This window comes from Eretmochelys imbricata, chromosome 2 (genome assembly GCF_965152235.1).
Source record: "Eretmochelys imbricata isolate rEreImb1 chromosome 2, rEreImb1.hap1, whole genome shotgun sequence".
NCBI classification, from domain to species: domain Eukaryota; kingdom Metazoa; phylum Chordata; order Testudines; family Cheloniidae; genus Eretmochelys; species Eretmochelys imbricata.
In genome coordinates, this window is record NC_135573.1 from 256,357,791 (window position 1) to 256,429,879 (window position 72,089).

The following is a 72,089-nucleotide window of genomic DNA, read 5'->3' on the forward strand; positions in this document are numbered from 1 at the left end:
AAAGGCAGGGCATGCAGCCTTGGGGAAGGAGGCAGGGCACGTGCCTCAAAGCACCGGGGCAAAAGGCAGGGCACGCGGCCTTGCGAAAGGAGGCAGGGCACGGGGCCTCAAAGCACCGGGGGAAAAGGCAGGGCACGCGGCCTTGGGGAAGGAGGCAGGGCACGGGGCCTCAGAGCACCTGGGCCAAAGGCAGGGCACGCAGCCTTTGGGAAGGAGGCAGGGCACGGGGCCTCAGAGCACCGGTGCAAAAGGCAGGGCATGCGGCCTTGGGGAAGGAGGCAGGGCACGGGGCCTCAAAGCACCTGGGCAAAAGGCAGGGCACGCGGCCTTGCGGAAGGAGGCAGGGCACGGGGCCTCAGAGCATCGGGGCAAAAGGCAGGGCACGCGGCCTTGGGGAAGGAGGCAGGGCACGGGGCCTCAGAGCACCTGGGCAAAAGGCAGGGCACGCGGCCTCAGAGCACCGGGGCAAAAGGCAGGGCACGCAGCCTTGGGGAAGGAGGCAGGGCATGGGGCCTCAGAGCACCAGGGCAAAAGGCAGGGCACGCGGCCTCAGAGCACCGGGGCAAAAGGCAGGGCATGCAGCCTTGGGGAAGGAGGCAGGGCACGTGCCTCAAAGCACCGGGGCAAAAGGCAGGGCACGCGGCCTTGCGGAAGGAGGCAGGGCACGGGGCCTCAAAGCACCGGGGCAAAAGGCAAGGCACGCGGCCTTGGGGAAGGAGGCAGGGCAGGGGGCCTCAGAGCATCAGGGCAAAAGGCAGGGCACGCGGCCTTGGGGAAGGAGGCAGGGCACGGGGCCTCAGAGCACCTGGGCAAAAGGCAGGGCACGCAGCCTTGGGGAAGGAGGCAGGGCACGGGGCCTCAGAGCACCTGGGCAAAAGGCAGGGCACGCGGCCTTGGGGAAGGAGGCAGGGCACGGGGCCTCAAACCACCGGGGCAAAAGGCAAGGCACGCGGCCTTGGGGAAGGAGGCAGGGCAGGGGGCCTCAGAGCACCTGGGCAAAAGGCAGGGCACGCGGCCTTGGGGAAGGAGGCAGGGCAGGGGGCCTCAGAGCACCGGGGCAAAAGGCAGGGCACGTGGCCTTGGGGAAGGAGGCAGGGCACGCGGCCTCAGAGCACCGGGGCAAAAGGCAGGTCACGCGGCCTTGGGGAAGGAGGCAGGGCATGGGGCCTCAGAGCACCGGGGCAAAAGGCAGGGCACGCGGCCTTGGGGAAGGAGGCAGGGCACGCGGCCTCAGAGCACCGGGGCAAAAGGCAGGGCATGTGGCCTTGGGGAAGGAGGCAGGGCAGGGGGCCTCAGAGCACCGGGGCAAAAGGCAGGGCATGCGGTCTTGGGGAAGGAGGCAGGGCACGGGGCCTCAAACCACCGGGGCAAAAGGCAAGGCACGCGGCCTTGGGGAAGGAGGCAGGGCAGGGGGCCTCAGAGCACCTGGGCAAAAGGCAGGGCACGCGGCCTTGGGGAAGGAGGCAGGGCAGGGGGCCTCAGAGCACCGGGGCAAAAGGCAGGGCACGTGGCCTTGGGGAAGGAGGCAGGGCACGCGGCCTCAGAGCACCGGGGCAAAAGGCAGGTCACGCGGCCTTGGGGAAGGAGGCAGGGCACGGGGCCTCAGAGCACCGGGGCAAAAGGCAGGGCACGCGGCCTTGGGGAAGGAGGCAGGGCACGCGGCCTCAGAGCACCGGGGCAAAAGGCAGGGCATGTGGCCTTGGGGAAGGAGGCAGGGCAGGGGGCCTCAGAGCACCGGGGCAAAAGGCAGGGCATGCAGCCTTGGGGAAGGAAGCAGGGCACGCGGCCTCAAACCACCGGGGCAAAAGGTAGGGCACACGGCCTTGGGGAAGGAGGCAGGGCACGCGGCCTCAGAGCACCAGGGCAAAAGGCAGGGCACGCGGCCTTGCGAAAGGAGGCAGGGCACGGGGCCTCAAAGCACCGGGGGAAAAGGCAGGGCACGCAGCCTTGGGGAAGGAGGCAGGGCAGGGGGCCTCAGAGCATCGGGGCAAAAGGCAGGGCACGCGGCCTTGGGGAAGGAGGCAGGGCACGGGGCCTCAGAGCACCTGGGCCAAAGGCAGGGCACGCAGCCTTGGGGAAGGAGGCAGGGCACGGGGCCTCAGAGCACCGGTGCAAAAGGCAGGGCATGCGGCCTTGGGGAAGGAGGCAGGGCACGGGGCCTCAAAGCACCTGGGCAAAAGGCAGGGCACGCGGCCTTGCGGAAGGAGGCAGGGCACGGGGCCTCAGAGCATCGGGGCAAAAGGCAGGGCACGCGGCCTTGGGGAAGGAGGCAGGGCACGGGGCCTCAGAGCACCTGGGCAAAAGGCAGGGCATGCAGCCTTGGGGAAGGAGGCAGGGCACGGGGCCTCAGAGCACCAGGGCAAAAGGCAGGGCACGCGGCCTCAGAGCACCGGGGCAAAAGGCAGGGCATGCAGCCTTGGGGAAGGAGGCAGGGCACGTGCCTCAAAGCACCGGGGCAAAAGGCAGGGCACGCGGCCTTGCGGAAGGAGGCAGGGCACGGGGCCTCAAAGCACTGGGGCAAAAGGCAAGGCACGCGGCCTTGGGGAAGGAGGCAGGGCAGGGGGCCTCAGAGCATCGGGGCAAAAGGCAGGGCACGCGGCCTTGGGGAAGGAGGCAGGGCACAGGGCCTCAGAGCACCAGGGCAAAAGGCAGGGCACGGGGCCTCAGAGCACCTGGGCAAAAGGCAAGGCACGCGGCCTTGGGGAAGGAGGCAGGGCAGGGGGTCTCAGAGCACCTGGGCAAAAGGCAGGGCACGCGGCCTTGGGGAAGGAGGCAGGGCAGGGGGCCTCAGAGCACCGGGGCAAAAGGCAGGGCACGTGGCCTCGGGGAAGGAGGCAGGGCACGCGGCCTCAGAGCACCGGGGCAAAAGGCAGGTCACGCGGCCTTGGGGAAGGAGGCAGGGCACGGGGCCTCAGAGCACCGGGGCAAAAGGTAGGGCACACGGCCTTGGGGAAGGAGGCAGGGCACGCGGCCTCAGAGCACCGGGGCAAAAGGCAGGGCATGTGGCCTTGGGGAAGGAGGCAGGGCAGGGGGCCTCAGAGCACCGGGGCAAAAGGCAGGGCATGCAGCCTTGGGGAAGGAAGCAGGGCACGCGGCCTCAAACCACCGGGGCAAAAGGTAGGGCACACGGCCTTGGGGAAGGAGGCAGGGCACGCGGCCTCAGAGCACCAGGGCAAAAGGCAGGGCACGTGGACTTGGGGAAGGAGGCAGGGCACGGGGCCTCAGAGCACCGGGGCAAAAGGCAGGGCATGCAGCCTTGGGGAAGGAGGCAGGGCACGTGCCTCAAAGCACCGGGGCAAAAGGCAGGGCACGCGGCCTTGCGAAAGGAGGCAGGGCACGGGGCCTCAAAGCACCGGGGGAAAAGGCAGGGCATGCAGCCTTGGGGAAGGAGGCAGGGCACGTGCCTCAAAGCACCGGGGCAAAAGGCAGGGCACGCGGCCTTGCGAAAGGAGGCAGGGCACGGGGCCTCAAAGCACCGGGGGAAAAGGCAGGGCACGCAGCCTTGGGGAAGGAGGCAGGGCACGCGGCCTCAGAGCACCAGGGCAAAAGGCAGGGCACGTGGCCTTGCGGAAGGAGGCAGGGCACGGGGCCTCAGAGCACCGGGGCAAAAGGCAGGGCATGCAGCCTTGGGGAAGGAGGCAGGGCACGTGCCTCAAAGCACCGGGGCAAAAGGCAGGGCACGCGGCCTTGCGAAAGGAGGCAGGGCACGGGGCCTCAAAGCACCGGGGGAAAAGGCAGGGCACGCAGCCTTGGGGAAGGAGGCAGGGCAGGGGGCCTCAGAGCATCGGGGCAAAAGGCAGGGCACGCGGCCTTGGGGAAGGAGGCAGGGCACGGGGCCTCAGAGCACCTGGGCCAAAGGCAGGGCACGCAGCCTTGGGGAAGGAGGCAGGGCACGGGGCCTCAGAGCACCGGTGCAAAAGGCAGGGCATGCGGCCTTGGGGAAGGAGGCAGGGCACGGGGCCTCAAAGCACCTGGGCAAAAGGCAGGGCACGCGGCCTTGCGGAAGGAGGCAGGGCACGGGGCCTCAGAGCACCTGGGCAAAAGGCAGGGCACGCAGCCTTGGGGAAGGAGGCAGGGCACGGGGCCTCAGAGCACCAGGGCAAAAGGCAGGGCACGCGGCCTCAGAGCACCGGGGCAAAAGGCAGGGCACGCGGCCTCAGAGCACCGGGGCAAAAGGCAGGGCATGCAGCCTTGGGGAAGGAGGCAGGGCACGTGCCTCAAAGCACCGGGGCAAAAGGCAGGGCACGCGGCCTTGCGGAAGGAGGCAGGGCACGGGGCCTCAAAGCACTGGGGCAAAAGGCAAGGCACGCGGCCTTGGGGAAGGAGGCAGGGCAGGGGGCCTCAGAGCATCGGGGCAAAAGGCAGGGCACGCGGCCTTGGGGAAGGAGGCAGGGCACAGGGCCTCAGAGCACCTGGGCAAAAGGCAGGGCACGCGGCCTTGGGGAAGGAGGCAGGGCACGGGGCCTCAAACCACCGGGGGAAAAGGCAGGGCACGCAGCCTTGGGGAAGGAGGCAGGGCACGGGGCCTCAGAGCACCTGGGCCAAAGGCAGGGCACGCAGCCTTGGGGAAGGAGGCAGGGCACGGGGCCTCAGAGCACCGGTGCAAAAGGCAGGGCATGCGGCCTTGGGGAAGGAGGCAGGGCACGGGGCCTCAAAGCACCTGGGCAAAAGGCAGGGCACGCGGCCTTGCGGAAGGAGGCAGGGCACGGGGCCTCAGAGCACCTGGGCAAAAGGCAGGGCACGCAGCCTTGGGGAAGGAGGCAGGGCACGGGGCCTCAGAGCACCAGGGCAAAAGGCAGGGCACGCGGCCTCAGAGCACCGGGGCAAAAGGCAGGGCACGCGGCCTCAGAGCACCGGGGCAAAAGGCAGGGCATGCAGCCTTGGGGAAGGAGGCAGGGCACGTGCCTCAAAGCACCGGGGCAAAAGGCAGGGCACGCGGCCTTGCGGAAGGAGGCAGGGCACGGGGCCTCAAAGCACTGGGGCAAAAGGCAAGGCACGCGGCCTTGGGGAAGGAGGCAGGGCAGGGGGCCTCAGAGCATCGGGGCAAAAGGCAGGGCACGCGGCCTTGGGGAAGGAGGCAGGGCACAGGGCCTCAGAGCACCTGGGCAAAAGGCAGGGCACGCGGCCTTGGGGAAGGAGGCAGGGCACGGGGCCTCAAACCACCGGGGGAAAAGGCAGGGCACGCAGCCTTGGGGAAGGAGGCAGGGCACGGGGCCTCAGAGCACCTGGGCAAAAGGCAGGGCACGCGGCCTTGGGGAAGGAGGCAGGGCAGGGGGCCTCAGAGCACCTGGGCAAAAGGCAGGGCACGCGGCCTTGGGGAAGGAGGCAGAGCAGGGGGCCTCAGAGCACCTGGGCAAAAGGCAGGGCACGCGGCCTTGGGGAAGGAGGCAGGGCAGGGGGCCTCAGAGCACCGGGGCAAAAGGCAGGGCACGCGGCCTTGGGGAAGGAGGCAGGGCACGGGGCCTCAGAGCACCGGGGCAAAAGGCAGGGCACGTGGCCTCAGAGCACCGGGGCAGGAGACGGGGCCCAGTACCTCAGAACACCAAGGCAGGAGGCAGGGCACAGGACGTGGCCTCAGGGACTGTAATGGGCTGGGTTAGGGCGAGAGAAGGCACCGTGGCAGGTCAGGAGGCACGCGGCCTCAAGGCACCGTGACCGGGCGGCGGGATGGGACGCGGCCTCAGGGCACCGTGACGGGGCGAGTATCTCCTCAGCCCCGTGACTGGGAGCCGGCGGGACAGCTTGACGCCCCGCGAGGCTAGCGGCGAGAGTCCAGTCTACCCACTGAGCTCCCTTAGCAACCGAGCTGCCCCGCGCGGGTCTCGCGGCCAGGGGGCGGGATTTCCGGGCCGGGTCGACCTCTTCGGAAATGACGTGAGAGTGTCAACATGCAAAATGGCGGCGCATCACCGACAGAACGCGGCCGGGCGCCGGAAAGTGCAGGTGAGAGGTCGGTCGGGTTTCCCGCCGGAGCGGGCGTGTGCGGTGACTGAGGGGCCTGCGGAAGAGGGAGTGGGGAGCCGTTGGAGAAGGTGCAGGGCTGCGGGCGCTGGAGGCGGTTTAGGGGGTTGGGGCGGCCGGGCTGGGGGCGGGGAGCCGTTGGAGAAGGCGCAGGGCTGCGGGCGCTGGAGGCGGTTTAGGGGGTTGGGGCGGCCGGGCTGGGGGCGGGGAGCCGTTGGAGAAGGCGCAGGGCTGTGGGCGCTGGAGGCGGTTTAGGGGGCTGGGGGCGGGGAGCCGTTGGAGAAGGCGCAGGGCTGCGGGCGCTGGAGGCGGTTTAGGGGGTTGGGGCGGCCGGGCTGGGGGCGGGGAGCCGTTGGAGAAGGCGCAGGGCTGCGGGCGCTGGAGGCGGTTTCGGGGAATTGGGGCGGTGTGTATGGGAGGGGCAAAGGGAGTGGGGTGAGGAGAGGAGGCGGTGGGTCTGTGTCGATTGCGGGGGCTCCCCTCTTGCCCTAGGTGTCTCCTGGGGCGGGTGCTGTTGTACCTGGGGAGGGGCGGGGGAACAAGGCTGCCTCTCTTGCTGCTGCGAGGAGGGAGGGAGAAGCTAGTAGAGACCCTTCGCAACCTCGCCCACGGCCGCTGGGAGTCTCTCGGTGTCTGTCAGTGTTAGACATAAAATAATTAAGAAATAAAATGGAGCTAAAATATATCGCAGGCACTTGTCAGCCGACAGTCTGCCCTTTGCTCTCACCGTCTACCACTAGGATCTGGGGATCTGACAGGGTGGGTGCTTTCTTAGGGGAAACGTGTGTCTGGCTTAAATGTGTCAGACTCTCCATATTTAAGAAGCAGAAGTACTTGTTCAGCTTTAATTGCCGTCTTTTCATATTGTTTTTAAAGTGAGAACATGTCTCAACCATCCCTTTGGATCTACGCTTTGTTTCAACTTGGTGTGTTTGGGGCATACAGGGTCTCCTTCAGAGGAGGAATTTGTGTGTGTGAGAGAGAGAGCACGAAATGTTTTAATTATCTTGCTGAAATATATGCAAAACCAAATACTCTTAAACAGTGAAAGTAAAAATAAAACAGGATAATTATGGATAATTATACTTCTCCATTTTGTTTGCTCTAGTATAAACATTCTTAATTTCATTTTAATTAGACGTGTCCATACAGAGGAGACTAGATGGTTTAGGGGAGCTAGAGAGCTGCTTGTAGTAAGTGGCCAGTTCAAATCTGGCCTGGGTCTATTCACAGTGACCAAAAGTTACCACTGGATGGTGTTGGAAGTGTCAGCTCAGTTCCCAGTGGACAGATGTTCATCTTACAGAAACCACCATGACAATTTACACCTTTGTGTATACAGTCTATGGAAATAGAACTACTCTCATCCCCCCATGATGTGGGTTATTTTTCCAGGTCAGGGCATAATTAGCATAGCGAACCCCAAGGGTTCAAGAATCATGAGTGAGGTCCAAAAAATCATGATCAGAGATAAAAAGAACACTGTATATATAAAAAAAAGTTTAGCAAATTTATTATTAACAACTGAGAAGACTAGTTTCAGAGTAACAGCCGTGTTAGTCTGTATTCGCAAAAAGAAAAGGAGGACTTGTGGCACCTTAGAGACTAACCAATTTATTTGAGCATGAGCTTTCGTGAGCTACAGCTCACTTCATCGGATGCATACTGTGGAAACTGCACAAGACATTATATACACAGAGACCATGAAACAATACCTCCTCCCAACCAGCAGGAGAGTGATTTTGTGTGTGGGGGGGCGGAGGGTGAGAAAACCTGGATTTGTGCTGGAAATGGCCCAACTTGATGATCACTTTAGATAAGCTATTACCAGCAGGAGAGTGGGGTGGGAGGAGGTATTGTTTCATGGTCTCTGTGTATATAATGTCTTGTGCAGTTTCCACAGTATGCATCCGATGAAGTGAGCTGTAGCTCACGAAAGCTCATGCTCAAATAAATTGGTTAGTCTCTAAGGTGCCACAAGTACTCCTTTTCTTTTTGAGAAGACTAGAAACTTCTAAATTTTCTAAAAGTGTGATTTTTTTTTTTCCACGCAACGCCATGATTCTAGGAACTGCAGCTTTCAGAAAAACAAATATTGTTAGACTCTCAATAAAATCATGAGCTGATAACACTTTGTAAGCACACGGCTGAGGAAGTGTTACTAGGAAAGTTTGCAGTTCTATTACTTTAGTTGTACCTATTCTGTGGATAAACAGAGAACCTTCTAGGGCTGTCAATTGGTGTGCCTTGCATGAGCACTAAATTCAAAGCTAAGGGCTTGCCCATACTGGGAAGGTTTTGAAGGTATAATTATACCAGAATAACTGAATCAGTAAAACCCTCCTAATTTTTATGCAGTTACACCAGTGTAGCTTATATCAGTTTCTGGAACTTGCAAAGTTATAGTGAAAAGGAGTACTAGTGGCACCTTAACCAATTTATTTGAGCATAAGCTTTCGTGAGCTACAGATCACTTCATCGGATGTGTTAGGGGGCTTATTCCTTCACCCACTTACTTCCCTGGTCCTTCTCGCATGAACAGAGAGCAACAATACCCGAAGTCCAGAGGTGCAAACAATTCGATGTTTATTGGGGTGAACTTCCAGCAAGCATGATTCCAGTTTCCTTCCTTAGTATCCTCCTTCCCAGCTCTGACACCACAGAGCCTTACACCTGTGTCCCTGTTCCCATTCCTACCCTTAGCCAAACATGATTCCAACTTCCTTACTCCCATTCCCTGTTCCCATTTCCCCCTTTAGCAAAACATGATTCCAATTTTCTTACCCCCATTCCCTGTTCCCATCTCCCTTACGCCCATGCCCACCCACACCCAGTCACTTCCTCATTGACTACAGATTATATAGTAAAACTTGAGTTCTGCTTAGCTATACCTTAACCAATCATTTTCCTGAAATTTAACTAACCAATCCTAACATATTGTAACATGATTATGTAACCAATTATATCCCACCACCTTAATTAGTTTACACCCAGCAAAATTAATTATACAGCAGACAGGAACAATCACAGAACCAGACAGAGATTATACAGACAAACAACAGCAAAGTGGGAACTATAATGACAAGACAATACAGAAGTGAGGATTTCACATCCCAGCTATTGATAAGTGAGTTCTTGCCAGACAGGATGCTATCAAACTAAGTTTCCTTTTACATTTTCTAGGCACTTCCCTTTCTCTGGAGGTGATAAGAATACAATCCTGTCCTGATAGTTCTTAACAGCCGAATAGCACCTTATTTCAGTGTGACTAGTTTGGAATGTGAGGATGTGACTGTTTGCTTCCCAGCTTATGGCTGCCTCTGCTGCTTCGCCAAAGGCCTTAGCCTAAGAACAGGGCCTCAGACTGTCACAGTAAGAGAAGGCCCTTACACCAGCAGACAGTGATTTTGATTCTTTCTTTTATACCTCTATCACTAGCCAAGTGATAAGAATACACCTAAATTCTTAGAGTATAGGCCTTTACAGACAGGCCTGAATATCTATATCCTAACAGGATGCATCCGATGAAGTGAGCTGTAGCTCACGAAAGGTTATGCTCAAATAAATTGGTTAGTCTCTAAGGTGCCACAAGTACTCCTTTTCTTTTTGTGAATACAGACTAACATGGCTGCTACTCTGAAACCTGGCAAAGTTATAGTGGTATAAGCACAGTTATATCGATATAACTATGTACACAATAGGGGTTAGTCTACACTTCAAAGGCTTACCTGGGATAGGTATACCGGCAGTGTCCATTTGTGGAGACAGTGTTTACCAACAAAAGAATTGTTTTGCTATTATAGTTAAGCCACCTCCCTGAATGACAAAAATGATTCTCTTGCCTGTACAGTACAGTCTGAGTTACGAACACCTGGGGAATGGAGGTTGTTCATAACTCTAAACAAAACATTATGGTGGTTCTTTCAAAGGTTTACAACTGAACATTGACTTAATACAACTTTGAAACTTTACTATGCAGAAGAAAAATGCTGCTTTCCCTTTTTTTTTAGTAGTTTACATTTAACACAGTACTGTACTGTATTTGCTTTTTTGTCATCTCTGATGCTGCCTGATTGCGTACTTCTGGTTCCAAATGAGGTGTGTGGTTGACTGTTCAGTTTGTAATTCTGGTGCTCATAATTCTGAGGTTCTGCTGTATAAGCTGCATCAACACAGAGGTTGGGATGGATAGATATGTTGTCTAGGTGAGTGATTTGGGTTTTGGTGGCAAAACTTGTAGGGCGTGTCTAGGGCTTATACTGAAATAGGAATGTTTTAAAACCAAACAACCAAAAAAGGCCCATATCCTTAACAAATAGCTTTATCATTATTACCTTTTAAGTGTAGACCAGGCATAAAATAAAAATGTCCAAATCAAGGCTCTTTCTTCCTCTTAAGTTGCAGCAGAAAGGCTGCTTGAATAGGGATGATGTAATGTGGGAGCTATTTGAAATTAGTGGAATATATTAAAACATTTACATATAGAAAATATTTTCAGCTAATGATTGCTACTGAAAAAATAAATAAAATGAAGTTTGCTTTTAATAAGTGAAGATTTAGTAAAGGTTGGCAAATAGGATATGTAATTCTTGTGATACCTCGTGGCTTGTCTACACTAGAGTTTTTTTTTACATCCAGTTAACTGATTGCCAGTTAACTCAAGGTAGCTAATATATTTGTAAAAGCTAGTACAGAAACTCCAGAATGTTTGTTCTGGTGTCCATGGTTAAATTGGCAGTAGATTAACTCATGGTAAAAATTCTGGTGTAGACATACCCTTAGTAAAGAAACCCTGTTAAGGAAAAAATCATTCTGGTATACCCACTAACTGCTAGGGAAAGAATGTTGTTTCCTGATGAACAGGCAGTCTGTCCGGTTCAGTATAATTTACTGTTGACAAAATTCCTAGTTGCTAAATGTCATGAAATCCTCCAGTGGCTGTGAAAGGTATTAATTTTTAAATCATCCATACTGACATGTAGACTCACAAGTGTTTTCTTTGCTTTTTCAAGAACAAAGAATGCCCTGTATCAGAGTTTTGATCTCCACCTTATCCTCCTCTACCATAGCCTTGTACTGGGATTGTCACTGTCAAAGTAGAAAAGGAGGACTTGTGGCACCTTAGAGACTAACCAATTTATTTGAGCATAAGCTTTCGTGAGCTACAGCTCACTTCGTCGGATGCATGTAGAGTTACAGGGTGGGGGCTCCACTCATCCATTAGAAAAATGTCTGCATTAAGCTGTGTCTTGCAACATGCTCTAAAGGTGGCAAAATTCTCCCTCAGTTGAACTTGAAAAGAACCAGGTTCCACAGCCACAGGCTCCCCTACAAAGAACTCTCTGCCCAACCGCTTAAAAATCTTCCGTGGGCTTTGTCAGTCAAAATGCTCCTGTAAATATAGCTTTAGAGCTAAAGGACATGGGTGGCCACTGAGATAGCTAGGCCCTGTCCATTTAGAACACTGAAGAATACGGTATAAGTTCTTTGGGACAACTTTACTGTTGTGTTTTCACAGTGCCTACCCAGTGGAGTCCTGGTCTGTGACTGTGGCTCCTGAGCACTACTGCAATACTAATGATAAAAGATCCTTGTCATTATATTGTTTTTCAGATGTGGAATTGAATAAGCAAACCAGTGCAAAGCATGAAGTGTTGCTGTGCTATTAGCCTTTCCTGCTTGGCAGATGGGCCACAGCATGATATATCGTATGTAACTTCCAGGTGACCTTAATGGTCAGCCCCAAATATCGGACACTGCAGAAATCTAGCCAAGAGGTGGGAAAGCCGTAAATCACTGTGACTCAGTGTTACAAGCACTAACTGTGGTAAATTTTTAAACCACAAAATACGGTATATTACATGAACATTATGTATCATGAACATTATGTATCACGGCTTATTCAGTGGCATTCCATCCAGAAAAATACTTTCAACACTTCTTTTTATTTACCAGAATTAGGGGTACAGCAAAGTGATGTTTGTGTTACCAACAGCCCTTTTCTGGTTGTGCTGTGAGAGGTTTAAATGCATTTGTATGCTGTTCCCTTATCTTACTACACAAACTTTGTCATTTCTTTTTATGTATGTCACTGGGATTTTTTTTTCTATTGGTCCACTTTGAGTTCTCCAATTTCAGCCTTTTTTTGTTACACCTGGATATCTCGAACACCCCTTGAACTTCTTTTCCGGTATAGATTCAGACAAACCACTCTTCTGTGTTGTCATGCTTTGGCATGTGAATGTGTAATGTATTTAAAAAATCTCTGGATGCTTCTGGTTTAAAGCTCTCTTATAGAATGCCCCCATGTGATGTCCAGCAAATAGGTTTTGATGCAAACGTCTTGTGGGGTCACTAATTTTTCTCCAGCAAAATCTTCTGCATGTGTCTTGACATGTTGCTTTCTTGTTTCATACATGTTATTCCTTTCCTTAGTGTTTCCCAAACTGTCCTCTGTGGATCACTTTCTTGTGATCTGCAGGAACTGGCGTGTCACATGACACTGGTTCTTTGCATTGAAAGAAGTTAGAAATGCATGAATTATTTTTCATGTAAGCAGTTGATGTAGTTGCCACAGGGATGTTATTAGGTCATGGTTGTGAATGAAAAAAAGTGTCTGACATTCTCTCCATGGAGAAGTGGTTCATGTATTTGTGAATTCCTGCCTTACCTAATAATAGGAGTAGTGTTTGCCTGAAATATTTTGAATGTTAGAGGATCCCTAGTAAACCTATCCAACACATAAACATTTTCTTTCTTCCTTTACCCCTCCCCCCGTCACCCCCGTCCTCTTAACAAGGTCTCTTCAAAAGTGATCACTTAGTACAAGCAATAGTAGGAGAAATACAAGAAGCATTTGCTTTATCTACAGGAATATTATTATTATTTATTATTTAAAACATATTATGATAGTTTCTTTTTATGAGAGGCAGAAAGTTATTGCTACAGGTCATTCTTCAGAGGATAACTTTTTTTTTTCTTTCTTACTCCATTCGTCTTAAGCTTAAAATATACTAGTCAGGAATAGCATTCTTTTTAAAGAGGGGAAATCTTACTACGGAGGGATTGTAAAAGTTGTAAAGATTTCTTAGGTGAGACAGAAATGTCTGTTTCAAATTTTACCTTCTGATGGTATCTGAAGAGCATATGACCTATCATAAGCTCTCTTGAGCCTTGTCAACAGTAGCAAAATTACCTGTTGCTGAGAGTGGCCTTCAGCAACATGTACCTTTGCTGTTGCTGACAAGGCTTTGCTGGCTGTCTCTCTTTTAAAAAAAAAAAAAGATAGTTCTTGCTCTAAAAATATTTTATTTACCTGTTAAGTTCACATGACAGTACAGTCCCTTTTTTCTAGTTTCAGAGTAGCAACCGTGTTAGTCTGTATTCACAAGAAGAAAAGGTGCCACAAGTACTCCTTTTCTTTTTTCTAGTTTGACACTGGTCTGTCTAGCCCAGTATCCTGTCCTCTGGCAATGGCCTGTGCCAGATGCTGCAGAGGGAATGAACAGAACAGAGCAATTATCAAATGATCCATTCTGTCGTCCAGTCCCAGGATCTAGGAGTCAGAGGCTTTGCAGTCTTGGTTAATAGCCATTGATGTATCGATTCTCCATGAACATATCTAATTATTTTTTTCTTTTTTGAGTCCAGTTATAGTTTTGGCTTTCACAGCATCCCCTGGCAATGAGTTTCACAGGTTGACTGTGTTGTTGTGTGAAGAAATACTTCCTTTTGTTTGTTGTAAATCTGCTGCCTATTAACTTAATTGAGTGACCGTTGATTCTTGTGTTATGTGAAGGGGTAAATGATACTTCCTTATTCACTTTCTCCACACCATTCATGATTTTATAGATGGCTATCATATATATCTCCCCTTAGTCATCTCTTTTCTAAGATGAACAGTCCCAGTCTTTTGAATCTCTCCTCATATGGAAGCTGTTCCATATCCCTTATCATTTTTGTTGCACTTCTGTACCTTTTCCAATTTTAATATATCTTTTTGAGGTGGTGTAACTAGAATTGCCTGCAGTATTCAAGATGTGGGTATACCATGCATTTATGTAATGGCATTACATTTTATGTCATCTTATCTATCCCTTTCCTAATGGTACCTAACAGTCTGTTAGCATTTTTTGACTCCCACCGCACATGACCAGATGTTTTTGGAGAACTATGCAAAAAGACAGCACTCGAGATTGTGGAAACAGCTAATCTAGATCCTATCATTTTGTATGTATACTTGGGATTAGGTTTTCCAATGTCCATTACTTTGCATTTATCAACATTGAACTTTGTCTGCCGTTTTGTTACCCAGCCACTCAGTATTGTAAGATCTCTTTGTAACTCTTTGCAATCAGCTTTGGACTTAACCATCTTGAGTAATTTTATATTTTCTGCAAACTTTGCCACTTGGTTGCTTACCCCTTTTTTTTCCAGATTTTTTTATAAATGTGTTGAATATAAATGTGTTATAAATGTGTTGAATACCACAGGTCCCAGTACAGATCTTTGGGGGACCTCGCTATTTACCTCTTTCCACTGTGAAAATTGACCATTTATTCCTACCATTTGTTTTCTATCTGTTAATCAGTTAACTGATCCATGAGAGGACCTTCCCTCTTACATCATGACTGCTTATTTTGCTTAAAAGTCTTTTGTGAGCGACCTTGTGTAAAGCTTCCTGAAAGTCCAAGTACACGCTATAGCCACTGGATCACCTTGTCCACATTCTTATTGACACTCTCAAAGAATTCTAATAGATTGATGAGGTATGATTTCCCTTTATAAAAGCCATGTTGACTCTTCCTCAACGTATCGTGTTTATCAATGCATCTGATAATTCTGTTCTTTACTATAGTTTCAACCAATTTGCGTGGTACTGAAGTTAGGCTTATCAGCCTGTAATTGCCAGGATCGCCTCTGAAGCCATTTTATAAAAATTGGTATTACATTAGGTATCTGCCAGTCATCTGGTACAGAAGCTGATTTAAGTGATAGGTTACATACAAGAGCTAGCAGTTCTAAAGTTTCATGTTGGAGTTCCTTCAGAACACTTGGGTAAGTACCATGTGCTCCTTGTGATTTATTACTGTTTAATATCACAATTTGTTCCAATACCTCCTCTGCTGACACCTCAATCTGGGACTTTTCCTCAGATTTGTCACCTAAAAAGAAGGGCTCAGGTGTCGAAATGTCCCTCTCATCCTCTGCAGTAAAGACTGATGCAAATAATTAATTTAGCTTCTCCACAATGGTCTTTTCTTCCATGAGTGCTCCTTTAGCATCTTGGTTGTCCAGTGGTCCAGCTGATTGTTTGGCAGCCTTCCTGCTTCTGATGTACTTAAAAATTGCCGTCAGTTTTGGTGTTTTGCTAGTTGATCTTCCAGTTATACTATTACACATGACTTGCCAGAGTTTGTTCCTTTCTGTTCTACTCATTAGAATATGACTTCCAATTTTTAAAGGATGTCTTTTTTTCTCTAACTGCCTCTATTACTCTTTTCAGAGTAGCAGCCATGATAGTCTGTATTTGCAAAAAGAAAAGGAGTACTTGTGGCACCCTAGAGACTAACCAATTTATTTGAGCATAAGCTTTCGTGAGCTACAGCTCACTTCAGCAGATGTATCCAATGAAGTGAGCTGTAGCTCACGAAAGCTTATGCTCAAATAAATTGGTTAGTCTCTAAGGTGCCACAAGTACTCCTCTATTACTCTGTTTAGCTATGGTGGCTTTTTTTTTTTTATGTCTTTATTTTCTTTGTTGTTGGTCTCTTACTGTTTTTTCTTTTTTATTTAGGGTATACATATAGTTTTGAGCCTCTATTATGGTGTTTTTTAAAAGTTTCCATGCAGCTTGAACACATTTCACGATTATGACTGTTCCTTTTAATTTCCATTTAACTAGCCTCCTCATTTTTGTGTAATCCCCCATTTTGAAGTTAAAGGCTACTGTGGTGGGGGGGGTGTTTTTTTTGGTATTTTTCTCCCTACAAGGATGTTGAATTTTAATTATATTATGGTCGCTATTACCAAGCAGTTCAGCTGTCAGGTTTCAGAGTAACAGCCGTGTTAGTCTGTATTCGCAAAAAGAAAAGGAGTATTTGTGGCAACTTAGAGACTAACCAATTTCTTTGAGCATAAGCTTTCGTGAGCTACAGCTCACTTCAGCTGTATTCACCTCTTGAACCAGATCTGTGCTCCACTTAGGACTAAATGAAGAATTGCCTCTTCTCTTGTGGATTCCAGGACTACTGCTCCAAGAAGTAGTTACTAATGGTGTCTAAAATTGTTATCTGTGCCTCCCTCCTAGGTGATAAGTACCCAGTCAATATGGGAAGAGTTGAAATCACCCATTATCACTGAAAGAAAAGGAGTACTTGTGGCACCTTAGAGACTAACCAATTTATTTGAAGTGAGCTGTAGCTCACGAAAGCTCATGCTCAAATAAATTGGTTAGTCTCTAAGGTGCCACAAGTACTCCTTTTCTTTTTGCGAATACAGACTAACAGGGCTGTTACTCTGAAACCTGTCATTATCACTGAGTTTTTTGTTTCTGGAGCCTCTCTAATCTCCCTGAGTATTTCACAATCACTATCCTTTTAAGGTGGTCGGTAGTATATTTCTGCTGCTATACTCTTATTATTCATGCCTGGAATTTCTATCCATAGAGATGCTATGTCTTTATTTTCTTTGTTGTTGGTCTCGATTGCTTTAATTGTTGACTTATTCAGGTGTTTTACGATTGTGCAATCTACAGAAAAAGAGGCAATGCTATTCTGTGTTAGTCTGCAGTGGCTTCTTAATAGTATCAGGCCTTGGTTTGCCTGAGTTCCCCTGTATTTTCACTTAGAATTTAGATCCATATGTTTTCAGGTCTCATGACTGAAAGGAACTTTAGAGACCCTTATTTAAATCTTTTGATATAGCTGCTATTTTATGAAACCAGGAAACAAGTACAGTCTCTCCCTGATGAACATTCTAGTGAGTCGTTAACAGTTCTCAGTTGTTCCCTAATCAGATGTGCATTTGCACAATGTGAAAAGCAACTGCTTAGCCAACAACTAATATTTCAAGGACCTCTAGAGCAGAATAATTTAATTGATGTGCCTGATCAGTCACAGAATAAAGCAGAAATGACTGTCTTATTGTCTCCTTTCTGTACGAGATGATTTCACTACCATAGTTTGTCTGTGCCAATAGTATATAAGAATTGTATGTTGGTTAGTGGGGAAACATAGCTGCTTATCTCTTCTCATGCTAGAATATTAAGTTTTGCAAGTTTGCTTGTGTGGGTTTGATCAAGAAATATATGAACCTTTTCTTCACTTAATCCCATAAAAGTCTCACTCATATGCAAAAGTAACCAGTTATCCTCCCACCCCAAACACTCTTCACAAATAGTGCTACTGAAAGGGGCTATCATTTATTTTTAATTTTAATGTTTAATAAAATTATAGGCGCCCATCAAGTGCTCTGGGTGCCTGTCACATAAATTTAAAAATTACAACATGAATGTAAACAAAGGACTGCCCACAAACATGTCCACGTCAGCCCATACCCTTCAAAACATCCTTAGTGAAGTGGGAGGTGAGGAAATGATTGGCTTTGCAGTGTGCCTAGAAGGCTAACTAATCTAGGCTGTGAAAGACCCCAGCGGAGAAGCAAGTTCCAAAGTCGAGAATGACTTATAGTGGACGCCTTGCCATCATCTCCCTCTCACTTACATTGAGGTGCTGTAACTTGAGTGCCTCTGCTGATCTCAACTATAGCAGTATGTCACAAGGAGAAAGGACATTTCTTCCTGATGACCATGATCATCTAGTTTGAGCTGCCAGTACCCAGCATCTTGTAGCTAACAGTGTGAGTTGTTTCTACTCTAGTTTTTCAGGAAAGTTGCCTGTCTTCATGGACTGAATACGAATAATCTGAAAACTATCTATTTTCTGGCTAGTGCTTTGTCTTGCTATACAGACCAGGCTTTTATTTTATACTGTGTTCTCTTGCACAACCAGTCAAGCAGGGACTGGGAGTGGCTAAGTCATTTTGCAAGGTAACCTATTTCCCCTTGTTTTTTCCTATTTCCCCCCCCCCCCCCCCCGTTCTTTTTAAACCCTGGATTTGTGCTGGAAATGGCCCACCTTGATTATCATACACATTGTAAGGAGAGTGATCACTTTAGATAAGCTATTACCAACAGGAGAGTGGGGTGGAGGGAGAGAAAACCTTTTGTAGTGGTAAACACCCATTTTTTCATGCTTTGTGTGTATAAAAAGATCTTCTATACTTTCCACAGTATGCATCCAATGAAGTGAGCTGTAGCTCACGAAAGCTCATGCTCAAATAAATTGGTTAGTTTCTAAGATGCCACAAGTACTCCTTTTCTTTCAGTCAAGCAAGGACTCTTAACAATGTAGAGGCAGTGTGTTCAGGCCTTGCTAAGGAGTGGAGTAGCAGCACACTATACAGCCTCCATCTATACTACAAAAATAACTACATAAATGAAACATCATTATGCCCATCTGTGTTTATCAGAAGGCTTTCTGATGCTGTAGACAGAAATCTCACATTTTCTTCCCTTTTTTACTTGTTCTCTTACCTGAAGCCGTACACTTTTGTCCGCGTCATCTTTGAAGATAACAAGACACGTCTCCAGATTGACAGCATCTCTCTTCTTAAAATGCTGATTTAGAGCCATAAGAGAATCATAAATACAAACTATATGGCAGCACATAACTGACAGAACATGGCAGTGTTACCCGCACAAAATTCTCTGTTGTTCGCACGCTCTATGTCACTCACCTTTACCCAGTTCCTAGGGCTCAGGGCTCAATGTTACGCTCTAGGGTAGGGGTGGGGAACCTTTTTTCTATCAGGGACCATTGACGCACAAAAAAAAATCAGTCATGGGCTACATACAGCCCTTGGGGGAGGCATGGAGGCTCAGCGCTTCCCCTAGGCTCCAGGATGGGGCCAGAAATCAGGGGTTCAGGGTGCAGGAGGGGGCTGGGGCAGGGGGTTGGGGTACTGGAGGGAGTGAGGGCTCTGGCTGGGGGTGCAGGTTCTGGGGTGGAGCTGGGGATGAGGGGTTTGGGGTGCAGAAGAGGGGTTTGGAGTGCGGGAGCAGGCTCAGGGTTGGGGTGCTGGTGTGGAGTCTGGGATGGAGTTAGGGTGCGGGAGGGGGTTCCGACCTCGAGCAGGGTGTTCAGGGTGCAGGCTCTGGCTGGACAGCGCTTATCTCAGACAGCTCCCGGTCAGCAGGGCTAAGGTAGGCTCCCTGCCTGCCCTGGCTCTGCGCTTCTCCCAGAAGCAGCTGACATATCCAGCCTCTTAGTGGAGGGGCCAGGGGGCTCTGCATGGTGCGCACTGCCCGCACCCACAGGCACCACTCCCATAGGCCGCAGTTCTCAGCCAGTGGGAGCTGCAGAGCCAGCACTGGGGGCGTGGGCAGCACACAGCTTTCCTGATTGCTCCTGTGCCTAGGGGCCACGGGGACATGCTGGTTGCTTCCGGGAGCTGCGCGGAGCTGACCAGATGTAACCCTAGCTTCCCACTGCGGTGGGGCGAGCTGGTGCTTATGGCTTCAGCCCCACGGGGGGGCGCCGAGGCTCAGGGCTTCCGGCACTCAGCGCGGAGACTTGCCACAGGTCGGATGAAATGAAGCAATGAGCCGGATCTGGCCCGCGGGCCGGAGGTTCCTCATCCCTGCTCTAGGGCACCCATCTTTACCCTTTCACAGGCTCAAGGCTTAACCTTACACTCTGCGAATTTGCGGGATCTTTTACTAGTGAAAGAGCCTTACACAGTAATATTCTACTTAATCTCTATTTATTAACAATCACATGCTAAGTATACAATGCTCACCACTTCCTGGCTGGCCGTCAAGAAAAGTTCATCTGCCTTATTGGATCCGGTCATCTGGGGAACTCCAGCTTCTCCATGGTGTCATTAGCAGAGTATTGAGGTCTGGCAACTCTGATCTTGGGGCTGTGTCCTGGAGTTGGTTCCAAAGAAGTTCCTTTTGGACCCCAGTTTATATAGTGAAACTTGAGTCCTTCTTAGCTGTACCTTAACCAATCGTTTTACTAAAATATTACTAAACAATTTTCTAACCAATCCTAACATTGTAAAACGATTTAACCAATCATACCCCACCACCATAGTTGATTTACACCTAACAAAATTACTTATGCAACAGACAGAAACAATCAAAGAACCAGACAGAGACCATACAGATAAACAATAGAGAAGGAGGGACCATACAGGGAAAACAATAGAAGTATAGATTTTACCATCACAACCGTTGATAAATGATTTCTTGCCAGACAGAATGCTATCAAGCAAAGTTTTCTTTAACCGTCTTAAGATGTGTTTCTTTATCTGGTGATGGTGGTTACTATTAAGACAGGATCACCTTAACAGCCCGACATTACATTGTTTTAATATAATTTAGATGGAATGTGAGGATATGACGTTCTGCTTTTTAGCTCATGGCTGCTGCTTTCCTAATCTAGCTGCAGACAAAGGCCTCAGACCTTACAGTATGTCTACAGGAAAAGGCCTTATCCTTACAGCAGGGTGGTAGAAAGTGCAGGTGAGAAGATGGGCCCAGCCCCTGGGAGGAGATGGTGATTGTTTTGGCAGAGTAAGGAGGTAGGGTATATTGTGGAGACCTTAGTAGGAGGAGCTGAGAGATTATAGATGGGATTCAAGTAGGTGGGAGAATCTAGCAGTATTGAGAGCCAGGCCACAAAGGATGGAACAAGTGGGAGAGGGGCTTGGGGCTATACAGGGAAGGAGGGTGGCTGATGAACAAGAAGACACTGAGGGGAGGATTGTTTGTTTGTTTTTTGTATTTTTAATAGGTATCTGTTCAACACCTTAGCACAATGGGGGCTCTGATCTAGTTTTGGGTCTCCTGGGACTGTTGTAATAGATAAGTAATAATTCAGGGACCGAATGTTTACTGCTTGTAAAAAGTTTACAGGTGTTGGAAACACTTGTGTACGCACGTGTTTCTTGCTGTGGCAGGATATATTATAACAGACCTTAAAATCATGTTATTCCAATTACATCTTGTAGAGATTTTAGAAGACCAAACATGTACGTTTGACTCATTGCTATGCCTGAGTTATGTCATGATAGTGCATAAGACAGGCGTACAACTGATCATCAGCAAAATAGTTTAATGAATAATATGCACAGTGCTGTCAAATGGAAAAGTAATTGGAAAAATAACTATTGTTCGTGTAATCTTATGAGTTCTGTATAACAGCAGACTTTTTCAGAAGGAAATAATTTTCAAGACTGTGTCCCTTTTAAAGCACAGGACTAAGAGTAAGGAGAGTTGGGTTCTTTCAGTCTTAGATATTATAGCCCCCGTTGCCTAAGCACCTCATAATCAAAAATGTTGTGAGGTAAAGAGATACTGTTATCCCCACTTTACAACTGGGGAGCCCAGGCACAGACTAAGTGACTTGCCCGGGGACATATACTATGTCTGTCGCACAACAGGGAATTAAACCCAGGTCTCACAATGCCTAGGCTAGCACTTTAACCACTGAACTGTCCTTCCTTTTAGTTTTGTTCCAGACTCTGACAAAGTCATCTATGAAACTTGGAACAAATCTCCTAACCTCTCTGTGCCTCAATTATTCTATCTGTAAATTGGGAATAATGGCTGTCAGTCTCACAGAGGATGCTGAGACTTGGTTATTTAATGTTTGTAAAGTTCTTTGAGATTTTTGAATGGAAGGTGCTATTAAAAATGAAATGGCTATAGAGTCACTTCTTTCATGTAGACTAAATATCTGAATACCATAATCAGATTTGTATAAATATATTTTAGGTCTCCTATGTGATTAGAGATGAGGTAGAGAAGTATAATCGAAATGGTGTAAATGCACTCCAGCTGGATCCAGCATTAAACAGACTCTTCACGGCGGGTCGAGACTCTATAATAAGGATATGGAGTGTCAATCAGCACAAGGTAAGCAAAGAGACGTAGTCTTTTTTATTAATTTAAAAAGTCACTTTTTATATTAGCGGACTCTGTCAGGTGGACTAATTTAAACCAGATTATTACAATGTTGACATTTTTCTAAGGGTTTGTAGCTATCCTTATGCTATTAAAAATGCATGGCATTTTACAGACAAATAGGATGTGATTCATACCCCAAATTGCTTACAGTCTATGTTAAGAGAATACAACAAAAGTAGATAATAAAGAGTATATAGTTGGGGGGGGAAATTACATCAGGTAAGATTATGGAGTTGCTTTGCTTATTAATGTACTTTATTTTGAAGGATCTGGACTTTTTTCTTAAGTTACTGCTATTTAGGTTGATCTTTTTTTTTTTTTTTTTTTTTTTGTATCCTAAGGAGACTCCTTTTTCCGCTTTTCCCATTCCCCTTTATTTTATCAGGATCTGTCTCCATTCTTCTCCCCTGGCATGTTATGTTTTACTAACCTGTTGTCTGTCTTAATTAGGGTCAGATCTTGCAACGTGATGAGTGTCCTTAGCTCAGCACCTTTAGGATTTTAGGTTGTGAGCTCCTTTGCTTAGGAATCTTGTCTTAAGTTTACTTGGTGCCTTGCACAGCTGTCATGCTGTACACAAATAAGCATTATAAAATGGTATGAGATTAAACTTCAGTATAACAACTATTCCACATATAAAGTATTTCAAAATATGATTTTTACTAAAGCCCAAATTATGACCCACTTACTCATATTGCCGGGTGGTAGTTATCACAAGTAGCCCCATTGACTTCGGTGGGACTATTTGAAATAACTGCTAATCAGTATGAGAGGTAGAAGGGGATATCACAACTGAACCCAAAAAACAGTTTAGTCTTTTCCAATGTTGAAGGGACCTCATACAATTTATTTTTAATTCCAGCAAGACCCTTATATAGCATCTATGGAACATCACACTGATTGGGTAAACGATATTGTACTTTGTTGCAATGGTAAAACATGTAAGTATCTCTTTACTTTGTTCAGTATTTAATAGTATAAAATGGGAAAATATGGCATTCAGAAATTTATTAAGTATATGACTGTTACCAACTGCTTCACTTGCTACAACTTGGGTAACTTTTTGCATTGTTAGTATATAAAATAAGTTTCGGTAAAGTGTATTGTATGAACAGCAAAGATATACAATTCCTCTAATCTTTGAAGAGAAACTAAAAGATATTAAGAGCTTCACATGCTCTGATGAAATAATCTGTTAAAATGTACCAATCTTTTCCATTTAGTGATATCTGCTTCTTCAGATACTACTGTTAAAGTGTGGAATGCACATAAGGGATTTTGCATGTCAACACTAAGGACACATAAGGTAAAAGGCATGAATTAAAGATGCATAAATGATCATTACTGTTCTAAAAAAATAGTGTACGTATTTAGATGCAGACTTCATACCGAAGGTTATTTGCTGGTTCTGTAATGTCATGTTGCTGTACCCATTTTATTGTAGGATTATGTGAAGGCCTTAGCATATGCAAAAGATAAAGAACTGGTAGCATCTGCCGGGCTGGACAGACAGATATTCCTCTGGGATGTAAATACTCTAACAGCACTGACTGCCTCAAACAACACTGTCACAAGTAGGTACTTGAGAAAAATTAAAATACTGTATAACTCATTTATTAACATTTTCCACTAGTTCAATTTAGGACAGTAAACTTGAGTGTTTGTGTGTGTGTATTGTTACATGTTTGAATTTAATAATTTAAATAATTCCATTTGAACCTGTTTTTTAGTAATTTAAATCAAAGATTATGAATTGGAAATTAGTACAGCACTATACAGAAAGAATAGATACATTACTGCAGTGGTTCTCAACCAGGGGTATGCCGAGGTCTTCCAGAGGGTACATCAACTCATCTAGATATTTGCCTAATTTTACAATAGGCTACATAAAAAGCACTAGCGAAGTCAGTACAAACTAAAATTTCAAACAGACAATTACTTGTTTATACTGCTGTATATGTAAGTTCAATATTTTTATTTCAGTTGATATATTTTATAATGATATGATAAAAATGAAAAAGTAAGCAATTTTTCAGTAATAGTGCACTGTGACTCTCTCGTATTTTTATGTCTGATTTTGTAAGCAAGTAGTTTTTAAGTGAGGTGGAACTTGGGGGTATGCAAGACAGATCTGACTCCTGAAAGGGATTCAGTAGTCGGGAAAGGTTGAGTGCCACTGCATTACCACGCTTGGTGTAAGGCAAAGAGATGACCTTTGTCTTTCTCTTCTCTGTATCTGGTGAGATGCCAACAATTTTGCATCCTCTACCTAATTCCCAGTACCTCTGTCTTTTTATAGGGTATGAGAAAAAGAAATCCCTTTTGGGGTTGGAAAAATATTTTCCCATGATCGCTTTCTCTATATCTTATGTTTTAATCGTTTTGTTTCTCGTTACTTATGGAATTTCGTTTATGGTATCTTTAGGTTACATGATTGATAAGCAAGAAGGGAATTCTAATCTAATCTAGTCATTATCCCTAACATCTAGGACAACCGACATTTCCCAAAACATCTTTTAATGGATTCCCATTTCATCATTGCAGAAAGCTTCTACAATAACAATTGTTCCTTATCAATCCTGCTTATATCTTAGTAGACCCTTTTGGTAGTTTGAGGAGGACTTTATCCTGGACACCTGCTTTCTCACAGACGTGCAGGTGCCAGCCATGATGGATTATCGTCTAATAATCATAAAAATTCCTGAATATAAGTTATTCACATGTTATGGACCAACACTCTGGCCTTACTATTCAAATACACTTTGCTAATACCTTAAAGATTTTGGGAGAGTAGTTAATATGTAAATTAATTCAATATACTAAAAGCATTAATATTTGCTAAAAAGTACCAATAGTATATATAAAACATTCAGGTAATTCTCATCATTGTTTACTTTTTTATTTTAATCTCAGTTTATTGCCAAACATAATCTTAGCTGAAAAACTAGAGCATCTGATCATTACAGATTCTAGAATACAGGGTAAATCTCTTTGAACATAATGTAATGAGTCTGTATTTCATCTAGACTCAATAGAGCTTTAGCTTCAAAAGCTCTTAGCTCCTCAATTAATACATTGTAGTAGTTTTCCAATGGGATATTAGTTTACTGCTTTTTCGGCATATTGTACTTCCCATCTTCTGTATTTAGGCCGAAGCAGAAATTAATACAATTAATCTTTTAAAGAAGAGCTTGATAAACATACCTAATTCCTACTAATGGAAGGTCTACAGCGATAGGCAGATATAGATACAAAAGGAGAGGGTGGGGTAAGGTGGGAGTGAACACTAAGGAGGTCTAGGAGCAATGCCCTGGTGAATCCCAGTTAACCCCAGCTACTGGGAAAAGCACTGTCAATACATCCTTTTTTTTTTTTTTTGTCAGAGGGGTAGCCGTGTGAGTCCGTTTCCACAAAAACAACGAGGAGTCCGGTGGCACCTTAAAGACTAACACATTTATTTGGGCATAAGCTTTCATGGGTAAAAAGCCCACTTCTTCAGATGCATGGAGTGAAAATTACAGATGCAGGCATAAATATACTGACATGAAGAGAAGGGAGTTACCTTACAAGTGGAGAACCAGTGTTGACAGGGCCAATTCAATCGGGGTGAGTTTGGTCCACTCCAATAATTGGTGAGGAGGTGTCAATACCAAGAGAGGGAAAGTTGCTTTTGTCGTGAGCCAGCCACTCCCAGTCCCTATTCAAGCCCAAATTAATGGTGGTAATTTCGCAAATAAATTGCGGTTCTGCAGTTTCTCTTTGAAGTCTGTTGCCTACTCTGTCCCCATATCTACTCTAGCGACACCATCAGAGGACCAAACCACATGAGCCACACCATCAGGGGCTCATTCACCTGCACATCTACTAATGTGATAGATACCGTCATTTGCACATCTGCTAGTGCGAGCAATGCCCCTCTGCCATGTACATGGGCCAAACCAGACAGTTTCTACGTAAAAGAATAAATGGACACAAATCAGACATGAGGAATGGTAACATACAAAAGTCAGTAGGAGAACACTTCAATCTCCCTGGACATTCTATTAACAGATTTAAAAGTAGCCATACTTCAACAAAAAAAAACTTCAAAAACAGACTTCAAATACAAGAAGTGGGCTTTTTACCCACGAAAGCTTATGCCCAAATAATTCTGTTAGTCTTTAAGGTGCCACTGGACTCCTCTCTGTTTTTGTAGATTTTTTTTTTGTGAGTTAGTCTTTAATAGCAGCTTCTGTTTAGTAGATGTCTTACATGAAGCACTACAAAGCATCACCTCCTGCACTAAAAAATAAAGTGGTTAAGAGAGAAGCTTTCTCTTTTTCCTCCCTCTAGAGCATTCTGGCTGCTGAGAAGATGGGTGGTTTTCTCTGACATTGTTGCCATAGGGTTCTGAATAACAGCAACGAAAATGACCCGTTTCGTTAAGTTTACTCCTGCACTGTTTGTTAAAGCTGTGAACAATAGCAGAGACACTGAAGGGGTGGGGGTGTGTGTGTGTGTGTGTAGAATCAGGAAGAACATGTCGCTTTGGTTTATATGTAGTTCACATTGGAAGGTTAGGTTACCATGAGGGGTAGAAACACTTTTTAAAAAAAAAGAAAGCTAATATTCTGCAGAAATTTATGGCTGAGGCTCTGGCTAGAGAAGAGTATCTCACTAATCATTGGTGCGTGGATTTTTCAAGCCCTGTTTTAAAGATTGTGTGCTTGGAATGAATGTAATAGAACATATAAACAGTTTGCAGGAACATTGAAAAGGAGTACTTGTGGCACCTTAAAGACTAACCAATTTATTTGAGCATAAGCTTTCGTGAGCTACAGCTCACTTCATCGGGTGCATCCGTAGCTCACGAAAGCTTATGCTCAAATAGGTTAGTCTCTAAGGTGCCACAAGTACTCCTTTTCTTTTTGAGAATACAGACTAACACGGCTGTTACTCTGAAACAGGAACATTGAGATTTTTAAAGACAGAGAATGTACACAGTACTTGGTGTTGTTGCAGATGGATATGTTGTCGTCTTCAAATGTCTGGCAATGTTCTCTTGCTTTTGTTTTTGATGGTTTACTCCAGTGATTCTTTCTGAAACTGGTTATTGTTGAAGTAGTTGGGAGTTTCTATTTCCAAGTAATCTTTTCTGACAACTGTGGATAGGTCATCTTCTAGCCTAATGGGTGCAGATGCAAGAGTAGTTTAGAGATTTACTAGCTGGCTCATAGGAAAACATTGTAAGGCTGTTGTAGATCAAGTGACGATGGGCTTATTAGAAACTTCTGTAGTGATATTGGGCCAAATTGAAGCAAATGAACATTCCTATAAATAATTCAACGGCCATTTTTTTGACCCGAGATTAAAGAAGGTAGAGAGGATGCCTCAAAGGCAGTAGAAACAAATGTGTGCCTATGGAGTTCAATCACTAAAGAGTCTGAAAAGAAAAAATGCTCTGGTTTTATCACTCTTCTTAAGCGCTTGATTGTTCAGTAAACAATGTTCCTAATGGGCTAGAGAAAAACATATTGTATGCCCCAGAGGCCCTTTGAAACATGGGCTAGATGTAGAGCTAAATTCTGCCCTCTCTTCCTGCCTAACTCTACAGACTTCACTAGGTTTTATAAAGCTAAATGTGGGCAAAATCTGACCCTTAATTTCTTACCAGACTGAAACAAAACCGTATAAGGAGCCTGACAGTAGACAGACCCTTGTTAAAAGGGTGTATCCACCAGTCTTTCTAGATGTAGGCACTCTAATTCAGAGGGAAAAGTGTTTACTTCTGAAGCAGGCCTCCTTCAAGAGGTTTCCGATGAAGTGAGCTGTAGCTCACGAAAGCTTACGCTCAAATAAATTGGTTAGTCTCTAAGGTTCCACAAGTACTCCTTTTCTTCCTTCAAGAGGGAAGGTGTGAAACTTCTGTTTCTAGGAAGATTTGTACTTTTGGATGCTTTACAATGGAGAGACACCATATCTCTTAAACTTTGCCCACTTAGGCTCCTTATACTGTTTCCTTTCAGTCTGGTAAGAAATTAAGGGTCAAATTCTGCCCAAATTTACATTTATAAAACCGAGTGAAGTCTGTAGAGTTAGGCAGGAAGAGAGGGAATAATTTAGCTCTACATCTGGCCCATGTTTCAAAGGGCCTCTTGTAATCAAATGCTGCATATTATGAAACTGGAAGAATAAATTTTCTTTGACTTATAATATCCTACCACAATATGATCATGGCTGCTGAGCAAACAGAACAGTAATTTCCTAATATCCTATAATATAAATATACTTATGCAGTGAAATCAGGCATGTTGTTTTGCTATACATATGTGGTATATCTACTCAGCGTTTCTCAAACGCGGCCACCGAGGGTGCTTGCGGCCACCAGGGGCTTTTCTTGCTGCTACAGCCTCGTGGGCAGTGACTGGGGCGAGGAAGGGGTGAAAGCAGTGGACCCTTCCCCCAGAGCCACCAGCAGGGGTTGTGCCCTGCCCTCCTCTGGAGCCACAAAGGTCAGAGAAGCAGGCAGCCAATGAGTTACACACTTTCCTGGGTACAGTGAGGCTTCGGGCTTCAGCCCTGGGAGGACAGACAGCAGGCTCCGGTCGTGGGGCTTTGGGCTCCGGCTGTGGATGCCAGGTCTCGGCTCACCACCCCCTGTATGATCCCTGGCCCCTGCTGCCTTCCTGGCTCCCCATCCACCTCCCTTGCCCCCTCTGTCTCCCTACCCACCTCCTCATCCAGGGCTTAATTTGTCTCCTGGCTCAACAGGGCTGAGTAAGTCTGCCGTGACAATTGATATTTGTGTGTATGTTAATATCACTCCCAGCTAGCTAGTAAGTCTGCTGTGAAAAGTAATATTAACAAGCATACAAAACAAGTGTTTTGTTTGTTTCTTTTTTAAAGCAACCTAAAAAGCAAAAGAAGCAACAACAAAAAAAGATGAATGTGCAAAGCACCTTATATGTGTTTTCTATTCTGTATAGGTCCAGTAAAGAAGAGAAACAACTGTATTTTTATCATTGAGTCTATCAAAAAGCTCTACATAAATGAATTACAATGATTTGGATATGTATATGTGCATATTTATCTGTTTTTCCTAAAGTTAATTGAGTATTTTAGGAAAAATTGTCAGAGCGGCCACAGGAAAGAGTTGGTGGCCGCGCTCTGAGGCCATCAAAAAGTTTGTTATGAGAGCCCCTGATCTATATTATGAATTACATACAAAGCCGGGAGCGTATGAGGGTTTTAATATTAAAGAGAAAAATAGGTGCTACATATGTATAGCAGCTATTCTCGACGTAGAGTAAGACCAGTTTTCATCTAATACAAACTTTAAAATGGCTGAATTGCCAAATCTCATTTTAAGGGGTTTGGTCCTGTTTGTTGATCTTCTATTGGCTCTGCAATAAGAGTCTGAGCCAAAGCATCCTGATGATGAATGACAAAAAAGGCTTTGCATGAAAGGTTACACTTCAGATAACAATACCAGATGATTAGGAGGATACTGAAATGAAGCCACGAGTTTTTCAACTAGACAGAATCTTTATGCTGCTGCATGGTGAGCAATGTGTTAAAAACCTGGTGGAGAATTTATGTACTGTACATCTACAATGCCTTTTGTTGCAAGAAGAACTATGATAATTGTTGTCAGTGCCATTACCACCATTCTAGTCGTGCCTATGCCTTAGCTATTGAATTTCTTTCTGAAACTGATGAAGTTTGAGGGATGGTTGACTCTGAACTCCTCTGATATTTTGTGTCCCTGCTCCTCCAGTATTGGGGAATGGAACACCTGCAGCCCTCCACTGATGGGATCCTTACAGCCTTCTCCTACACACACTCCTACGTTTTGGAGAAACAGCAAGCCACAAGTCCTCCTTTTCTTTTTGCGGATACAGACTAGCACGGCTGCTACTCTGAAACGAGAAACTGCTGAATTGGAATTAATTTGCAAACTAGATACAATTAACTTAGGCTTGAATAAAGACTGGGAGTGGATGGGTCATTACACAAAGTAAAACTATTCCCCCGCCCCCTGCTGTTCCTCAGATGTTCTTGTCAACTGCTGGAAATGGTCCAGCACTACAAAAGGTTCCTCCCCCCCCCCCCCCCACTGATAATAGCTCACCTTACCTGGTTTCAGAGTAGCAGCCGTGTTAGTCTGTATTCGCAAAAACAAAAGGAGTACTTGTGGCACCTTAGAGACTAACCAATTTATTTGAGCATAAGCTTTCGTGAGCTACAGCTCACTTCATCGGATGCATTCAGTGGAACAACTCTGACATCATAATCAAAAAGGCTGACAAAGGAGGTGCTGTCTTCATCATGAATAGGTCGTAATATGAACAAGAGGCTGCCAGGCAGCTCTCCAACACCACCCTCCACAAGCCATCACCCTCCGATCCCACTGAGGGCCACCAAAAGAAGCCACACCATCTACCCAAGAAACTCCCCAAAAAACCACAAGAACAAATCCGCACAGACACACGCCTGGAACCCCGACCCCGGGACACTCCATCCGCCACCCAAGATCCACAGACCTGGAAATCCCAGACGCCCCATCATCTCAGGCATTGGCACCCTGACAGCAGGATTGTCTGGCCATGTAGACTCCCTCTTCAGGCCCTATGCTACAAGCACTCCCAGCTATCTTTGAGACACCACTGACTTCCTGAGGAAACTACAATCCATCTGTGATCTTCCTGAAAACGCCATCCTGGCCACTATGGATGTAGAAGCCCTCTACACCAACATTCCACACAAAGATGGACTACAAGCCTTCGGGAACAGTATGGTTTGTGGATCTTGGGTGGTGGATGGAGTGCCCCGGGTCGGGGTTCCAGGCGTGTGTCTGTGCGGATTTGTTCTTGTGGTTTTTCGGGGAGTTTCTTGGGCAGATGGTGTGGTTTCTTTTGGTGGCCCTCAGTGGGATCGGAGGGTGATGGCTTGTGGAGGGTGGTGTTGGAGAGCTGCCTGGCAGCCTCTTGTTCATATTCCGATGTATTCATGATGATGACAGCACCTCCTTTGTCAGCCTTTTTGATTATGATGTCAGAGTTGTTCCACTGAATGCATCCGATGAAGTGAGCTGTAGCTCACGAAAGCTTATGCTCAAATAAATTGGTTAATCTCTAAGGTGCCGCAAGTACTCCTTTTCTTTTCACCTTACCGGATAGCTCTCGTTACAGTGTGTATGGTAACACCCATTGTTTCATGTTCTCTCTGTATATAAATCTCCCCACTGTATTTTCCACTGAATGCATCTGATGAAGTGAGCTGTAGCTCATGAAAGCTTATACTCAAATAAATTTGGTAGTCTCTAAGGTGCCACAAGTACTCCTTTTCTTTTTATCAAGTTCTCTGACACACACATCCCTACCCCACACTACGACTTCCCAGGTGCACACATCCCTAAGCTAAAAGTTCTACGTCTGCTCCACAGGACTAAGAAAAAGGTTCCTTAATCTATAAAATACAATTTTAGAAGTGGTGGGACTGAATTTCCATATGCAAAATGTTATAGTCTGTGTTTGCAACACAAACCCAGTGTATTTCAGAGTCTCTTATAAATCCCTCTCTTACAGTGGAGTTAACATAGAGGGCCCGAGAAGAAGCTGCAGATAGCACTCTAACTATCCTAATGCCAATCAATGGTTTTGCAGTGGTACCATGATTATAGTGATTCTTTTACAGAATTGCAAATGAGGAATTGAGAAGGCTTTTTCTAGCAATATGTTATCCAGATTCTTTTTCTATTAAAAGTAATTCTAGATACTTAGGTGAAAGCACTGCTGTTTTTTCACATTGGACCATCATACTGAATCAAAACCTGCAGCTGGCTCTTAAGTGCAGCATTTTCAAGTGCATTGTGTTTGTTTTTTGACAAATGGAGAAAGCAAAGCATTAATACTGTTATCTTACTTTGCACTAGCTTCTTCCCTGAGTGGGAACAAAGATTCCATTTACAGCCTTGCGATGAATCAAATGGGAACAGTAATTGTATCGGGGTCCACTGAAAAGGTAAGCAGGACCTGTTAGAACTCTTTCAACCTTAGTAAAATTATTGCTAATTTTTTTTAGACACTGAGTTCTAATCTAATTCTGAATTGACTCTGCAATCAATATCTTCTTGTTTAACTTGTGTCATCATTTGAAGTAAATTGGTCTTGTAAAAACATAACAAAATCCTGCTGCAAATACTCCTGATAGCAGATAACATGTTAGGTGTTTGTGAGTTTAATAAAATAGGAATCTTGCAAAAGTATCAATTATTTTTTTTTATACTTTTGGAAGAATCAGTTATTTGAAGAAATGGGAGTTACTTCAAAGGTATCTTCATATATAGGCAATGCATGTGTGAAAATGACATATGTAATTATCTTATCTGCTTTGACAGGTTTTAAGGGTATGGGATCCAAGGACTTGTGCAAAGCTGATGAAACTTAAAGGGCACACGGATAATGTAAAAGCTTTGTTGTTGAACAGAGATGGCACACAGGTATGGGTTTTCATTTGAAGCACAAATATCTTTCACTTAGGTTTTTCTTTAGAGCTTTATAAAAAATGTTATACTTTTTCAGTACAGAACAGTTTTTTCCACTTTTTCTCTGTAGAATATTGAAAGTCTTTTAAATAAAACTTGGTCTAAAAGTGAGTGCTCTAATCTAAATATATTAAACTTAAATTAATAATCTGTAACTTTTCGCTTTACTTTTGAAGCATAGTTGTGATGAGTAGCTAAGAGAATTGCCATAAATATATTGTTAAATGAGCTTGTGATTTCACATCTGAATATTTTATCCTTTATTTTACTTGTAAACTAATATTGGTTAGTTTCTGTTTGGGGAAGGGAGACTTGTGGGAGGGAATAAAACAATACTATTTTTGTCTCTGTCTCTCTTGTTGATGTAATGTACAATATACGCATCGGGTAAAGAAAAATGTGACCAGAATTTTGACTTTGCAATTCTCAGTTTAACACCGTCTTAATGGAAAAATATGAATGTAAGATTTCTGGAGCCTCCATATAAGAACTGCTTTTGTTTTTTGGGGGTTTTTTTAACAGTCACTTTTTTCCAGGTACTTAGTGGTGTAGTTTAAATACAATGTTTGTTGCTCAGTGTCTTTCAGGCAGCTCTGATGGAACTATTCGTCTATGGTCCCTTGGCCAGCAGAGATGTATAGCCACATATCGAGTCCACGATGAAGGTGTTTGGGCTCTGCAGGTCAATGAAGCCTTCACTCATGTTTATTCAGGAGGAAGAGACAGGAAGATTTATTGCACAGATTTACGAAATCCTGATATCCGTGTGCTCATCTGTGAAGAAAAGGCACCAGTTCTTAAGGTAATTGATTTACTTAAAAGATTGCTACAAGTTTGATCTTCCATAAGAGCTTTTGGTAGCTCCTAAAATGCAAGATGGTAAATGGAATGACTTGATGTTTAAGGTACACCATCTGATAACATAACAAAGCTGGAATTCCTTTGGACCATTGCAGTTGTTCTTAGGACCAGTAAAATGTTCTAATTACTGGTCCCAAAGAGAGAATTTTGATCCCTGGTAAAATTTTGAATCTAATGATGATTTGCAGATTTTCATTCTTTGAAAAGGACTTTTTAGATCCTTGCATTAGAGAGCAAGTTGCTCTGGGAATTACTTCCATTAAGAATTATGGAAAGAGAATTAGATTCAATGGTTCAGTACTCATGTGTTTGGAAACAAGCTTGGCTCTCCCCCGGGTGTGTATGTATTTCAGCAGCCTTTAGTTACAGGGTTGGTTACGTGCTATTTCTCAAACACGCAAATTGGATGCTTTTTTCTACAATATCAGATGTGGGTGACAACTGGTAGCTTTGTATGTTGCTCAATATTCTAGACCATCCATAACTCACTCATATGAAAAGTGTACACAGTAAAACATAGTTATGCTTAATCTGTGGCATGTTATGTAACAGAACAGCTGCAAATATAACTGTATGTAAGAATATGTGTAAGACAACCAATGTTCACCCCATTAAATTCTTCTTTGAATGTGTGTCTGTGGATCCCACTATAGGGGTGTGTGTGTGTGTGTCATGGACATGAGCTCGGAATCGTTTGAATAGTAGTATCCTTGGGTGCTGTGCATGCACCTTGTTCCTCCTGGTGCTTCCATCCAAGGGCATGCAGGGCAGATCAGTGGCAATCCTTCTCAGTTCCCTCTTACTGCCTGTGGCAGCAAGACAGAACTTGGACAGTGTCCAACCCACTATAGTTTTTCAAGCTTCAGTCTCAACCCTCTTGTGAAGAAATTCTTCTTCACCCTCATTATCATCTTATTTCTTATTGGATGTTCCAAAGAAAAAGGGATAGGGAGACCCTCTCAACCCTGCTTCACAGCAGGGTGAAGTACTTCACACCAACACCAGCATGGCAGACTGTAAAGCCACAGAGTATCAATCTTGCCCATCATATGATGATCTTATGTCTTTAATGGGCACAATAGATGTTTCTTCTGACTCAGAGAAGGACACCCCCCCCCGCCCCCGACAAGTGCTCCCTCTGCAACTCCTTGTCATTCCACACTTGAATATTGAGAGAGATGGGACTCAAAGCAATCCATAAAGGTCATGTCCAATCCTGGAGAAGAGACATCCATCCTCCAAGCTGGAGTTGAGGAAGCTAGCTATGGCAAGTGCCCCGGCACCATACCTCTGATGCCAGCAGGGAGAAGAAGCCCTAAAAGGGTGCCAAGACCGTTGGTGCTAGTGCTGACCCTTCCGGCACTATCAGCACAGACTGCCTCAGTGCCTTAAGTGCATTGGCATCAACCCCAGGGCACCTATGCCAGCCACTTCAGACACGAAGTCATGTACCCACACTGAGCACAAGCACAGCTCAGTGCACAGTGGCTTCATCCCATAAGGAAGACTCAGAGCGTTCCTCCAAAGGCAAGTCTTCCAAATCCTTTTCAACATGAAGGATTGGAAGCAAGCCATCAGCCACAGAGAAGGTTCAGGAGACAGTTTGGCCAGTAAGGGTACAATTTACCATTGGAGCCTTATTGGCACTATTGGGGCCCACCTTCCCACAGGTCCCAGAGCAGAGCTCCATCAATGTACCAGAAAAGAGGAGGTCTCAGTCACCATGCACATTAGTAGCCAGGCATTCCACACCAGAACCAGAAGAACCTCCCTGTGATGGAACAGATGTGGCTCAGGACACTTCCTAGTTGCCTTCCCTATCTAAGGAATCCTTCTGTTAGCTAAATGAGGCTGTCACCTCAGCCCTGACTCTGGTCATCAGTAACTTTAGGGCTGCTCACGATCTGTTTTGGAGGATAGCTGAAACTTTGGATGTTGAGACAATGGTGATTTAAAAGAACAAGCACAGACTGTTCAATTACCTCATTTCCTTGGTGCTGACAAGAATTGTCCTTCCAATCAATGAGAATATATTGGACTTAGCAAAGGGACTGTTGCATGCTGCAGTCTCCCTTTCTCCTACTTCAAAGTGAGTAGAAAAGCTCTATCAAGTCCTGTTCGAGGGCTTCAGACATTTTTATGTGCAACCAACTTGGGGTTCCCTTGTGTTTTCTGCAGGTCCAGGGGGAAAAAACAGGTCCACCAAGGGGATTCTAAAAGATAAGGGCTCCAAGAAATGAATTCTTTGGCCAAAAAGCCTAGTTATCAACCTCCCTCCTATTCAACAGTGTGAACTACCAAGCCCTGTTCGTGAAATGCAGCTCTCTAATGAGGGAAAGGGTGATCTCCTTTCTATCTAGGCTTCCTCAGGACTTGGGGAGGATGCAAGGTACTCCATCAAGGAGGGTCACATGGTAATGAAAACCACGCTACTATTGGCAATGGATGAGTCGGTGGCTTCTTGATACATGGTTACATAAGTTGCAATGTGTCATGTTTCCTAGTTGCAGGTGTCTGGGATTCTGAAAAGTCCTGCTGACAGTAGAGGATGTACCCTTCAAAGGCATGAAGCTCTTCAGCAAGCAGACATACAAGGTGCTCCATTCCCTCAAGGATTTGGGGGTGTCCTTAGATCTGCAGAATCTATACCCCAGCACCATACCAGAAGCCCTTCTTGTACCAGCCCCCACTCCGACAAAGAACACAGTCTTGTTCCCACAATCACAAACTGGAGTACCTGCCTAGAAAGTGGCCCCATTACACCAGAAGGCACCTGTCACTCTGCTCTGTCATGCACCAGGCTCCCGTCCAGAGGCAGCAGATTTGACTGGAGGTGTGTCAAGAACCACATAAACACCATTCTACAGCCAGACTTCGGAAGTCACCCTCTCCCACTTCCATCAGGTGTAGTCGGAGATTAGACAAATGCTGGACGTAGCCTATCACTATCCCAGCCATTTTCTTTCCTTGCGTCTTAATCACCCTTGTCCCTCTTTATGGATCCTTCTAATGAGAGTCTTTTACCAAAAGAATTGGCCTCATTGTTTCACATAGGAGATGTAAAAGAGGTCCTGCAGGAGTACAGGTGAAGAGGCTTCTTCTTGCAATATTTTGTTATTCTGAAAATGCCTACACTGCCTCATATTTGGGATGGTGACACTTGCTTCATCATTCCACCACTTTAGATTTAGGACTGGTTTGTAACTCATGTTATTAAGGATGCGTACTTTCATCCTGCCATTCACCTGGCTCATAAGAAGTATTTGAGATTTATTCTGGGGTCAAATCATTGCCTGTACAAGATACTGACCCTTGGACTCTCCACAGCACCCAGAGTCTCTGTCAGATGCATCACCATAGGTGCATCTATGTGTATCTGTATATAGATGCCTGGCTGATCAAAGGCAGCATCGCATCAAGGAATTCCGACATGACTCAACTACACCCTCTCTCTGTTCACCTATCTGGGTCTTTGGGTGAGCTGCAAGAAAATATCATTTATTTTATCCTATCAAACAATAGAGTAAATTGTGAGTCAGGATAGAGTCCACAACAGCAAGGGCTTACTTGCCAGAAGACAGATTCCTCTCCCTTTAGTCATTACTGAACAATGTGAAATCGCAGCCAGCTATGACAGTACGGACTTGTGTCGCATTATTAGGCCATATGTCTGCCTGTACATATGTGAAGCCACTTACCAGACTTGAGAGGAGACTGCTACATCTCTGGCTCAGATGAGCCTACACCCCTGCAAAGTATCCAATTAGCAAGAAAGTCCTAATTCCACTTATGTCCTTGAGCTACTGAACTATTAACTGCATCCTGATAATATGCAAAAAGAGATACAGTTCATGACCTTGTAACCTTCCAGGGCATTAGTCATAGGCACATCTGAGATGGGGGAGTCCTCCTGGACCCATCCACAGATACAAGGGATGTGGGGTTTTTTTGTTTGCTTGCTTGTTTGCTGAATACCTTCCTTCTGCAATGGAATCAAGATGCCGTCCCACTGATTCAGCTAATCAACAAGGTAACTGCCGAAACCAGAGGAAACAAAGTCACACTCAGTCTTATAGCTCCCTTCTGGCTGAGACAGTTGTGGCTGATAGACCACCCAGACTTGCAATCACAGGATCAGGGTTAAGAGTTCCATCCAAACCCAGAGTTACTGCATCTGATGGCCTGAATGTTGTTTGAGCACCCTGGAAAGGGAGTGCTTCTAACATGTTCAGGAAATCCTGGCATGGAGCAGAAAGCTATCCGTGAGAAAGACTTACTTTAAATGGAAACAGCTTTTTCAATATGAGTGGTCCAACAAGGCCTAGATCTAGTGCAAGCCCCAGTGCCAAAGATTGTTTTGAACATTTGCTGTAGTTATAACAATCTGGACTTTAATTTCACGCAGTCAAGGTCTGACTGGCAGCAGTATGGGTGTATCATACACTGATGCTGCTGTTCTTGATCTCTCGTTCAGTGGTCTCCAGATTTCTCAACAGCCAGATACGTACATACCCTCTAGTCAGAGAACTTACTCCAGTGTGAAACCTCAATGTCATCCTTTTAAAACTTAGAGTGCTCTTAAAGCCCCTTTCAAAATGCTTCATCCATTATCGTACTTGCAAGACTGTCACCTTGGCCAGAAGAGTGAACGAGCTTCACTCAGTCCATTCTATACAAGACAAGGCCCTGGGATGTTTCTGGGTCAGGCCCAGTTCTTGTGCTGGGTCAGGGTAGGGTGCAGCCTCACCGCTGATCTCCCACTTACGTACGGCCAGTGGCCTGTGCTCCCCAGTGCAATGCTGAAGCCTCCACGTTTATTTGACAAATAAAATTTGCAGAATTTTTAGAATATTGTACATAGAATTTTTAATTTTTTGGTGCAGAATTTTTAGTGTTTTGGTGCAGAATGCCCTCAGGAGTAGGTAATCTTAACTTACCTGTGTTCTTCCCTAAATGCTTTCTGCACAAAAAAGCTATGCACTCTGAATGTATCCATGTACTTGGTAATGTAATTTTTTTTCCACTTTATGCATCCGATGAAGTGAGCTGTAGCTCACGAAAGCTTATGCTCAAATAAATGGGTTAGTCTCTAAGGTGCCACAAGTACTCCTTTTCTTTTTGCGAATACAGACTAACACGGCTGCTACTCTGAAACTTGGTAATGTAGGTATTCAAGGGGTGGGGGATTACAAAAATTTACAGCAGTGTTTCTAAGTCTGAAGAAAAAATTTTAGTATATTGTATTTGAGAAATAGTATGTGGTTATGTAACTAGACTGTACTGTGATGCATACTCACACGGGAGAGAAGAGTTAAGGTTGTGTAGGGCTTTGGAACATCTAATTTTGCAACACTAACATTCTCTTAATTTAGGAAATTGCATAAAAAAAATCTAAGGTCTTGTTTTTTAAAAGAAGGAAAAAAGATGAGGGAGGGAGTGTCATAGCTGGTAGCTATTTGGCTATGTACCATTGGAACAGCTAGGACCCCAAGAGGTATATATTCTAGTGCACAGCTAAAATGCATGAGCGGGCTGGTCTTCCTTAGTTGCACACTTTACTGGCTTAGCAAAAGAACCAAATTCAAAATGTATTGTGCATATCTAAAGTGTAGTTTTGAAGGGGTCAAAACCTGGAAAATTTCAACTGAAAATGAAATTTAAAAAATTGTGATCACACACAGGGCTAGAATAGAAATGTTCTATGATCCTTAACTAGGATGGATCACTACTGCTATAGTAAACCAGCAAGTGAATCTAATTTTCTGAAATTCTACATATTTAGTAGTACTGAACTTTCTTAATTGTATCTTTTTAAAAATGATCATCCTGTCAAATATTAAAATCTTTAGATAATGTATAAAAATACTGTAGTTTTGAAACATTTTAAACCACAGCTGATTAGCTAAAAACAACTCAAACATATTCAATATTTCTAGTCACAATTTCTAACATGTTTCTAGAGATTTAAAATAGTTTTTATTGTTTGTAATGAAACTTAAAATCACTGATAAAGTTAAAAATTACAATTAGCTATTTAATGTATTGAAACTTGTATTTCTTCAGTAAGCTTGAAGGTAATGGTGTTTCTGGAGCACATCTGGCAATGACTGGAGGTCACTGGAAAGCAAAAACTTATTGAAAAGAAAAAAGTTAAACTTGGGGTATCTAAAAGTGTTCTGTGGTTTAATTATTCAGATGGAACTTGATAGATCAGCTGATCCTCCTCCAGCCCTTTGGGTTGCAACAACTAAATCTTCTGTGAATAAGTGGGTGAGTGATTTTCTTTGTCCATTATATGGCTAAAATTTAAGTTCAGTATGAGTTTACTATATGGCTGTCAAACAATTAAAAAAAAATCACAATTAATCTCATGATGGAAAAAAAAGTCGCAATTAACCAGAGTTTTAATCTCACTGTTAAATAATAATAGAATACCAATTTAAATTTATTATAAATATTTTGGATTTTTTTCTACATTTTTCAAATATTGATTTCAGTTACAGCACAGAATACAAAGTGTACGGTGCTCACTTTATATTATTTTTGATTACAAAGATTTGCACTGTAAAAATAAAAGAAATAGTATTTTTCAATTCACCTCATACAAGTATTGTAGTGCAATCTCTATCATGAAAGTGCACCTTACAAATGTAGAATTTATTTTTACATAACTGCATTCAAAAACAAAACAATGTAAAAGTTTAGAGCCTACAAGTTGAAGCATGAAGGGGTATCGAAATGTTTAGCATATCTGGCGTGTAAATACCTTGCAACACCAGCTACAACAGTGCCATGCGAACGCCTGTTCTCACTTTTTAGGTGACATTATAAATAAGAAGCGGGCAGTATTATCTCCTGTAAATATAAACAAGCTTGTTTGTCTTAGTGATTGGCTGGACAAGAAGTAGGATTGAGTGGACTTGTATGAGGTGAGAGATGGGCTTTTGAGTTAGCATGAAAGCTTGTCTCTTTCACTGACAGAAGTTGGTCCAATAAAAGATATTACCTCACTCACCTGGGCTAGCTACGTTCATAGGTTTCAATGATCTCTGCAAATTATGACTGTCATGCTTCTGTCTCTTCTTTTAGACTTTGAAGGGAATTCATAATTTTAGAGCTTCTGGGGACTATGACAATGACTGTACCAATCCTATAACACCTCTTTGTACACAGCCTGACCAAGTTATCAAAGGTAAACAGGTCTTTCAGAACATCTCAAAAAATAATTAATATTGTTAGAAAAAATGGCAGGTGAAGAGGGTAGCGTGACAAATACGGGGCCTGTTCCAAAGCTCATAGAATTCTGTTTGAGCCTTTCCACTATGTTCAGGTGGCACTGGATCAGGCCCATATTTATCTGAAAATGCAATGTAAAACATTTGCAATATAAAAATTTAGTACGGTATATGAACATTTAAATGGAAGAACAACAGAAAATTCCACTAAAAGCACTTAAACTATTCTCTTATAAACTTACTGTGGGGGAATGTGTTGGAATGGGAGGTGTTTGGGAGATGGCTCTTCTAGCTACTACCCATTCTCCTCACTTGCTCATTCTAACTTTCGTTATCAGAGCTGATGGTCAAGGCCTTTGAGAAAATAAGGGACCAGTCCCGTGGGTTGGGTGCTAGCCAGGAATGCTGGCGACTTGGGTACAATTCCCTGCTCCATCACAGACTTCCTGTGAGACCTTGGGCACTTAAGATATGTCTCCACTGCAGAAAAAAGGTGTGGTTTGGGGGTTAGCTAACTCAAGTTCTCTAATGCAGTTTAAAAAGCAATGAAGACCTGGCAACCTGGCTTTTAACTTGGGTTAGCAGCTCAAGAAACCTGGGGTTGAACTTGAGCTGCTGACCTAAGTTAAAAGCAGAGCTGCTGTGTCTTCACCACTATTTTAACCTGAGTTAGCTAGCCTCAATTAAGAACACACCTTTTTTTGAAGTGTAGATATACCCTTAGTCTCTATAAAATGGGCATAATACTACTTCCTTACATTACCTCACAGAGATATTGAGGATAAATATATTAAAGATTGAGTGCCCTATTTGCATTTGAGTACTTTAGATAAACGATATGACCAAACCACATGTGAAGATGGATAAATATACATGTCGATCATAACCATGACAATTTAGCTAAAAAAAAAATGTTAGCATCTAAAAGGTATTAAGTATTTTTATATTCAGAGTAGACATTTTAATGAAGTTATAATAAATTAAGGCATGAATGCCTTGGAATTCTCTCTGCTATAACCTGAACTGCAGAAAATAGCATGTTTTGTATAATAGTATCCTACAACTGTGTGTGTCAAGCATATTTTTAGCTTGTGTGGTGAACAGTATAATTAAAAAAAAAAAATTCACTAACCCTTCTCAGCCTTTGATTTTAGGGTTATTCTATTGGTACTTTGTTAACAATGACCATAATGTAAGATCTGTGAGTAATTAAGAGTTGGAAATTGTGATTAGTTATTTCAGATAAATATTAAATACTGCTCCCTGTTAAGTATAATTTCAAAGTCATTGTCACAGTTAAAACCTATAAATGACATAAGACCTGATCTAATGCCCACTGAAGTCAATGTGGACCTTTCCATTGATTTCAAGGGGCTTTGGATCAAGCCTATATTATAGTCTCTGTTTAGAACCTTTTTCATGTATTATATTATCACTGCTGTATAGCAGTGGTTCTCAAACTATGGGTTGGAACCCCAAAGTGAGTCATGACCCCATTTTTTAGTAGGGTCACCAGGGCTGGTGTTAGACATGCTGGAGCCAAAGCCTAAGCCCAAACCCCACCTGCCAGGACCAAAGCCCAAGGGCTTCAGCCCTGGGCAGCAGGGCTCAGGTTACAGGCTCCCCACTTCAGCTTTGCCCCCCTCCCTTCCAGGGCAGCGGGGCTTGGGCTTTGGCCCCCCTCCACCTGGAGTGGTGGGGCTCAGGCTTCGGTGTCCCCTCCTGGGGTCATGTAGTAGTTTTTGTTGTCAGAAGGGAGTTTCACTGCAATGAAACTTGAGAACCCCTGCTGTATAGCAATAAACTTGACCTACATTGGTTATTTTATCTGTTGAGTATATTTCATAACAACCCAAAGTGTGGCTAAGCAATTGACTGTACAATATATCAACATCATTGTTGAAACACATGTAGATATACATATATGCCATATATTCATTATGTGCTGAAATAGCTTCATGCCAAATTGTTGGAGCTGAGGAATAGCTCCTACTTTTGTAGCAGTCTAATGTTGTTGTTGTTGTTTTAATTAAATGAATGGCATTGCTGACTTTATTTCTTCTTTATAACTCCTAGGGGGTGCTAGTATTATTCAGTGCCACATTCTTAATGACAAGAGACATATATTAACCAAAGATACAAATAACAATGTGGCATACTGGGATGTATTGAAGGTAAGTGTAAAATTTTGGATTAGATATGTATTAATGGATTTCTGGTCTTCTGTTTCCTTTGCTATTTGTCTGCATGTGAGGTGATGATTGGAGAAAATAGGTCCTCATTGTGCCACAACACATAAGTGCAAGTATTTTTAAAGACTCTCATTGATAAGGGACGATATTTGTCTCTTCTGCTGCATTACTGTTCATTCTTACATAAATGTGTTTAAAATTCTGTCTTTAAAATAAAACAATGAACATAATAAGAATGCATGACGGGGAGGGGGACAGATGGATGGACATCAGTCAAAACATTATCATTAAGGCTACGATTTTATCACAGAGGTTGCGGAAGTCACAGAATCTGTGACTTCCAGTGACCTCTGTGACTTCAGCCTGCAGTGGCCAGGAGCTGTGGGGGCCCCCCAAGACTGCTGGCTGCCGCGGGAGCCCTCCCAGGCAGTGGGGGACCGTGAGCTCCAAGCCCCCACAGGTGTTGGGGGCCCATGGAGCTCCAAGCGGGCCCCTGCAGCTGCCTAGCCACTCTGGGTGGTGTGTGGATCCCACAGGTGAGCTCCCCATTTTGTCATGGATATTTTTAGTAAAAGTCACAGACAGGTCATGGGCTTCCGTGAATTTTTCTTTATTGCCCGTGACCTGTCTGTGACTTTTACTAAAAATATCCATGACAAAATCTTATCATAACTTATCAATAACCAGCACAAATCAAAAAATGCCAGTTCAGGTTGCATATTTGTGCATATATCTTCTAAAAAAATCCTGACTATTGTGGGATCTGCATGGATCTTTGGTAACGCTTTCAAAAATGCCTAAATTCTATTTACAAAAGTGACCGGCACTTAAGCTCCTAAGTCTCTCCAAAAGTCAGTGGGATATGGGCTTTTAAGGCGCTTAAATGCTTTTGAGAAATTGGCCTTTTCTCTTGATACAAGGAATGCTCCAGACAAGGTTCTATAACAAAGTATGGTACCCTACAGTGCCTTAGAATCCATTATAGACTGAAGAAACAGGGATGGAGGTTGAAGAGTGTATTCGTAATAACACTCTGCTTGAAGAATTCCAGAGAAAGGTGAGTCACTTTTCTTTCTCCCTTTGAATACTGTCAGTACAAATTTGGGAGATTCACTAGCAGTAGGAAATTGATGAGGAGACTATCTAATCGGGCAACTTTAGAAAACTGCTCTCCTGAGGTGGGCATTTGATCTCAAGGCCAAGTCCAGAGATCAGTGCTGTGTAAAGGATGAACTGAGCACCTGATAGCATCTTTACATATTTCACTACTGGGACATTCCAAAGGCATGCCCTAGATGCACCTTGCTTTCTGGGACTGGGATACCCACTAGCTCCCAAGAAGTTTCTATATAGATTCAGTCCACTTTAAAACTGGGGATCTGTACTGACCATATTTAAAGGAAAGAGAGAAGAGTTACTCACCTGTGACTCCACCCTCCATCCCTACTTCCTGGAACCTATATTCGATTCTGAGCGAGTGTAAGGAACTGAGAGTAAATGACGGTTTTGGTGGAGGGGAGGGTCATGTTTACTTATACCAGAGTTTTCCGTGACTCAAGAGAGTGTCTGAGAGCCATAGCACTGCTCAGTCCTTACTAGAGGTTCCAGGCTTAGCGTGCATGTGTACTCCAGTAGTGGGGGGAGGAGAGGACGATGTCTTTACTGACAACAGTCTAAGAACAGGTAAGTAGTTTTTTCAGATTAAAAAAGTTAAAAATAAAAAGAGCATTTCAAAATCCATTTTTGTATTAATTTGTCAATAGATCAATAAGTACCACTATCAGAGTAGCATTTTTATAGAACTAGTAGATGTTGAACTTGTAATGAATAGTATTAATATTCATTCTGCTCCTTTTTTCTTTGACTCCATCTGTTTATTTTTTTAAAATGAACTACAGTTCAAGGCAAGGCAAGATTCAACACTGGGGAAGAAGTTTATGTTGCTCTGAAGTAGTGCTTCCATACTTCTCTGTTTTAGTGTTTTGGAGGGTAGTGGCATCAAGCTACCAAGAAAAATAAAAAGCTTGCTTAGCATACAATTTACTGTACAGCCATTTGAGAATGTGAATCTTCAAGTTGAGTATTGCATTACATAGAGGGTATACACATGAGGGAATACATTTGTTAAAAATTAATTTTTCTGATATGCAAATTAAAGGTTTTAACAGTGGATATGACTGCATATTCAGTTTTAAGAAACTTCCGTATTTTTTTTAATATTCTGGTGTACAGGCATGTAAAGTTGAAGACCTTGGGAAAGTAGATTTTGAAGAAGAAATTAAGAAGAGATTTAAAATGGTGTATGTGCCAAACTGGTTCTCAGTAGACTTAAAAACTGGGGTAAGACCCAACTTAAATTATTTCCTAATTTGGGCGTTTGTCATTTCATATGACCATTCATGAAAGCATTAATATATACACTTTATTAAGTTAAACTTCTGTGAGCCATATAAAGCTTTGACTCTAAGATTTAATTTAATGTGTGTGTGGCATAAACTATATTTTGATTATCTGATATAATTTATCTTTCAACCAACATGTCCGTGAATGCTTCTTTGGATCTTGATAACTTGAAGAGTAGTTAATTACAGAATTCTTTGTAAGGAGATAATGTTGGTTTAAACTAATCTTGTACACTGCAATTACTAATGTAATAAAATTTGAGAAATGGAGTGTTTGTAGACAGTCGCTGTATAATCAAACACTACCATATTTTGTAGTTGCAGCTTAGTGTGTCTTCTGTATATGTAAAAGAAACCTGCTGGGTTCTTAATACAATATTCATATTGTATTCCTCCCAATGGTCTTCTTTTGACAGATGTTGACAATTACTTTAGATGAGAGTGACTGCTTTGCAGCTTGGGTCTCAGCAAAAGATGCTGGATTTAGCAGTCCAGATGGATCTGATCCAAAATGTGAGTTTTAATTTAAATTAACATTTCATTCAAACAATATAAAACCCCATTACATATATTAGTATATTTCTGGCAGATAGTAGTTTTGTGCTTGCGTGGACTTCCCCACTTTTCTTGAGACTAAATCCTCCAAATGACTCTCCAATGAAAATGTACTGAGATGCTTTATAATGGCAATCTTGTGTTCACTTTGTCTATTTCATTTGTCCATTTCATTTTCCTTCAAAAAGCAAAATGAAAAATGCTAGACTGGAATTATTATATGAAAGATCTGAACTAGAGAATAATACTGTAATAAACTCATATCTTAAAATATTGTTAAAAACAATTAAAACTGACTGGAATTATAGCAAAATTAGCTTTTTCTACAAGACTAAAGACAAAGTCCAAATCCACAAAACAACTTAGGCATTGCAACACAGAGCATGGGAGCACCTAACTTCTAGGTGCTTTTGCAACCCGGTGGAATCCATAAACCAGAGTTAGGCACTGGGCTCCCTGCTTCGTGCATGGGAAGAGTTAGGTACCTACGGATGGGATCCACTAAAGCCATAGTGCTAGGTGAGGAACTGCCTAAGCTAGCCAGTAGCAGATGCGATGGAGAAGGGTGTGTCCTAAACCCTGTCTCTCACAGGGAATTAGGTGCCTGTTTCCACTTAGGATCTATAGCTAGGAATCCTTTCTTGGAGTCGGGCACCTATGCTGTTTCTTGCAAGAAGAAAGGCAGCACACACCTAAGTCCAAGCAAAAGCCCGAGGGGGTGAATGGAGAGGTTGCAGGATGTGGCAGTCTCCCTTGTAACCTTTAGCCCAGTGGTTAGTGAAATCACCCAGGAAATGGGGGACCTCGGTTCAATTCCCCCCTGTGCCTTGAGAAGAAGTAGTGTGAGAACCCTGCTCAAATCCTGTCTCATGTGAGTGCCTTAGCCTGCTGGTTCCCAAATGTTTTACAAAGGCAACCCACCAACAGCATTGTCTTTATTTTGTAATCCATCATTTACGTATATGAACCCTCTGTCCTGTTACCACAACCCTAATCCTGGCCCAGTGTAGAGGGGAGGTCTAGATGGGTGGGGTTGGAGGGCAAGCCCTCCTGCTCTGTGCTACCTCATGCGCAAGGTCTCAGCACCACTCAAGTTTGGCCCGGCTGCCTCTCTTTCATGAGGGAGGGCTAGCCAGACCAAATCTGAGTGGTGCTGCAGCCTCGTGTGCCAGGTTACAACGACCAGAGTGGGGAACTGGGACTAGCCCCACTGTGGGATGAGTGCGAGACAGGCTTGCTCACCAAACCCTTCCTCTTCTCCCCTCCACACCCACCTGAGGCTTTCCATCCAGGCCAGGTGAAATATATGTTTGCCTAGTTCAGGGTCACGTGATGAGTTCATCTGGCCTTGAACATGGCAACCATCTAAAACTTTCCCACAACACACAGGTGGATTGGGACCAACTATTTGGGAAACACTGTCCTAACCACTGGACTAAAGGTTAGGGAAGTTGCTACAACTGCCTCTTCCTCCTTTCACTCTCACAGTTTTGTTTGGAATTAAATGTGCTCAGAGCATGCCCACCAGCTTGGGCCCAGCCAGCGAGATAGGCAAAGGAATGCCTAGTTTCACATGGTTCAAAGATCCTTCTGGGGCTTAGGCATGAGATAGGTAATCAAGCTCTTAGAGTGAGGCAGCAGTGCACGTACCTAGAAGCAGAAACTTAGGTGTCATAAGGACTTTATTGGAAATTTAGGTGCCAAAGGATTTTAGGCACCTTCAGGGTTAGTAGCCAGAGTTTTGAGGATCTCAGTGGTGCCTACAGTGGGAGTTAGACACCTAAGTCCATTTGTGGATCTGGGCCTAAGCCCCTGACCCTGAGATGAACTCCACATCAGTAGACCTCAGTGCCAGCAAGGAGTTCATTGCAGGATTGGGACCTAACATTTCTTTAAATGTTCAGTTTCTCTTGTATTAACTTCTTAAGCTTTGATACGAAATACAAACAATTAGCTTATATTAACCAGTTGTGAATTAAAAACATGGAGAGTTGTCTTCTTTTTCTAAACTGGCTATATGGGTCAGTGATTTTTACATAATTATATTCTATGTTTTTAATCATGTCTTATAGTGAATCTCGGAGGGCTTCTATTACAAGCTCTTCTAGAGTATTGGCCTAGAACACACATCAATCCAATGGATGAAGAGGAAAATGAAATAAATCATGGTTAGTGTTCACCTGTACAATATAAGAATCTTTAAATCTTTTTGTCTCTAGCATTCATAGCTTGTTTGTTTTATGTGAGGTTTTTAGAGTTGTCTCTACATGTACAATAGCTTTTAATATAACATTGCTTTGTAATGTTTCACGTAGCACTCCTCCACTGACGATAGTGCTGTTTAAAAGCCTTTGGAACTCCACAATAAAGAGGAAACAATTGAAAAGCTAATTCTGCATTGAGGGTGAATTTACAGAAATGCTATTAGTTCGCAATGAAAAAAATTTCTGGTAAAATTAAGAGGCTAGGTTTTTAAGGGAGAGAATAAATTCCTTAAATTCTAGATAGGGCAGAGGAATGGGAGTAATTCAGTTATGCTTTTCTGGGTAAGTGTCCAGGGCACATTGCCTAATTTGCTTGTAATTATTACTGGGAAGTATACACTAATAAATAGCAGTTATATTTGTTGGAATGTGTTACACTGAATGGGTGTTGAAAACAGAATTGTGTACTGACCCAAGAGGCTATCTTCTGAAGTAATCCACAAAGGAAAGGTGAGGTTAACAGTAGGGTTCTGTAAATGGCACACAAGATAGGTGGGTGGATTTGGCAGAAAATAAGAGAAACTATAGCTCAAAGGTTTGGAAGATGATTGGTAGAACCTTTCACTGGGACACAAGTTCACATCCAATCAGGGCCAAAGCAATTCAAAAGTTTTTGGTGTCCATTGGGTATTTAATGGTCTTCATAAAATGAGGTGGTTTAAATTCAGATGTCTTGCAGATGTTTACCTTACAAAACTATTAGTTTTGGTAATCTCTTGGCTTTTTTATCAGATTGGCCTTCAGCTGAAATCCTTGTCATGTGTTGGAATAAATTTAGTGTGGAAATTGGAAAAAGTTTTCTAACCATTGGAGGAGTGAAATTCTGGAACAGCCTTCCAATAGGAGTAGTTGGGGGCAAACTAACTAGGTTTAAAATGCAATTTGATAAAATTATGAATGGGATTAATATGATGGAATACCTTTCAATAGCAAGTGACTGGACTCGGTGACCTAGGAGGTCCCTTCCAGTCCTACGTTCCTATGGATTATGTGGGTTTAACTACGTTTTCACTCAGTGTGGTCTCAGAATGGGGTTGAGGCACTCTGTTAGGCTATTTTGGAGGCTCTTGCATTGTTACTTCCTGTGCTGTGCATTTAGAAGGCTTAAGGGCTTGTCTTCACTACCATGCTAAATTGGCGCCGCTGCGATTGATGCAGCCGCGTCAATTTAGCGCATCTGGTGAAGACATGCTACGTCAATGGGAGCATGCTGTCCTGCCAAGATAGCGCAGTGTAGACATTGTGTTAAGTCAACGTAAGTTACATTGCTCAGGGAGGTGTTTTTTCACACCCCTGAGCGACATAACTTCCATCGATTTAAGCGGTAGTGTAGACAAGCCTTTAGTCTTGGGGTGGGAAGAATAAGGAGTGGCAATTTACCAACTTTCCAAGTCATTAGAGACCTGATTCCTCCTATAGACTCGTGAATAGTACTGTACTTTAGTAGAACTGGTCAGGTAAATAAGGATTGTAAAACCAGATTCTAAATTTGCTTTTAAAATATTAAAATTTAACAATACAAAGCAAATACTTAATAGTGGCTTGGGAAATAAAAAGTGCACCAGGGGTCTCTTGGATCAGTGATATTGTTAATAGAGAGCTAAGGGACCATACAAAGATTGTGACTAGGCAAGCTGAATACTAACTATTTTAGTAATAAAATACTTCATTAATTTTGTAGTCTTGGAAAAAAAACTCGAGGAGAAAAGTGTTCATAGTTTCTCTGGAGTCACCATTATGGAAAATAAGTTGGACGACACAGATTTGAAATCTGCTTATTAACAAAAAGGGATGTCTGTTGGCATCTATGTTATGTTTTTGTAGCATTTGAGAACAGGGTCCTGATACATGCTGAGATAGCACCATTCCCCTACCTTACGTCCAGTGGGATTTTTTTTTTTAAGCTGAAATTTCCACTGCCTCCAAAAAGGAGAGTTTGATTTTTAAAAAATCAAAAATTCAGGAGGGTAACACCAAAATATTTATTTTAAAGAAATTTCTAAAACCCCAAAATTTCTCCCTTCTAATTTCCAGAATGATTTTATTTTGTTTCTGATGAGCTCCGGGCATGGGAATATACAATAGTCTTATCTCTAGACTGTACTCTTGGCTATGAATTCTGAGCCTCCATTTATTTTATGCTCTGCTCATAAATGAGCTAAGCAATCTTTTTGGAACTCCTATCACCCACAGGAACCCATATTCAGTTATCTGGTATGTTGTAGCATTCGACAGAACATTAAAATTTGGTAATTGGTGGATTTCAGGTGCCACATAGTAAGTCTGGGTTCTTTTCTGACTGAAAGGCATTGCAACCAAACAGTTTTTCCCATATTTTTCAGAGAACTTTACATTGCACTGCAAAATAATTACTATTTATCAAATCGTTTCATTTTGAAAGCTGTAGTCAGTCTGTAACAAGTGAATCACTGCTTTTTTAATCTGACCCTCTGCATTTGAAATGTCATCAGTCACTTCTAGTTGTATAGTCCATAGACATGAACCTGATCAATAGTTAATGGAATGTACAGTGCAGTGAAATCAAGATGTCTCTGTCAAGTTCTCCTGGTCCTCTGTTTCAGAGTTGGTAGTTAGGTGGGAAAGCAAAGAAGATGCTTGTTAAGATGTTACTTTTGAATGTGAAATAATTGCCTTTGCAGAATTATCCTTTTTCTTGTTCACCTCTAAAGTAAGGGTCATTCAATTCCCCAGATACTTACATCTCTGTATTGCTCAGAAACTGGGGAAAACTGATAGTAAATCAGTGTTCCACTCATGGCCCCTATTCTCATGTACATCAGACATTGAGATCTGCCTCCTACAAAGTTATAATGTGTTAATTCTTTGGTATTTCTCATGAAATATTTAAGTGTTGGAAATTCTGGTTTATGAGAAATCAACATGTCTTCATCTTTGCATCTGTTTTGTTTATTTTCTTTTTTTAATTCACCACCGTATTGGAAAGAGACAATAACTTGTGTTAGTCTGTATACTTGGCTCTAAAACTAGGTATATAGTCTTGATGTATATTTTTCTATAGTGAATGGTGAGCAGGAGAACAGAGTACAGAAAGGAAATGGATACTTTCAGGTACCACCGCATACACCAGTTATCTTTGGTGAAGCTGGAGGACGCACTTTGTTCAGGTACAGAAATTCAGAGAATGCAGTGTGGCTAAAGCAATAGAATTATTTTCTTTTTGGCTCTTGAACAATTTCAGATATTAATCAATGTCCAGGAAATAGAAGCTTGACCATACAAAATTGGTCTGTGGCTGGTAATGTCATTCCATAGTCAGACTAGGAACATCTAGATTCCAAATCAAGACATGGTGCATGAATTGTACAGTAACTCTTACAAGGACTTGTTGATTTATAGCTCTGAGAGCACTTCCTGTACACCATCCTTCCATAGACTAATCAACAACAACCTAAAGCTGATCCATTTTCCTTCTAAGACTATTTAATGTACCACTTTAAGTTCGAGCAGAGCTTAATGTATAATTATTGTCTTTTATTATGGTGCTGCAGTGATAGTCTTCAGGCATTAGACTTTTTTTTTCTGATCCACTGGTATGGGGAACTTCTCCTAAAAGTATATTTGCTGGCCTATCAGAGTGCTTTCAGATCTGACCAGTCAAGTAGTATGAGATCTTATCATGCCACTCTGATTACCACCCATCTTGCCTTTTACACTACTTTGATTCCAGCATGACTTTATCAGCTAATATATCCAGTGATGAGCTGCCAGAAGCTCAAGAACCGGTTCCTTCACTCGCTCCGGGTCTTCGGCGGCACTGAAGGACCCGCCGCTGAAATGCCGCCGAAGACCCGGAGTGAGTGAAGGACCCGCCGCCGAAGACCCGCCCCAAGTGAAGGGCCTGCTGCCGAAGGGTCAGAGTGCCACCGGGTCAGTAAAAATTCACATGGGAGCCTCCCTAGCTGAGAGCTCAGGCGGGACTGACAGGACAGTCCCACGGGCCACATCCTGTCCGTCCCGCCTGAGCTTCCCCACCCCTTTAACAGCTGGTTCTAAACTAGCTTCAAAATTTAACAACCGGTTTGTGCGAACCGGCTCCAGTTCACCACTGAATATATCATGATGAATATCCCTGGGATGCCAGGTTTTTGAATGTCATAAAGCATTCACGTTTATCCCTGGTAACTGAATATATCCATTCTTAAATTGACTGGTTTTTCAGTCAAGGTTTCTTAGTTTTCCAGAACTGAATATAGCACATCCCAAGCCTGGGAGCAGTGTAACTTTCAGATCACGGGTCATTCAAGTAAAATGAGGCTACATTTTCAATTTAAAATGAACCCCATTCCCACAGCTCTTAATATTTTTGAATTGTAACTGAGGATTCTAGCCCTTCGGTTAGATCTGCATTGGCAGATGCTTATGTCTACAGAAAGTTCCATTCAATCAGTGAGACTCTACACAAGGGCAAGGGTACACCCTCACATATCAAACTTAAAGGATTGGAGCCCACAATTGCTAGAATGTATATGCTTTGTTTGTTTGGGTTTTTTAAAACAATTTATTTTGAATTTAAAGTTCATTTAAACAGAATTCCTAAAACACTAATCTTGCTTAACTCGTGGTTATGGAATTATTATTCTTTCATCTGATTAACAGATTTATTATTTTAATAATTTCTGGTTTTGCCTATCACTATGCACACTTTTTTTAATCTTTGCATTTAAGTTCTGTAGTTTATGTGCTGTACAGCAATTTTCTTCTCAGTGCTTAAATGTATTATTTATGAAACTCATTTCTATATATTTTAGGTTATTATGTCGGGATTCAGGTGGTGAAACTGAATCTATGCTGCTTAATGAAACTGTGCCACAATGGGTAATTGACATCACTGTGGATGTAAGTGTCATTAGGTATAGACTTTGCCCTTCTTTTAAAGGTGAACTGTTCCTTCTTTTAAAGGAACTTAACTAGACTCCAGCATCTCAAGTAACGTATACTGAATATCTTCAGTAATCAGACCTAAAGGAATATTCAAGGCATTACTAGCTCAAAACACTCTTCTCATAAACCCATTGAAATTCAGCCTGCCTACAGGTCACTGGAACCTGCCCATTGTAAATCCCTACTTCCCAGCATGCACTGTGCTTATGTTCCATAAACCAATAGGAACCAGGGTGTTGTATGAGATAGAGGTCTCCTTCAACCTAATTTTAAAGCCTGACCTTGACTCAAACCCAACCCAGGAGTGTCAATTTGTCATTTTTCAGAACCAACCCAAACCCATGTCAGCATTGTCACATGGGGATTGGCCTAGTGGGGGCTTGCCACTTCCCATGTCTGTGTTCTGACTCCAGCTGCTTTCTGCCTGGGGGCTTCGCATGGCATCAGTTGTGTGCACCACTCCTGCTGGCTGCCGCTACTGTGCAGTGAAGTAAGCATGCTGACAAATCACAGCCTCCAGGTGGTGGTGACGGTGCTGACAGGTTTGGGGGGGGAGTGTTGGGTTCAGGTTGCATCAGTTTTGAAAATGATTCGGCATTGTCAGTTTGGGTCTGGGTCAGGTTTTAAAATTAGGCCTGTGAAGACCTTTATTTTAAACACCACTTTGGCTTCCTTTCAAACAAGCCAGCTTCATTGGGGTCTCCTGGTTGACGGGGAAATGACCAACATAATGTCTACTGTAGTGTTGCTTGCTGGCATACTGAAATATGATGAATTTGGGGGAGTCCAAGAGAAGATAAGGTACATTTTTGAGTTAGAACCATACTAAATATCCCTCATTGCCTGGTTGGGGTGAAGTGTTCTTCACATGTGTCTCGAATTTGATTCCATTCCTTAACAAATCACCTCCTAAGAAACCTGATTTCTGATGCTGTATTCCAGATACTCAAAGTCTTTCTTCTTTAAAACTTGCAGTAATTTTTTAAACAAAATATTCAGTGTTTTGACTTTTTATCATATCGAAGTGCTGTACACTTTTTACACTCACCTGCTTCCGCTGAAATGAGCTCCAACTTCTATAAAAGCTAGGCAAACAAAGGACTTGCATGAGATAGATCTGAGCTCTCCAGAAGCTTAAGCAACTCAAAGAAAACTAGTCCTCAATCATTGTGCTAGAGAAAATCTCATTTTTATTTGATATAATATACATATTAGGTGAACACACTTTCCAGTTTGAAATAATGAAGTGAATATAATTTGTGTGATGCCAATTGGTACTAAATGTAACACTTTGTTTCCTTTTAGAAAAATATGCCCAAATTCAATAAGATTCCTTTCTACCTTCAACCTCATTCGTCTTCAGGGGCAAAAACTTTAAAAAAGTACGTATATATTTTTGACTCTTAATATTTCAGAGATACTGATATTAGCAGACTCGTAAAAGGGTATGCCAAAGAGAATAACTGTACTCTTGGTTAATCCAGAGAACAACATTGGACATGCTATCTCAATTCTTGGGAGAGAAGGTATTTAGTGTTACAGGACAACATCCTGCTACACTGGTTGATATAAAAATATTTTAAAGATCTGGGAGATACTGTAGTTGTAAATGGCAGCGGCTTAAATTAATTGTACTTTAGAAGGTCTTACCTTAGTATTAATAATGAGGTTTGAGTTGGTACCATAACATTTTTGGCTGGATCAAACCTAATGTCTTATCTGATCCTGTATCCTATCTCAAACAGATGCTTCAGTCAGAGAAAGGTGTAAGAAACACCAAAGTAGGCAGGCTTGGGAGAACCTGTCCCTTACATTAGATCCCATCCTGGTTTCTAATCATTAGAGATTGGCTTGAGCCCTGAAGCATGAATTTTTAAAATGTTTGCTGTCTTTTAATTATGACAACTGTGTGTATTCTTGATATTCATATAAACATCCAGTCCCTCTTTGAATCTGGATACGTTCTTGGCCTCAACAACTTCCTGTGGCATGAGTTCCACAGTTTAATTACATGTTGCCCAAAAAAGTATTTCCTTTTATCCGTTTGAATTTCCTACCTTTTTAACTTTTTTGAATGTCTCTTGTGTTATAAGATAGGGAAAACAGAAGTTCCTGACCTCCTTTCTGTTTACAAGTCATTATTTATTATACTTATTATCATCTCCCTAGCTTCATCTCCTTTCTAAGGAAAACATTCCAAGTCTTTTCAGTCTCTCTTCATCTGAGTTTTGCCATGCAAGATCTTGATCTTTCTTGTTGCTCTTCTCTGAGCACCCTCTAGTTCTGCAGTATCCTTTTCAGATAAGGTGCCTGGTACTGCACACAGTATTCCAGATGAGTCTTCACCATTGATTTATATAAAGGCATTATTATAAAGATCTTATTTTATATTACAAACAAATAACTGCTATAGCAAACCTTATTGCACATGATACTGTGAAGATAAGTGTTTGAAAGGCTAAATCTGGTGTTTCACAACTTTTAATTAACTTGTACAGAGACCGATTGTCAGCTAGTGACATGCTGCAGGTCAGAAAAGTGATGGAACATGTTTATGAGAAAATCATAAACCTGGATAATGAATCTCAGACAACTAGCTCCTCCAATAATGAAAAAGCTGGAGAACAAGAGAAAGAGGAGGACATTGCTGTGTTAGCAGAAGAAAAGATTGAACTCTTGTGCCAGGACCAGGTAAGTTGACATAAGCACTCATTTAGGCCTTCTTTCAAAAATATGATGATCAATAGTAAATCATTTGTGAACCTCCAGGTACTGTTCTTAAAATGTGCTACAGGTAAACTATTTTAAAACAGATGCCTTTGAAACTAAATTGTATGTTATGAACTCAATGTTAACGGATAGTAGTACTATTTTGCTTTTTGCATATAAAGCGTGGGTGGATATATTGCATTACCAAATGTCTAGATCGCAGAATTTTGGTTGTTGAACTGTATTCTCTTTTGGGGCCTAATACTCCAAACTCTTGCTCATGATAGTAATCTTATTAATCATATACTAGCTATACTGATATGAGCAGTAAACACAGATGACAGTACTTTGTTATTCTCGAAGATCACAGGCTTTAAAGAAGAGCTCCATTGAGGAGGGCCTTAAGCTACTCATGCTTGTTCGATACCAGTATTTACAGTGTTGAGTAGAATATACCTCTCTTCCAGACAAAATTATTTAGAAAGCTGTAAAACCAGACTAGGAACAAATTAGTTTTAAAAATCATTTCCCATTTTCATCTATTGTATGCCTCCTAGAATTTTATATCAATCTGCAATAAATTGTAATCACACTTCTGTATAACATCATTAAGATTAACTTAAGCAAATAAACTGTGGGGTTTAGAATATTGTTACATGTCTGGTCCTGTTCAAAATCTGTCTAACTTCAGAGCATATTTGTATATTGCCTGCTAGGTTTAGTAGTAAAATTGTTTAGTGGCAATATGTGCAATAGCACAGCAAGAGGCACTGCTACTTTGGAAGTAGGTTTCAAACTTCCTTGGATCACAAATGAAAGGAGTGTAATAGTCTCAATTATGGGGGGAAAGACAGTAGATGTTCAGATTCAGTAAGTTAAAGCCACTTAAATGGCACCCCTTCTCCAACTCCACTAATACCAGTATTACAGTACACTTTATAGACAGTAAGGTGGGACTCAAGCGGCATTTTTCTTATTTGCCTATCTATACATTTTGATGTTTACTGACATTTACTAATAATCATTCCAAGCCTATATATGCTGCTGTAGGTGCTCTCTAATGTATGTTAGCCCCTGGGTACCAGTCCTTATTAGTATGGTGTACCACTGTCAGCCTAGAATATGCTTGTCTGAAAATCAAAACTTCCAGCATCCAAAGATTTAACATATCTACCGGTCTTCTGCAATAAAATATAAATCCTCTTACACTGCAGGTTTTGGATCCAAATATGGACCTTCGAACTGTTAAGCACTTCATATGGAAGAGTGGTGGTGATCTGACACTTCACTACCGACAGAAATCAACGTGAAAGGAATGATGGACTCAAATGGTTGTTCATTTACTTGACCTTACTGTACTGGTTCCAAGAGTAGTACTATAGAAGCCCACTGAACCCTAAGGTAGATGAGACTTCTAATGACTCAGTATGGACCAGAGAGTATACATTTAATAATTGAAGTGACTAATAGATCTGTAATATAGAGAAAAAAAATCTATATGACTTAAACTAAAGTCTGTCCTAGCTAAGGCACAGCAAGTGAAATGAGAAATCCCTAGTGGTTCATGTTATGTGAGGTATACAGAGAACAGATGATAATCCAGTGCAGACTTTTGCTTCCTTCTGGTTTTGTTTTTTCCAGAGCATTAAATTTTCATCTGCTCGGGCTTGATATGAAACACTGTTTTGGCCATATTAGTCACTATGTTCATAATGCATGCACTGTATTTTTTGAATACATTCCATTCATACATTACCTACAATGATTTTTCACAGGTTATTCATAAAAATAATTTTTACCACTTAGAGAAATCTCAAAAAACACCGAATGCTATTGCACACTTGAAAGTAGTAGCCCATTTAATTGTAAGTCAAAGGTTAACATAATAAGAATTGTTTTAATACTGCAGTTCAAACGTTCTTATAGAGAGCTATTGCCATTCAGATTGAGAACACTAGAGAAGTATTATAGCAGGGTCAGTCCAGTGATGCTGTGCATCATAATAGAATAAACATGTTTTGCAAAATTTAATAGATTTTTTTAAAAAAAAATATAATTCTTCCTGCAATGTGTCCTTGTTTTAAAGACACGCTAGTTGGAATTCCAAGAAACTGTGCTCTATACTTCTGTGGCATTTTGTTAAAAAATTTAAGACCATTCTGAAAATTTAAATTTTATTTGTTGATGTCAGTAGCAAATTTCATATCCATGATATAAAAGCATTTGTATTCTTTTTTTCCCAAGTTTTATATGCAGATTTTGTTATAGCTGTACACATCTTCTTTTCCTGTTCTTTCTAAAAATCTAAGGCTTTCATATATTCATAGTAGCCTTGTATAAAGTTTAACTTACTGGGGAGGGGAAAGCATTTCAGCTTTTGACAAGAAAATTTGGGACTGTCCCAAAAGACTATTTGTAGCCAAAACAAATTAAAAATCCTCACCACAAAATTGTGTACAATATGACTCTTGTCTGAAACAGAAGCACAAGTGCCTTCAAAGGGCAGTATATTTATTCAGGTTTCTTCAGGAGAAGTGTGCTCTTGCCCTTCCTGTGTTTTGCTATCAGGATTTAGGCTGGGGCCTACAGAAAGTCCCAGATACATTACTGGGATTTTATAGTGATCAAACTACAAAAAAAAAAATTTTTCCCACTGGCATATGTTAGAAAAATATCCAAATGCATTATGTCCTGGACAAAGTCACCACTTAAACAAGAGGGTATGGTTAAGAATTAAGCTAGCATGTCTTTTTCCCTTCCTTGAAAGGAAGCCCCATTTCTGTGCATACTCCATTTGACACAATTGTGCTATATTGCACATTTTTAGTGATATTTGTGAATTAAATGGTTTAGCAGAACTGTGTAACTTTTATTAATAAATTGTCCTGAATTGTATTTATTAATAGCAGAGGTCTATGCTTTGTTCTAATAGACAGTGATTCTTTCTGGTTGTCTTGCTGTCCCTTTGTATACATTGTAACTGCTCCCAGTTCATTCGTTCATTCGGGGTTTTTTTTGTTTGTTTGTTTTTTGTCTGAAATCAGCCAAGGTTACTCTTCCAACCATCCCAATAATGCAGTTTCAGGAGAGATTGAAGGGCGTCTGCAATGCCAAAAGGGTAAATTATCTGTATTTCACAGTTGTACAGAATAAAAGGCTTTAGTTAAAATATTTCAAAGTTGTTTTGATCATTCGTTGGTTCACTTATGCAACCCTGGGGTTGTCATTTTTTTTCACCCTATACACAAAGGGCATATAAATCCATTGAGCAATTTCTTTAAAAATTAGAAGTCAGGTTCCCAGTAGCTTAAAAATAATTGCAGGGTAGTGTACTAGTGAAATACACACAGTAATTTATGCAGATTTTTGTAGTGTAGCGTAAGATAGTTGAATGTGACTACAGGAAAAAATATTTGCTCTTTCTCAAGGGATAATGCTTGCAACAAGAAAACAAAATAAGGGAATGTAAGAAGGAAAATACTCCTCAGCTTGTGGTTCATCCCAGGCTTACTGACCCTGGGAGCAGAGCTCTGTTTTCCCAAAGACATTGTCCCTGCTCTGTTGCCAAAATAGCCCTTTACTCTTGAGCATCTGTACAATGGGAGGAGGCAGCAGAGCTGAATTTAAACTCTCCTTTACCCAAGAATAAGTTTACAAACAAGTTCACTTGCTATAGACCCTGATGGAAGGTAGGGGCCCTAAGGTGGTACTGTATTGTGATTAATCACAAGTGTTTACCTTCATTAAAACATGAGGTGTAGCTCATTAGACGAGCAATTCACAATCCTTTTGCTGTCAACATTCATATTTTCACAAACAAGTTTATAGACGAGTGGCTTGTTTTAATTTCCTAGATAGAGGTTCCCAAACCCTGTTCTTTGGACCTCTGGTGAGCCAGCTGAGCGGACTGGTCACATGTTCCCATTTTCAGCTCCTAAATTCCATTAAGACATCTACAAATACACTAAAATCTTCACCTTTTTCATGTAAGCAATGGCTATAGTTGCTGCTTGTTGTGACTAGAAAGACTTCTACTTACCTTATAGCAACTGTACTTCTTCAAGATGTGCTGTCTAAATGTATTCCACTCTTGGTGCCCAACACACCTGAGTTCAGAATCTTCTGCTAGAATTGTCTTTTGGCTAGGACTGAGCCCTGAATGCCCTTGTGTCCCTGAGAGCATAAAGAGCAGAGCAAGGTCAACTGTCTATCAGTGCCTTTGCAAGTACAGAATCTAGGTGTTGTCAGACTCCATATTAGCAGAGAAAAAGCATGGGTCATGGAATATATATGGACAACACATCTCAGACCTTACAGTAATTGTAGTTAAGTAATTGTTTTGAATTCAAGTGATTGTCCATAGGTATTCCTCTCTTGGTGACTTGCAAGCAATAACCTAATGCAGTGGTTCTCAAAGCTGGTCCGCCACTTGTTTAGGGAAAGCCCCTGGCGGGCCGAACCGGTTTGTTTACCTGCCGCGTCCGCAGGTTTGGCCGATCGCGGCTCCCACTGGCCGCGGTTCGCTGCTCCAGGCCAATGGGGGCTGCGGGAAGCGGCGTGGGCCAAGGAACATGCTGGCCGCCCTTCCTGCAGCCCCCATTGGCCTGGAGCGGCGAACCGCAGCCAGTGGGAGCCGCGATCAGCCGAACCTGCAGACGCGGTAGTAAACAAACTGGTCCGGCCCGCCAAGGGCTTTCCCTGAACAAGTGACAGACCAGCTTTGAGAACCACTGACCTAATGTACAGAAGGTGCGTGCTCAGAATCTAAATAACTGAGGTGGCTCTGCCAAAACAGGCATCTGACCTAAATAAATGCCTGTACAAGGGAATAGGGTCTTGTAAAGGTATGTGTTGATCCCAGGTAGCTGCCCTACACATTTCAGAGATTGGAGCACCTCTTGGAGAAGCCACAGATGCTGCCTGCACTCTAGCTGAATGAGTTCTGACCTGACTTTGATGTGGAGGTCTAAACTAGCTAGATAATATAGTTTATTGCAATTGGAGACCCATTTTGAAAGTCCTTGGAACAATATAGCCTGGCAGTTAACCCTATCTGCAAAAGTAGTAAACAGTCTAGGTAAGACCCTGAATGTTTGGGTTCTATCAAGACAAAAGGATAGAGCCCAGAGCACATCTGAAGTATGGAGCCTAGCCTCCCGTTGATTGCCGTCTGTCTTGGGGAAGAAAACAAGGAGATTATCTGGTTCAGATGAAAGTAGATCTCAAGGTACACAAGGATGGGTGCGAAGGGTAACTTCGTGGAAGACCTTGTATGATGGCCTTGCTGTAATTGCCTCATCTCCCCTATGCTTTGGGATGATGTGAGTGCCACTAAAAAGGCTGTCTTCATTGAAAGATGATGTAGCCAGCATGATGCCAAGGGCTCAAAGAGGGGGGAGAAAGGGAACCTATCTAGTTAAAAATTACATGAACATCCCAGGAAAGAGGGAGCTCTTAGACTGAAGGAAATACATGAACTAGGCCTTTGAGGAACCTAGCTACTGGTGGATGTGAGAATATCATGTGACCTTGGATTGGAGGATGGTGGGCTGATATTGCTACCAGGTGCACTGTAATAGAATTAATAAACCAGAGTTAAGATGATAGAGTCCTGAACAAAGGGGGTCTGAGTCTCCATGGGAGAAAAGTGCTCTGCCCAAGTAGGGAAATTTTTCCACTTGACTATGTCAGTCATGTGGAGTCTTTTCTGCTTCGAGTTAAAATGTGTTGAACATCAGCATCTTTCCACCTCTGTTAGCCAGCACCCATGCTGTGAGATGCAATAAGATTGGGTCAGAATGAGGAATCTTGTCTATTCTGGGAGATTATAATCTGAAGCAGTGTTACTGTTGGATGGATGGTCGTTTTAGATCTGGACACCAAAATGGTCTGGGCCAGCGTGGTGCTGTCCGGATCATTACCACCATGTGGTGCCTGAGTTTTTTTTTTCAAGACCTTCAGTAGTAAAGAAATTGGCAAACATGCATATGTTGTCCCAGCATTCAGGGAAGGAGGAAAGGGCTTACATAACCCTGGAGCAGAAGTTCTGACCCCACAGGCAAAAGGTTTCCGATCTTGAGCATGTGGACTGTGTGCACGCTGAGAGTGGAATATGTATGGACAGTCATTTAAAATGAGTTCAAACATGATTCTTAACAATCAACTTAGAAGATATGGTGCTGACCATGTCTGACCACTCCTCCTAGACAAGCACAAGTTGTTGGTAAACTTTAATCAGCATTTACCAATGAGCAGCTGACATGCTGCTGAACTTGTCTACACAGCTAGTCAGTCATGATCAGCATGCTGCTTACCTAGACTGTTAAATGTAAGTATTTAAATGAAGTTTCCCAGTGAAAATAAACCCTAACATGTTATCCTGAAGAGGGAGGTGCTCATAATGCAGACTCAAGATTTTATCTACTGTGTGGAAAAAGTTTGAGTACCTCTGTCCTAGCTGAATTTGGGGAGTTAAGGGAGAGCAGTGAATTCTATCTGAAGGGAGCATAAACCCTGTGTGCGCATTAGAAATCCCTGTTTTGTTCCCCTTCCTGCCCCAAGAAAATATTACTGAGCTATTCTGAGGTAATGGAGGGAAAGACATATTGCAAAGACATGGGCTTTACTTTTTATGCTCCAATGTAGCAAGATTCAAGCACATCCTAATTTCTGGTAAAGTAAGTTCCATAGTCAGTTATCTTCCATTGTAAATTTTTAGCCTGCAAGAACTTCAGCCTGGTGTCTGTCAAGTGAAAATCACTAGTCATCTCAGTTGCTGCCTTAGATCGAGAAAGAAGTGTGATCAAAGATAACCAGGCATAGCCAATCAAGGTGAAATAGTCAACTGGTGTAAACCAGCATAGCTCCACTGTAAAGGAGACCTGGAACAGGACAGTGTAGTACATCCCTCTACTGTTCTTCCAGCATTCTACCCTTTCACTGGGGCTCACCAGCATAGCAGAGTATATTTAGCAAGGAAACCTTACCTGATCACTCTTGTTACAGTCTGTATGATAACACCTATTGTTTCATGTTCTCCATGTATATAAAATCTCCCCACTGTATTTTCCACTGCATGCATCCAATGAAGTGAGCTGTAGCTCACAAAAGCTTATGCTCAAATAAATTTGTTAGTCTCTAAGGTGCCACAAGTACTCCTGTTCTTTTTGTGGATACAGACTAATATGGCTGCTACTCTGAAATTTGTAAGACCTAGTGTACTCACAAGGTTAACATTAGCTTCTTGCAACCTCTGCTATTATTTTTACTCATCATCTATTGGTGTAGGTGGCTAAACCTTGCATGAACTTTAATGAGTTTTGCAAGGCTGACTTGACTAGGTGTGATTCCCTAGGAATTTTTGCTTATCACTGTATCTTGTAATATCAGTTCTTACCAGAATCAATTCAATCTGGGTTAAATTTGTGTCTCTGCTAATTCCTTTTCTTTGTTTCCACATCTTAGGCCTCACTTGCTATGAGACAAGCCCCAATTTTGTATCACTAGTTGAAGGGATTGGATAAACACTCATCATAAAGTTAGCAAACGTCCTGCAAACATAACTTAGAGCAGGGCTCAAGCAATCTAGATAGAGCAATGGCTGGAAGTTGAATTCGCACTGGGACTAAGACATACATTTTTAAATGAGGGTAACTAACCATTGGACTTTACCAAGGGATGTGGTGGATTCTCCATCACTTAATTTTTAAATCAAAATTGTACCTCTGTCTAGAAAATACTCTAGTTTAGCCAGCAGTAATAGGGTTGCTGCAGGAATTACTGGGTGAAGTTCTATGGCCTGTGTTAAGCGTATCAGACTGACTAAGGCCAGAAAGGACTATAAATGATGAGCAAAAAATTAAATGCTGCGGTCTGAGAAGGAGCTAGTCAATGCATGCACCACCACTTCCTGCAATATTTGCATTGTTTTTCTGATTTTGTAAGAAGTGACATCTGATAGGGAACACCGTCTAGGGGCCTGAGCCAGGCAAAGGGGGAAGAGCTTATGCTACCTGTAATTTCTAATGGGGGACTGTGACATACGAGGAGTGCAATTCAGAGTTGTGGGGGACTGTCACCCCTGCCTTGCAACCTTGGGTGCCTCACATTGCTCTGCTGTTGTAGCTCTCCATCTGGGCTGCTCAGAAAGGGCATGCAGGCCACACCCTGAGTATCTGAGTATAACTGCAGCCTGCCAGCTACACATGGGCTCTCAACAGCCTTGGTTATACTACAGGATGACCCCATATTGACCTGAATTTGATGGGTTAGTTGTGGCTCGCCACTGATCGCATCCGACCAGAATATTTATAGGTTCTTATCCAATTCAGTCTACAGAGTTCAAGAACTCAGAGTTCTATAGCAGGAGAGGAGTCTCAGGGTACTTGGCAAGAACACATACACTGAGGACAATATCACATTGATAAAACCTTTATTGAAATTAACAAAAATAAGAAATGCAATGAAACTTATAACTGCAAAACAGTAAAAATTCCAAAACTCCTGGTGGTACCATTTCTATTATAAGTACCTTAACCTAACATACTCACACCCTTCCTTGAGGACCCGGTAATAAGAGATGAAGGACCAGCCTCACTCCTGGCATGCCCAATTATGTGATGGTGCTGGCTTCCCTAATGGTTAGGAATGTTGAGTAGTTATACTGTACTGCACAAGCTGAGCTGATAGCGTGATAGAAGATATACTCTAGAGTATAGGAGACCTGGAAAGAACACGCCAAGAAACTGAAGCTTCAGGAGTTAGAAGACGCTGGAGCTAAAAAGAGCTCTCTTACAAGGTATTTTATAGGATCCTGACCTATGTAATTAAGGCCCAACCTACTATACCTAAATCTTATTTCTGTACCCTAAGAAATTTATGGGTACCCTTCTCCTATAGGTTAGTGGATTATGACACTTTCTAAATATATTAATAAGGATTATCTCACTCCAAAACTGCCAACCTAGGTCTCTTGGTGACCTCCAAGTTGTGGCGTACCCTGCGGTTACCAACCGGTTGTAGATGCCGGATAAACCTGTGATGTGGATAGTTCCTCCCTTTAGTTCCCCAAAGTTCGGGGACCATTCTTATCTGTGCCAAAGGTTGCCAGCTTTTATGCTGACATATTCATAACTGATTATACTTTTTGCTATATAGCAGATCTTACAGGCCAGTAGGCTTCTTGCATTTCAGCAAAAATTATTAGGAAACACATGTCTCAACACATCCTAAATTCCAAGGAATTAATACTGATAAAATATAAGAATAAAATGGATTAATATCAGAAAAAGAAACATATTAATTGATACTGCCAGCTGGATTAGTAGGATATAATAGCTAGCAAAATAATCCTATGGGCTACACCCTAATCCCAGATCTTCCCCCAGAAATGTATGTCCTGTACTTCTCAGCCCTCTGCTGGACAGTACAAATATATTAAGTCCATTTCTTTAAGGGAATAATATGTGTCATTTTAGCTTAAAGAGCTTCCCAGACACTTCAAATTAAACAAGCTGAATTACATAAAACAATAAAACAAGTTTATTAACTGCAAAGAGATTAAGTGCATGTAAGTAATGAGGCATAAAAGTCAGAAATGGTTACAAGAAAAAAAAGTTGTTTTTACTTAAGAAACTAACTTAATTGTAAAGCGAACTTTATCACCCCATTTCCAGCAAGGTTACTGACCAAACTCTTCAGGTCAGGACCCTGCCCTCAGAGTCCAACAGCTGTTTCCTTTTGTCTTCTCAGGTGCAGAGAATGAGATGGGCAGGGAGAGAGAGGGGTATTTTGAGGCATTTGTTTCTTCTTTTTATAGTTTGTCCCCGTCTTGAAAAACATTGCCAGCTGTGAGAACCAAAAGACAGAGTGGAGGTGGAAGGATGTTCCCTGCTGAGTTTTATTTAACCTGTTTGAACTTCCTTTGTTTTCCCTTCCTGCTTGATGACGGTTTACTGCTTAAATGCAAATGGAGGCAAGCACACATTCCTTTGTTTAGCACAGACCTGTTTGCCAATGTCTGCTTGGGCAGGTCTGTGGGTTTTGGAAGATGTGTTATCATACAGAGGAATCTTATAACTTCACATATAGTGTTGCCACACACATTTATCAGGACTATACTGACCAGCACATTGGGTTTTCAAATGATAGTACAAGGTAGGCCTTGTAAGGTAAGATTATTACAATAGGATGTGAATACAGAGGTGTTCTACCACAGGGACAAAAGCCTCTTCTGTTTGTCATTAAAAACTTAACATTTCCACAACATTTACTACAGGCAGGATTATTTTTAAAGCATGATTCTTCAGGCTAAGGTCTATCTCCAGAATGAAACAGAAGGAATTTACAGCGGATACGTCTCTGAGAGTGCCATAGTTTAAGTCAAAAGCAGGGCTGGAGAGTATTTAAGCATTAGTGGTAATATCAAAGGTAGTCAGACTTGCATCCATTGCATGTGTTACCTTTTATTTGGTGAGTGGCAGGAGGGTTGAGGCTGTACAAGGGACAAAGGCACAGCAAAGCAAACCACCACTGCTTGCTGTAGCAGACAAAAACCACTAACTCCAACTTCAAATCCAAGGAAGTGTGTTGCAGCAAAGGTACAGAATGCCAACCCCCCAGTTATCAATTGAGGGTGATAGGCCAATGGAGTCGTTACATGTACTGTGACAGGGTCAGGCCAGCTGGCTACAGGAGAGTAATAGAACCTGGGTAAGGTAACAGGGAAGGTTTTTTTTTTTTTGAAACAGAAAAGAAGTTTATTTGTAACACTTACAAAGAATTACCAAAGGAAACAAAACAAACTATGCAACAAAACAACGCAAACAGAAGGTATAACACAGCAGCTTTCAGGAGGGAGAAGTGTTCAGGCTAGCCCGGGCCCAGAGCAGGTGGGCTTCCTCGACACTCGTGGTCTTCCACCCTCCTGAGTTACCTGGTGGCCTAGAGCGGGAGGGCTTCCTCGACACTTGTGGTCTTCCACCCCCTCGAGTTACCTAGTGCCGCGCCCGGTGTCACCGATCATCCCTCTCATGAGAGTGCCCGGCAAGATGGGCATGGCTGCGGGGTGGGTGGTTTAGGGGTGGGGCGGTAAACACCCATGTAGTATAGGACCCCTCCTAGATGACAGTAATGATGGTATCCACAGTGGCAACGGCTGGGGCTAGCGTCTCTCGCTCTTCCCCTCAATCAAAGGGTCAGACGGAGGGAACCGGACGGGGTCACCGAGCAGAGAACCCCGGACAGCGTCCACCGCTCCTCGAAGGCGTCAAGGGAGTCGGTGGACGCCGCCCAGAGGAACTCCGCCCGGATATATGAATGTACTGAGGATCGGAAAAAGGACGCTTCATGGGCCAACCTCCCCTCTCTGGTTTTATAAATGGCTGTTTTAGCCAAAGCTAGGAGGAGGTTAACCAGGAGGTCTCGCGATTTTGTGGGGCCACGGATGGGGAGTGTATAGATAAAAAGGTGAGGGGAAAAATGAAGCCAAAAGCGCAATAGAATATTTGTGAGGAGCCGGAAAAGGGGCTGCAATCTGGCACACTCTAAATATACGTGCGCCAGGGTTTCCCTCACATTACAAAAAGGGCAAGTATCCGGGATGGGGGTAAACCGTGTCAGAAACACACCCGTGCTCACAGCTCCATGAAGGAGCCGCCAACTGATGTCCCCGACGGGCCTCGGGACCAAGGTGGAATACAGGCTGGCCCACCAAGGTTGCTCACCCTCCAAGGGTGGCAGGAGGTCCCACCACTTTGTATCGGGGCAGAACACCAGGGTGTGGGCGTGAAGGGTGTGAAGTGTGAGTGTGTATAAATAATTCGTGGTGCGATTTGAAAACTGACCGGCTGCAGTTCATGCAGCCGGCTTGCAGTGAAAGGGTGAGGGGTTTGTTGGGATCGGCAGGGTAGGGGCCCAATGGAAAGGTCCGGCGGGCCTGGGGTAGAGGATGGGCGGGGTGCGCCCTCGCGCAAGGCTCGGTTGACATAAGCCCGAGCAGCGGGGGTCAAGGCGGCCTTCACCTCCTGAAGTACGCGCCGGGGGGGTACGAGGGCTGGAGAGCCCCATGTGCCGAGCGAGCGTCAGGGGATCCAGCCAGTCTCTCCGGTCGTAGTCCAGGAGGTCTCCGACCCTCGTGACTTCCGCCAGGACCAACCTCTGGCGCACCGAACGGAACTCCGCCACCTGCACACAGAGTTGGGGATTGTGTAGCAGGGGCTCCGTGAGGAGATCTGCTCCCACGGTGGCCGCCACGGACCTGGTCATTAGAAACAGTTTCCAGGTCCGGAGGAGGTCCTGGTAGAAGACCGGCAGCCCGGAGAGGTCTCGCAGAAAACCTCTCGGACAAAGATAAAAGAGCTGCCGGTCGTATCGGAGCCCTTGGAAGCGGTGCAGGAAGGCGTGCGCCAATATGCTCCACGTCGAACTACCTGCACTATAAAGGAGCCTCTGCAGGGCCTGGAGGCGGAAAACACGGACCTGAGTGTACAGACACTTCAGGCCCTGCCCTCCTTCCTTCAGGGGTAGATGAAGAAGTCCAACAGGGGCCCAGTGCATTCCTGACCAGAAGAACTCTAGAATTAATCTCCGGAGGTGGGTCAGGAAACCCGGGGCCGGGGCCAGGGTGTTGAGCCGGTACCAGAGCGTGGACAGGACTAGTTGGTTAAGCACCAGTGCTCTCCCTCGGTGGGAGAGACATCGGAGTAGCCTCGTCCATTTCCGGAGCCGCTCTATCACCCCGCCCTCTAAATTTTGCCAGTTCTCCGGCGGGGAAGGATACGTGGCGGAAAGGTAAACGCCGAGATAGAGCAGTGGACCCGCACTCCACCGGATGGTCTGAAGTGCGGATGGGAGGGAGCTCACCTGCCGCCAGTCCCCCACCGCCAAGCTAGAGCTCTTGACCCAGTTGACTCGGGCGGAGGAGGCTGCCGAATAGATGGCCTGGCATGCCTCCACTCGCGCCAAGTCGCCCAGGTCCTGGACCACGAGGAGTACATCTTCAGCGTACGCCAACAGGACCAGCCGCAGCTCCGCTCCTGCAGCACCAACCCTGTCATCCTCCTGCAGAGGAGACAGAGGAAAGACTCAATCACCAGAGCGTACAGCTGGCCCGAGAGGGGGCACCCCTGCCGCACTCCTCGCCCGAAGCTGACCGGTTCGGTCAGGGTCCAGTTGAGCCTAACCAAACACTCTGTGGAGGCATACAGCACCCGGAGAAAACTCACAAACTGAGGTCCGAATCCAAACGCCTGCAGAGTGCTCAGGAGGTACCCATGATCTACTCTATCGAATGCCTTCTCCTGATCAAGAGACAGGAGGGCGAAAGACAGACCATCTCTCCACCCGAGTTCCAAAAGGTCTCGGACTAGAAATAGGTTGTCAAAAATGCTGCGACCCAGGACAGTATAGGTCTGGTCTGGGTGGATCACGTCCGCCATCACGAATCCTAGCCGCAGCGAGATTGCTTTCGCTACGATTTTGTAATCCGTGCTAAGAAGTGAGACGGGACGCCAGTTTCGTAAATCGCAGAGGTCCCCCTTCTTCGGCAGCAAGGCGAGCACGCTCGCCTGCATGACAGAGGGAGGACCCCGCTCTGCAAGGACTCAGTCCAGACGGTGACTAGGTCTGGGCCGAGGATGTCCCAGAACGCGCGGTAAAACTCCACGGTCAGCCCGTCCATGCCCGGAGATTTATTGGTGGGCATGTGACGGAGGGCTTCCGAGAACTTGGCCAGGGTGAGAGGCAGCTCTAGGTGGTCTCGGTCGCCCACGCTGACCGTGGGGAGTTCCTCCCAGAGCACCCGGGGAGAAAAGGCTTGTGTAGAAGTCACGGGCCCTCCCACACATCTCCTCCGGATCCGTGAGGGGGGTGCCGTCTTCCGCAAGAAGGCAGGTGACGTGTTTCTTGGCCCCCCTCGTTTTCTCCAGGGCATAGAAGAAGCGGGAGCCGCGGTCCATCTCCCGAAGGAGGCGGATGCAGGACCAAACGAAGGCACCTCGGGCCCGGTGGTCCTCGAGGGCCCGGAGCTCCTCCTGCTTCTCCCGGCACGCTCCGCAGAGGGACGGGTCCTCGGGGTTGGCAGCCAGGTCCCTCTCCATCTCTAAGACCTCCGGTTCCAACTTCTCTATCGCCGCATTTCTCCGTCGGCTGGTGCCCCGAGTGTAGTCACAGCAGAAGAGCTTGGCGCGCACCTTCCCGAGATCCCACCATCGCCGCACCGAGGGAAAGGCACGCCACTGCTCTCGCCAGGCCAGCCAAAACTCCCGGAAGGACGTCACGAAGCTCTCGTCCTCCAACAGGCTGTTGTTAAAGTGCCAATAGGCCGGCCCCAGTCTCTCTGCACGGAGGGAGACCATTATGGTGACTAAATGATGGTCGGAGAATGGGGCCGGCCGAATGGCGGAGGAGTGGGCCTGTGAGAGATGGAAACGGGATAAGTAAATACGGTCCAACCGAGAGTGGTGTGACCGATGGGCCTCCACCCGGACAAAAGTGAACGTGGAAGTGTCATCTGGGTAATGGTCATGCCAGACGTCCACTAGGGAGTGATGTTCAACTATTCCTTGGAGAATGTTCTCGGCGGCCGGGCTCGGCTCGGCCCCTGAGCGGTCCCGTTCCTCGAGGGTGGTGTTAAAGTCCCCTCCCAGGACCAGGCACTCGTGCGAATCTAGGGTGCCGAGGAAGTCGGACACCCGCTGATAGAATTGTGGCCGCTTTGGGCTCATTTGCGGGGCATAAATGTTAACAAGGTTGACCACGAGCCCCTCCATACGGACTCGAAGGTGCAGCAGGTGGCCCGGCACGGCCTCAGTGACCCCTAGCACCTTGGGCCGTAGGGTGGGGGAGAACAGGGTCGCCACTCCAGCTTGCCAAGTCGTGAAGTGGCTAAAGTATACCCCGTCCCCTCACTCCAGCCGCCACCTGGCCTCGACGGTCGGGTCCGTATGGGTCTCCTGCAGGAAAGCAACAGAGTACCCCCCTTCCCGAAGGTAAGAGAGCACCTGGGACCTGCGGAGAGCCATCCTACAGCCCCTGGTATTCAAGGTTGCAATAATGAGAGGCGTCATGCGGAGGGCTGGGGGGTTCTTATTGGTGGGGGTGTTCGTGGCCCCTGCAGGTTGCGCAGCAACCCGTGACCCATCCCGTGGATGAGTAAATCTTTTCAGAAGCCGCGGGCCCGCTCGTAGGCCGCAGCACTGAGCTTTTCTTGCCACCTGCCCTCCTTTATAAGGGCCCTTGTGGCCTGAAGAATTTGATCAAAGTCCCCCCATAGCTGAAGAGCTAGCTGTACCCTATTGCGGGCGCCACGGGTGTGTTCTAGGAACTTCCGTAGTGCATGCCGCAGCTCATGGGGGGGTGGGGTTACGATTTCCGGGGTGTTCCCTGGTGGGGCTCTTAATGCAGCCTCGTGGTCCTCTAAGGCGGGTAGGCAGGGTGCAGACCACCGGCGGCGCATCTGACAGGCTGGGGTTATTAAATCCATTTCACGCCTTTTGGTGGAAGGGGATGGCGGGGGAAAAATTGCAACTCCTAATGGGTCGCAACTAGAAAGTGCAAAGACTGCTCCCTGGGGGGAATCTGCGGAAGGCAGGAAAGAAATAACCCCAGGGGCAGCAATAGCATTGCAGGAGGAGGTGAATTGGGCAGGGACAGGGGTGGGGGCAGGGGCAGAGCTAAGGCTCTGGGCTTCAGGAGGCGAGCAGCTAAAAGAAGGTGCCTCCTGAGCAGAGTCGAGGGTTAAGGGGTAAGGGAGGGGGCTCCCAGACTCTAGGCGCTGGCTCCGTGGTGGTCTTGGCGGCCATGGCATCAGGTGGTGGACCACCTTCTGCGGGGCGCTCGCCCGCGAAGGCAATTAGGGGGAGGGAGCATGGGGAAAGGGGGGCTGGGGTGAGGTTACCCAGATCGAGGCCAGCCGGCAGTAGATCATCCTCTCCCTGGGTGACCGGAGTCAAATCTAGGACCTCAATCTCCGCATACACGGAGGAGAGGCCAACTCCCGCTACCCAGGGGGCCTCTCCTCTAGGGCCCGCCTCAACGGTCGCCTCGGGGTTCACGGGGGGTTTGGGTGGTATCCGGGCAGAAGGAGCTTCCTCAGGGGTCTCAGAGGGGAGGGTCTCTCGTGGAGGGGGGATTCTGCCCTCCACTGCCAGTCCGTCTTCCCCTCCCGACACCAGCGGATGGATCTCACTCGTGGCCGTAGTGGAAGGCTCAATATCAGTGCCTCCCTTCCTGGTCTTCCGGGGGGCTTCCAGATCAGATGGGTGCAGCAGACCTCGAGCCTTCCGCTTGCCTCGCTTCCCCTGGACTAGGGTCCAGCCCTCCATAGTGTCGTCTGGGGGTTGGTTAGCAGGGGTCGTGTCGGGGGGCGGAGGCGATTGTTCAGGGGTTCGGGGGGGTAACGGTGAGGCAGCATGAGGGGCGGGGGGTT

The 72,089-nt window shown here is 44.2% G+C and overlaps 1 protein-coding gene across 1 annotated transcript; it reads left to right on the top strand.

Moving 5' to 3' along the window:
• Positions 1–5,883: 5,883 nt before the first annotated feature.
• On the top strand, positions 5,884–58,834 carry WDR48 (WD repeat domain 48). Its single transcript, XM_077808411.1, has 19 exons — positions 5,884–5,943; positions 21,806–21,946; positions 22,860–22,938; positions 23,221–23,303; positions 23,442–23,571; positions 31,911–31,999; positions 32,376–32,477; positions 33,100–33,324; positions 39,579–39,653; positions 40,473–40,575; positions 42,695–42,792; positions 45,043–45,150; positions 45,629–45,725; positions 47,840–47,935; positions 51,072–51,177; positions 52,822–52,909; positions 54,260–54,336; positions 55,453–55,645; positions 56,878–58,834. Exons 1-19 carry the CDS (start codon positions 5,896–5,898, stop codon positions 56,971–56,973), a joined length of 2,034 nt encoding a protein of 677 aa, XP_077664537.1. The 5' UTR covers positions 5,884–5,895; the 3' UTR covers positions 56,974–58,834.
• Positions 58,835–72,089: the final 13,255 nt, after the last annotated feature.

Excerpts from the sequence above, each read along its gene's own strand:
- WDR48 (XM_077808411.1), top strand. The coding sequence starts at position 5,896 with ATGGCGGCGCATCACCGACAGAACGCGGCCGGGCGCCGGAAAGTGCAG. Across the intron at positions 21,947-22,859 it reads GGAGTGTCAATCAGCACAAG|CAAGACCCTTATATAGCATC; the intron begins GTAAGCAAAGAG and ends TTTTAATTCCAG. Across the intron at positions 45,726-47,839 it reads AGATGGATCTGATCCAAAAT|TGAATCTCGGAGGGCTTCTA; the intron begins GTGAGTTTTAAT and ends CATGTCTTATAG.